Source organism: Dunckerocampus dactyliophorus, chromosome 1 (genome assembly GCF_027744805.1).
Source record: "Dunckerocampus dactyliophorus isolate RoL2022-P2 chromosome 1, RoL_Ddac_1.1, whole genome shotgun sequence".
Lineage (NCBI taxonomy): Eukaryota > Metazoa > Chordata > Actinopteri > Syngnathiformes > Syngnathidae > Dunckerocampus > Dunckerocampus dactyliophorus.
Window position 1 is genome coordinate 36,625,936 of NC_072819.1, and position 72,089 is coordinate 36,698,024.

At 40.9% G+C, this 72,089-nt stretch overlaps 2 protein-coding genes and 1 long non-coding RNA gene across 4 annotated transcripts; 1 reads left to right on the plus strand and 2 right to left on the minus strand.

Annotated features, from left to right (window-relative positions):
- Positions 1 to 686: 686 nt before the first annotated feature.
- On the plus strand, positions 687 to 15,123 carry tasorb (transcription activation suppressor b). 2 transcript variants are annotated; one of them, XM_054794224.1, is made up of 23 exons: positions 687 to 1,097; positions 2,102 to 2,247; positions 2,387 to 2,479; positions 2,557 to 2,629; positions 2,832 to 2,923; positions 3,012 to 3,146; positions 3,236 to 3,360; positions 3,455 to 3,486; positions 3,661 to 3,766; positions 4,428 to 4,531; positions 4,729 to 4,838; positions 7,159 to 7,231; positions 7,349 to 7,423; positions 7,659 to 8,453; positions 8,791 to 9,101; positions 10,165 to 10,267; positions 10,391 to 11,274; positions 11,628 to 11,750; positions 11,909 to 12,068; positions 12,179 to 12,287; positions 12,810 to 12,988; positions 13,066 to 13,200; positions 13,390 to 15,123. In XM_054794224.1, exons 1-23 carry the CDS (start codon positions 809 to 811, stop codon positions 14,631 to 14,633), a joined length of 5,496 nt encoding a protein of 1,831 aa, XP_054650199.1. In that variant the 5' UTR covers positions 687 to 808; the 3' UTR covers positions 14,634 to 15,123. The 2 variants fall into 2 exon arrangements, with proteins under 2 accessions (XP_054650199.1, XP_054650208.1); XM_054794233.1 differs by having other exon boundaries at positions 13,393 to 15,123.
- Positions 15,124 to 31,624: 16,501 nt separating this feature from the next.
- Positions 31,625 to 35,424, minus strand: LOC129186668 (amphoterin-induced protein 3-like). Its single transcript, XM_054785152.1, has 3 exons — positions 35,269 to 35,424; positions 35,043 to 35,112; positions 31,625 to 33,830 (listed from the first exon to the last, which is right to left on the minus strand). The coding sequence occupies exon 3, from the start codon at positions 33,782 to 33,784 to the stop codon at positions 32,417 to 32,419; it is 1,368 nt and encodes a 455-aa protein (XP_054641127.1). The 5' UTR covers positions 33,785 to 33,830; positions 35,043 to 35,112; positions 35,269 to 35,424; the 3' UTR covers positions 31,625 to 32,416.
- Positions 35,425 to 66,864: 31,440 nt separating this feature from the next.
- Positions 66,865 to 69,461, minus strand: LOC129177437 (uncharacterized). Its single transcript, XR_008569626.1, has 3 exons — positions 69,372 to 69,461; positions 67,108 to 67,189; positions 66,865 to 67,002 (listed from the first exon to the last, which is right to left on the minus strand). It is a non-coding gene; the product is annotated as an uncharacterized LOC129177437 (long non-coding RNA).
- Between the last annotated feature and the right edge of the window lie 2,628 nt (positions 69,462 to 72,089).

Sequence of the window (72,089 nt, forward strand, 5' to 3'; positions counted from 1 at the left end):
AAAGTATTATTTCATAGAAAGTGTTGTATTGTAAAAGGGCTGCACTAAAACATACAAAGGGCTATTTTTGTGCAGTTAAACACAATTTAAAATATTTTCAGTAAACACTGACGACAAACTAATAATTCACGTCATGGTTCATTGTTCATGGTTTTAATTCATCCTGAACATGCATATGAGTCAAACAGTAGCACATCACATAGTACGTCGATTTAAAGATACGTCATTTACCTTGTAAAAGACGTCAGACGTGTAAATCTACGTTTTCCGTAAACTTGACAGGTGATGTGGGAATCCCACAACACACGAAAACATATTTTGATGGGACATGTGGGTGAGTTAGTTGGACAGTTAGGTTAGTTTCCACTTGATACAGCTAAATAATTCGTAAATCATATGTGATTTTTTTTCGTGCTTGAATGTTCCTGGACTTGACTGATTTAACGGGTATTTGAGTCTGTCTTGGAAAAAAATAAAGTACACTGAGCAGTGCGTTTGCAGTGGGTCTTAAAATATTTCCCCAGCAGGTGACGCCCTCCGTTGGGAAGCAGCGCACATAGTACAGTACTATCATTGTAAATGCCTCAGCTGTCACTGTATTCCTCACTACATCTCTTTGGCGCTAGGTGGCGCGGATTTTCTGGTACGTAAACAGAGTGACGGTAGCGTAATGCAGTGGAGAAGAACGTGTACGTCATTTTCACAATGGCGGAGGCAGGGTGAGGAGCAGTGTATGTGTGTGTGAGAAACGGCTCGTAATCGTTGGAGCTTACGCTGCATTGCCCGAATTCGTGCGCGGTGCCTGAAAATGGCCCTAAACTCCACCACGATGGGGAAAAGGGACTCGGAATATACCGATACAGGCAGTCTACATCAGAAAAGTGGCGAGCCCCAGAAGACTTCAGCCGCCACCTCGGCCCCAGCCAACCAAAATGGCGATCAGCCTGGCTGTGGAGACAGTGTAATACTCGAGCAAGAAGCCCCTGAGCGGCAGACGGACGCTCGGAGCTGGAGCGGTTCACCCACACCAGGCCAGAGACGAAGCGAGGAGCGGCCTCGGAAGTCTTTTCAAATCCCGAGGAAGAAAGAACGGAAAGGTGGTGCCATATCGCTGCTATTTTAAACAGAACGTGTGCTGTCTTTCATATGCCGCCTGCATGTTGCAAGCCTGCTGCTAGCAACTGTTCTCGCAGACTGATAGCTGACAAAATGCACGTCGTTGTCTATAGAAACATGTTTTTCTAGTCAAACATACACCTTGTCTTTGGCTGATTTAACGGTAGTGGGGCTTGTCTCATGTATCCAAGTTAGCAATGGCAACAAGCAGCGTTGCTGTGGTGGTTCCAGAAAGTGTCATTTTTGTGGTCTGCCATTCTACAAACCCACTTTGTTTGGTTTGTTCACCTTTTATGAAGATCAATGACTTGTCAGGTTAAATCATGCTGCAGGTGTCAAAGTGTGCACCTGACTACACGTTGACCCCCAGTGATGTACATGATTTAATCTTCACCAGCCAACAGAATGTTGTCATAGCACTTTGAATCTTGTGACCCAGTCTACATCAGTTGCTCACCAGAAGTCCCTTGTATTTCATAATATCAACCTTTACAAATTCTCATCATATAATTTCCCCGTGCTAAATAGAAGTGAAAAGATACTCTCCCGATCTGTTCTTAGTGCAAAGCGTCGGCCCCATGTGCATATACAGTAAATTCAACAATCCTAGTATGATTTATTGTTAGAACTTAATGACCATGGCCATGCTTGTAGTGAATGACCTACTTCCCCACCTTATTATATTGCATATGAACTGTGTTTTGGTCTCACATAGAAAGTGAAGAGTTTGTCTTTTTGCCATTGTATTAATGTTTGCTGCTGGAAAGCTTGATGATTATTTTTATCATAGAGCAAATACCAGTAACTTGACAGTTTTTGATGGGATGCATGTGGTCCACTAGCAAGCCCGCTAATGGCAACTCACTTTTGAATATAAAGTCATACATTGTATTTTCTTGCTTTTCTTTTTTCTTCCTGAGAAAGATTGAAACAGCTCTGTACTGCATCTGATGTATGCTAATCCACTTGTTTTATGTCTCCATAGGTTTGTTCCAGCTTCTGCCCCCTGACAGCCGTGAGTTTGAAGACCTTGTGAAGCTTGTCTCCTCCTTTTACCTGGATGCATCATCAAGAGGAACGTTCGCCTACTGCAAGGCCAGACTCATTCACAATGAACTACTGGAAAAGGAGGTTGGTAGTTGTCTCAGTGCACCACATACATTTGAGATTAGATATCCACTGTAATAATGTGGTAGGTATTGGGGTTGTGTTAATGTTATTATTTTTGTGTTTGTGATGTTCAGACAACCCCCTGTCATTTGTATTCCAGTTCATTGAAAAGCGGAGGGAGATGAAGCAAGAAGGCCGGACAGAACAAGAACTGACAGAATCATACTGCTTCTTGTATCCAGATAAATCCAAGGTTGGTTCCTCACATCTTATCATGAATGTTTCTGATAACTTCATGCAGGGCTTTGCATGTCCTCTTGTTTGTCGTAGCTTCAGTGGATCTGCGAGAAGGGTTTGTCAGTAGGACACTCCAAGATAACAACAGTCGGAAATCCAACAGTTGGTAAGTTACATGACTACAAAGTTCCAATAAAGCGTACAATTTTCCTTGTGAAAGCTGAGAAAGACTCTGGTGTAGCAGTAATGTATCAACTGTGCACAAATGAGTTCACTCTAAAGATGAATGTAGTTAGCTTGCCATGATCCATGATTTTGATTCTGTTTGAAAACATTTTCCCCCAACCCAAATTCCAATTTCATTGTAGGTGTTTATCTAGCCAAATTCTCTGATTTGTTACAAATCAATCCGTTTGAAGTTGGTGCAGTTGGAGACATCATCATTTTTAAAGTTATGAGGGTAAGTACTGCCTTTTAAGTATTGTATTTTACTTCACTTGCACACATCCAGTGACCTGAATCTAGTAGTGTTGTTTTTTTCCTCTCAGGGAAGAGTAAAGCACATCCATGAAAACATGCCAAATAACGCTAAGGAACCTGCAACTAAGTTTGACTGTCATTTGTCCAAAAGTGCCAATAGGGTTACATCTTTGCTGTCGTACAGAGCATTTGAGCGCACACAGGTAAATTTGATCATATTAATTCTTTGGTTGAATGAAGTCTTTGGCTTTGTTTTTGTTTTTTTTTTAACATGATTTATATTGTTTTCCAGCAATATTTTTTTGAGTTTGCATTTGATGAAATTAAAGCACGGCCCAGGCATGTGTGCCCCTACGCTGTGTTTTCCTTTCAGTACAAAGGCAAGGAAGTTGCAGCGACTTCTTTAACTACACACAGGTGAGGACATTTATCCGGAAAATGGGGACATTTATGACGTCTCTTTGGGGTCCATTTTTTATTGACCATGTTTGTTTGTTTTTGTGTTTAACAGACTTAACGCCATGCCCTCTGAAGGAAGTCGAGGTAAAACATTAATTTCTAACAGAATCATTGGTAAATTATCTAATGTTTTGTTATATCTGTAAGTTTGTGTCTTACTGGGAACCATTTTAGTGACAGCAAGCATAATATAGCGTTTGTCAGCTATTTTCTAGCTGTATCACTTTTTTGACCTATAACCTGTGTTTGTGATTGCAGGGCGTCGCTGCTATTCTGTGTGGAGAGGTTCATTGGTAAACAAAGGCCAAGAGTTATTTCCCATCTGTTTACGATCATCTTCGCGCCCCTACCTTCCTTTCAAACTGTGAGTATACAAAAAATACTAGATAATTTACTGTCCAATAAAATGGCTTCGGTGTCAAGCCTCCTTTTGATTTGGTTTTAATTATCTCTAGAAACCTCTGAGCTCTTAAATGATTTAAAACACATCCGGGATCTAAATTGAGCAAGGAAATTGTTTGCTAGTTTTACTGTATGGAGAAAATGGAGTTAGATTTCCTTATCGAAGTCATTGCTATAGCTAGGCCTTTTTCAGTCATTTTTGGCACATGAGTACAACATGAATTTTACTTATATTAGGCACAGGATCTTTTTTCAGCATCCGTTAAAGCAGCTTTGCAGATACTGAAAGAAATCTCACACAAGTTGCGTGCAATATCTTTCTTTAGCTTGCAGTTCACTGTTAAACAATGACAAATTATCATCTCTCACTATTTGTCGAGAAAAGCCTTCAGTGTTGAATGGGGTGAGAGTGACTTGTTAATCACAAAACCCTCTTCCTAAAATCTGTTGCACGTAATATTTTGATTTAAGCCATAATTTACATCACAAAAACCATGGTGCATTCAAGATTAGAGGTACTAATTCAGATTATGACTTAATCATATTCGGAAGACCCATACCTTTTATGCACTTTATGCTGACACTTACCTTAGTAAAAAAAATGTTTCGGTTTCATTAAACAGACCTGAGAAGCTGGAGGTAAATCAGGGTATGCACCTTGAGCAGGTGAAGCGAAAGATTCCAGCAGTGCTCTTCTCTTGGGACACCTACAGCGCATCACGGGAAGGTCAGTAAAAAAGTGCTACCTGCCGTCTTAATACACATTCTGTTCTGTGAAGCTGTTGGATTATTAACTTGGTCGCTTTCACAACATTTCCCACAAAGATCAATTATATTTGGGAACATTTTGTTTTGTTTTCATCATGAAACCTTTATTAGCCAGACAGGTAATGTTTTTAAGTAACATTTTTTGCTTTGTTTCAGTGATGAAATATGGGATGACATGCAGTCTTTTTGAGGTTGTAGAAGGAAAAGGAAAAGTCACCAGTGGAAGTCTGGCAGCACTGATTAACAAACTTGAGAAAGACAGGCTGGTGAGTCACTGTTATCTACCTGAAAGAGTCTCTCATACTGCAAATCAAAATAGGATGTCTTACATTCTTGCTGGTCAACACTGTAATGTTTATGAGCCTTTTTTTAATTGAATTAGCTCCGTAACTACAGTATATATACGTATATGTTAGGGGTGTAACAATACATGTATCTGCATCGATGATCACCCTATAGACTGGGGAAATCAAAGACACCCCAAAAATGAAAGTGAAAAAATGATGCAGCACACTGGTCCATTTTGCTAAAATGTCATTGTAGCAACTCAAAATGATTCTCAGTAGTTTGTGTGGCCCCCACGTGCTTGTACGCATGCCTGACAACGTCGGGGCATGCTCCTAATGAGACTACGGATGGTGTCCTGCGGGATCTCCTCCCAGATCTGGACCAGGGCATCACTGCGGTACCTGGTCGCATGGAGGAGATTCCAGGAGACAGGTAGTTACTCCAGGAGAGCTGGACAGGGCCATAAAAGGTCCTTCAACCCTCAGCAGGATTGGTATCTGCTCCTTTGTGCAAGGAGGAACAGGATGAGCACTGCCAGAGCCCTACAAAATGACCTCCAGCAGGCCACTGGTATGAATGTTTCTGACTAAACAATCAGAAACAAGCTCCATGAGGGTGGCCTGAGGGCCCGACATCCTGTAGTGGGCCCTGTGCTCACTGCCCAGCACCGTAGAGCTCGATTGGCATTTGCCATAGACCACCAAAATTGGCAACTACACCACTGGTGCCCTGTGCTCTTCCCTGATGAGACCAAGTTCAACCTGAGCACATGCGACAGACGTGAAAGGGTCTGGAGATGCCGTGGAGAACGTTATGCTGCCTGCAACATCATTGGTTTGGTTTGGTGGTGGGTCAGTGATGGTCTGGGGAGGCATATCCCCGGAAGGACGCACAGACCTCTACAGGTTAGATAATGGCACCCTGACTGCTATTAGGCATCGGGATGAAATCCTTGCACCCATTGTCAGAACCTACGCTGGTGCAGTGGGACCTGGGTTCCTCCTGGTCCACGACAATGCCCGACCTCATGTAGCTAGTGTATGCAGGTAGTTCCTGGAGGATGAAGGAATTGATACCATTGACTGGCCCCCACGTTCACCTGACCTAAACTCAATAGAACACATCTGGGACATTATGTTTAGGTCCATCCGGCGCCGCCAGGTTGCTCCTCAGACTGTCCAGGATCTCATTGATGCCCTGGTCCAGATCTGGGAGGAGATCCCCCAGGACACCATCCGTAGTCTCATTAGGAGCATGCCCCGACGTTGTCAGGCATGTGTACAAGCACGTGGGGGCCACACAAACTATTGAGAATCATTTTGAGTTGCTATAATGACATTTTAGCCAAATAGACCAGTGGTCTGCATCATTTTTTCACTTTCATTTTTGGGGTGTCTTTGATTTCCCCCGTCTATAGGGTGATCATTTTCATTTCTAACTGATTATGTGGCATCATTTTGTTACTAATACATCACCCACTTATTATCAGGAAACATTCAACATCATTTTTCCCCCAGTTTAGATCTGATGTGTTTTTGAAGTGTTCCTCTAATTTTTTTTAGATATATATATTTATATTTAATCCAAAAAGATGAAACAACCTATATCTCCCCACACACAATGAACACACAAGTGGTTTGGTTAATTAGCATAGAAGCTACAAGCACAAGCGACATGATCACGTGCGCTCAACTTTGACCCTGATAGGACGACAGAGTAATATATGTCTTTTGTATATATATAGTTTTTTTAAAATAAAATAATCACCCTTATTTCTAAAATTGATGAGTTTACGTAAAATTCAGTTGTTGCAGACCCTTGGTGTAGAGCCTCTTTTGGTTATCTAGACAGTTTTACTAAAAAAAAAAAAAAAAAAAAAAGGTAGCCCAACAATAAGAAGTCAAAATGTATTGTGTAAGATAATGCAGACTCGTCAACATGTATGCATTTTTTGTATACGGCACGCATTTTTTATTTTTTAGTATGTAGGCCTCGCTGGATTTGTTTTGATGCATTTCTCTGGTTTCAGCTTTTGAGTTCAGCCGCTGTGTGTAGCCTGAAATACAGCCCAAATAAATTGTTGAGCTACAACAATGCAGACTATTACGGCTGTGATTGGTCAGCCTGTAGTACATTAATTCCTGTCTATACACGAGCCCCACCTGCGCAAATGTCTTTTCCTCTAATTGAGGATGGAGACGGAAAATGTCTTCAAGGTTGGCAGGTCTGGACTTGGTAATGGCTCATGGTAATGACACCCACTGGTGTTTGACTGTATTGTCTACTCACCTTGTGTAGGTGTTGGTGAAGTGCCTGTTTGACCGAGGCTTTCTCTTCCTGTTGTCCTCAGCGCAGATGGTGGAGTCTAAAGGTGCTAACAATGTTTTCTTTTACTGTTATTTCATAATTCCCTACTGTGTCAGTTCAACTCCTACTTGTTACTGTTGGTGAGGATTACCTTTTTAAAATGTTTCCATTTATTTTGCAGAACGGCGGGGGCGGGTTGAAAAGAGCCTGCAATCAATATTCCTCTTTCACGAGTCAAGAGCAGTTATCAAGTATTGTGAGTATTTTTTTTTTCTTATAGTTTTTTTACACAAGCATCTGGATGAAGCTCTGCCAAACTGATTGGTAACATCTGGGTGATGAGATCTCAATAATACGTGATTGTGTTGACTCGTGTAGTAAGAAGATCTGTCCTGATTGTATCAGGGCTGAAGAGACAGACAAGAAGCTTTAGTTAAAACTTTATGGAATGTAGCCTATTGTAATGTTGCAGTTTGTGTTTTTCATGCTAGCTTCACGACTGCCCGAGCCAGAGCCACTGAAAACAGAGCCACAGACAACATTCCAGTCTTTGGAACAATTCATCCCTGCCCTGCATTACGCCTTCTTCACATTGCGACCCAACCCAGGCAAGGACCCAAGTTCAGGTGTGGAGCGACAGGCCACAGATTATTTAAGTCGCATAGACTCAGGACGAGTGCGGCCATTCATCTTGCCTGACTACAAATATAGTGTGGGTGATAGGCCATGCACCTTTCCCCTACCCAGACCCAAAGGGAACATGGAAGCCTTACTGCGTTCTTACATCCACAACCCTTCCAATTATACTTTACCTCTGAACAAGGCAAAAGACATCATCGAAAGGATACACCATCCCACACCTGTAGCTGAGCCAGTCTCAGTAGAATACAGTCCTGTTTCTGACTGGGGTGGCTCAGACCGCTCTGAAAGGACAGCACCAGAAAGGCTTGCACAAGAGAAGCCACCCTCGGACACCAGCAGACGGAGACCAGGGTTGGCCCATTCAAATGGAGCCCAGTTGCAGCACCAGTCCCACACTGAATCCCAGCCAGACCATCCAAGGTTGCAGCTGTCACAGAATGAGTACGATAAAGACAAGATGAAGCAGCTCCTTAAACTGATCCAACATCATAAGAGAGCACTAGTTAAGGATCCTGGGAGGGACACAGGAGAGGATGGAGGCTGGGTGTCCAACAATCTCAAAAGGAAATTTGAAGGTGATGAGAGGGGCAGCACGAACAAACACCAACGCACAGATCTGCTGAGCAATGGTGAACCCAGCAGAGGTAAGGAGAGCTGTATGTGCAACTTGATGACGTCCTAAATTGGAGGAATCGTCGTCATTTAGTTTCACAGCAGATTAATTGATTCATTGTCATTAGTGTAAAAATATGAATATAAATTGACACTGAAGTAGCTGCAAGATTTTTTTTTATTCAACAGTAAAATTGCACTTTGATTATACACTGGAAATTGATTAGAACATTTTTCCTCCATGCATCTGAGCTTCTTTAAGCTTATGATGGCACATTGACAATGCTATTATTGATGTTTGTTGCACAAGAAGCATAATATACACATAGCATACTGCTTTAGGTTTGAACATGTTTTTCGTCCTTCCAGGGATGCCAGTGGAGGAGATTGGAGAAGAGGGTGGACAGAGTGAAAATCTGACAGCAGTTATGGAAAGCATAGGGATCTATGACACTGACTTGAGGGCTTGTGACAACACCAATACTACAGCAGTTCATGAGACCCAGCGTCTCCTCAAGATCCTGCTCGCCACTCTTAACAAAGCTGTTGCTCAGGGATCAATATCTGTGCAATCAAATCACGGTGAACAGTCAACAGGTCCTGAAAGCGGGGAACCTGCTAATCCAGCCTCTGATCTTGGCAAACAAAATGAGCTCTCATCACAAACAAACTACACAGAGGTGAGATGTGAACAGCTGGCATTTCTTACCCGAGAACACTGGTTCTCAACTTGGGGTACTTAAAGGCACTCCAGGGGGTACTTAAGATTTTAAACTGTACATACAGTGGGGGAAAAAAGTATTTGATCCGCTTCTGAGTTTGTAAGTTTGTTCCATTATAAGGATTTGAACAGTACAGAACTTTTGTTGTAGATTTATTGTAACTGAGAGAGAACATAAAGAAAAAACAAATGTTAAAATGTATTGCATTTAAGAAGACATCATTATTGTAATGCCAAGAGGGCACTTGAAGTTGATAATTAGCACAAAGTCGTATTTGTAATTAATGTAGTTATTTTAATTTAAGTGATTATTATTTCTAAATGTTTCAAACAAGACCACTACAAATGAGCTGTTTTGAACAGTAATAAATCAGATAGTGGTGCTAGAGCTCTGTGATTTAAATTGTTTTTGTTTTTTTCAGCCAAAAAAGTTTTTCCTCTGGTTAAGGGGCTAAATATCTCTGGTTAAATATTCCACATGGGATACTTACAGGGATCGTTTGAATTTTTTGCCATGGCATTGTATGAAATCCCCATCAGCAGTGTAGTGCATTAACGGTGACTTACCCCCACTTCGTCTCGTGAGTTCTGGTCGGATTTTTGGTGAAGAGGAACGTAGTTCCCGTTAGTAGGCGGGGCCACTTAAGTAAAGAGTTTGGCTTATCAAAACACATCTTAATCTGTGCATGTAAACACTGGAACACACAAGGCATTTTTATGATGCAAATGTATTTACTTTTTTGAACGCATATTGTTTTGAGAAGCCAAACTCTTTAATTAAGTGGCCCACCAACTAACCGGAACTACGTTCCTCATCACCAAACTCCGACCAGAAGTCTGCTCACTCTATGAAGGAGGGGTTTATTCACCCTTGATGCACTACACTGCTGATGGGGATGTCATACAACTTAATGTAAAAAAAAAAATTGTACTATCCCTTTTAACTGAAAAAAGGTTGAGAAGCACTACCCCACAACATGTGGCAGTGTACTTCATGTAAACTAATAATGCTCTCTGTTTAGGAGGATATGGATTGTAGCCCCACAAGTCCTTTTAGTGCAGGCTCTCCAATAGACCAAGCTCAAACCTCACCCAACACAACTTTTGTCACACCCGCAAATGAAGGTAAATCACATTGCCATATATTGTAAAACTATCTAGATGTAATTATGAGGAAATTGTAACAAAATAAACTAGATGTAACTGTGAGGGAATTGTGTGATATGTTTTTTCTCTGCTCTCCTTCAGAGAAATTGCAGTCGCTGCTTGAGCCAGAGCCAGACACTGTGATGATAGAGAGCCTCGTGCCGAAACCACCCATAGAAATGGAAGTAAAAAAGGCAGCACCAGCACTGACGTTACCACTAGCAGTGGAAGTCCCTTTCATGCCCACTATCAGCTTGGACACCATACTGAACCAGGAAATTCACAGCCTCACTTCTGACATTAAAAACATCATGCAGAGTCATCATATAACTTACACCTTGCAGCTACCGCCACGGCTACCTCTGCGTAATTCCTGGCAGCACAGTTGTTGCTTCTCAGACTTCGTTGTAGACAATGTCACCCCTGTGTCTGTGGCAGAGCATGTCACAGCACTTTGTGAGCAACTGGAAAGGTTGATCCCAGTCCCACCTGTTCCCTCCAAGGCTGCTTCCCCAGCGGCCATAGGGACATCAGATTTAACAATATCATCACCCCTGCAAACTTCCAGAACTGAAATACAGCCCCCCCTGATGAATACTGACTCAACTCAGATTATTAAACAAGGCACTGTCAAAGAGACTAAGACTAAAGCAGATGCTGCATCAGCATACATAGAGGATGAGGCCTACTCTCCTTCTCAGATTCCACCAGAGTCATCAGAGAAATCCCAAAAGTCAGCCTCTGCTTCTGCTTCTGCTTGTGCTTCTACATCTGCGTCTGCCTCTGGTTCTGTTGCTGGGGATTCGACCGGGGCAGGCACTGGCACTGGTACTGGACTTCTGGCGGGCAGCCTCATTGGTCAACTAAAGCCTGAGGTTTTCAGCAGCTTGGTGGAGATCTTCAAGGACGTTACCAAAAATACAGTGAAATTTTACATCTACTCCGGTGACGAGGGGGAAGAGAGTACTGTTTGCAAGGAGATAAAGGTACAGCAATTGACATCCTTGCTCATTCACTTTCATTTATATTATGAAATCAGTGTGAGTAAGCCAGTCAGTGGTAATTGTTGATGGCTATATTAGTACATTACCATCTAATTAGCATCTTCCTTGTGAAAGTAAAAGTGCATCATCATAGTTATTAAGTAAAAATTCAGTCCAACATTGTTCCACAGGTTATCAACACAAATGTCAAAAATCACTCAATTTAACATTCTGAATGTGGATATTTCACTGTCATGGCTGTTTGCTCTGCTCAGCGTTGCCGTATAAGAAAGGACATCTGTGTCGTACAATTTGAATGCAATTATTTTTCTCATGCTTTCTTGTTTCTCCTACAGGAATATTTGAAAAGCCTTGGCAACAGTGAGTGCAGCCCAGCGATGTTTCTGGAAAACAACAACAGTCTAGACAAGCTACTCATCATCATTCAGAATGAGCACATTGCTGCACATGTGCACAAGGTAAGATTAAATCCTCTTGGTTTCAGATGCCATTGCTCATACAATCTGCAATCCGCTTGTTAAAGTGATTGTATTTTATACCATTTTTTATTGATAGCATTTATCTTCAACAATTCTATGATTTTCAAACAAAAATGAACCTCATCTCTAACTGGCAGATCCCAGCACTGGTGTCTTTGAAGAAGCTACCCTCAGTGAGCTTTGCTGGAGTTGACACTCTGGACGATGTCAAGAATCACACCTACAATGAGCTGTTTGTATCTGGAGGCTTCATGGTGTCTGATGAGTTTGTCCTTAATCCTGACCTCATAACACAGGGTTAGTTTTTTTTTTTTTTTTTTTTTTTTTTAACGGCTCAACAGGGTTAATTTCTGTAACATTTTGACAATTATTTAATCTGATTTGTTTTGGGGTTTTTTTTGGCTCAGATCGCTTACAGACATTGCTGACGTTCTTGGAAGAACAAAGTACCCCTGAACAGCCCTGGCAGTGGAAAGTGCACTGCAAGTCACAGAAGAAGCTGAAAGAAATGGGCAGGTCAGTTTAAAGTTAAACAAAATCACCAAAACACATGCCAGCATTAAAGTCTATCTTTAGATTTAGATTTGGATTTAGATTTAGATTTAGATTAGATTAGATTGTACTTTATTTATCCCACAATGGGGAAATTTAAATGTCAACAGCAGCACAAAGGTACAAAAAGCACAATGTACCACATACTGATACAAAAACAGATAAAACAGTCTACTATAAACATATTAACAATATACAATAAACCTATAACATAAAACCTAGCCAAGTAAGGAGTAAGATATGAGATGTAGGAAAATACAATAAATTTAGGCACTGAAGGTATTTAACAGTAAAGTGATGTAAATGAATAAATAATATTGCACATGTTGACAGTTAGGTGTTAAGAAAATATACTGTATATACACATGTTAATTTGTAGTAGTATTTACATGAAAAATTAAGAAAAATATATTGCACATTATACAAAAACTAAGGTTTGTTGAGGTATGTTGCTTCAGTGCAAGCTGATCTATGTATTTGTCACAGGTTGAACGCCAATGCAATGGGGTTACTAAACCTTCTGACAGCCTACCAGAAAAAGCATCTTGTAGAATTCCTTCCTTATCATGAGTGTGACGCCCAGTCACGCCAGGCTCCCGATCTTGATTGCCTGATCAAGCTTCAAGCACAACACACACAACAGCGACATCTCATCTTCGTCACAGGTGTTTTCATGTTTACCGAATGCAAGTATTTGATTAGTCAGCATACATAATATTGACCCTTGGACTATGTTTTACAGAGAGGCCCTTTGAGATGTTTTTACAGTATTCCAGAAATGGAATAGTCATAGCAAGCATTGATGATATTATGAGTGGCTTCCACAGCCTGATTGGCACCATCAATCAAAATGAGGTTCCAACGCCTGCTTCTACTGGTGGGTAGGCACATCAGGGCCCTATTTTATTTTTTTACTGCAATCTAACAAGTTTTTATGATTTGTTATTGTGTTCTGTTCATCTGTCTCACTAAGTAAATTGTAGAGCCTCACATTTACTTACACATGCATATTCATGTGTAACACCTTATTTTTATCTTCTCATTCTGGCTCGTCCTGTTTTCCCAGTAGCGAATGATGAGTGTGTGGAAGCGGAAGACATGTCATTAGACTCAGATGATTGTGAGATGCACACAATCACTGAAAGCAAAGCGCAAAACCTGGAAGATGAGAAAGAGAAGTCGCCACAGCCACCCCCTCCAAATATGGATGAGTTCCAGCCGCCATTGCCCGACCAGGAGGCCAACCCTGATATAACTCCTCCACAGCCTGAGTACAACGCTCTCAAAACAGCCATCAGTCAATTCAAAGCTACAAACCAGATAGGCATTGGCTCCTCGGACATGGGCAACTTGTCTCCTGGAGGTTTCCCTGTGAACCCCCACCAAAGTTTCCTGTGTCCCTCTGCCAGTTGGTCATCTTACACCGGCTCTTCTAGCTATACAGCCTCCCCAGCTTATCCCGCCTCACCCTGCAGCAGCAACCAGGAACAGGAATGCCGCCCTCCGGTCACAACTTCTACTGCAGCTACCCCCCCTACTGTCAACACCACACCTGGGCCTCTTGCCAATCTGGCTTCCCTCCCTTTGGAGATCAAACCTCCTCCTCCACCTCACCTTATGTTGCTAGGTCACACATTTGGTTCAGACTCCACAGGAGGTGGAGCTACAGGGACTACTCCACTCACTCCATCTCTTCCTTTTGCAGACCACAGCGACTCAGCCAAGCAAAGTTACATGACTGGCATCGCCATAAATGCCAGTTGTACCACAGCACAACATGCAGACATGACACTGAGTGCACCTGGAGAGGGGTCGTGGGAGACAGCAGGATCCACCACCAGCACTGCAAACAATCAGCTTTTGGTTCCCTCTGGGGCAGTTGACACCACTGGACTGCCCAAGAGTGGTGAAAACCTTGGTGGCAGCAACCCTGGTTGTCAGAGTGGTAGGACTCAGGTGAATTGCACTGACAAATCTTCTGTGGGTGTTCTCGCAGCTGCCACCAGGGGGGGCTCAGTAGTCAGACCTAAATTTCCTGCACAGCCAATGCGTGGCATGGGCTACGGTAATGTAGTCGGCAGTAGCCCTGCACAGATGAATCATGGGCCTATGCGACCTGCAATGGGTCCCACGGCATTCCGTGGGAGAGGAGTACCTCCAAGTGGATTTTGGCCACGGCCAGGGCGAGGACATGAACGGACGGATGGAACTGGTGATGGTCCATGCTCTTGGGGTTACCCAGCAGGCAGGGGTGGGCCACGGAATTACTACACAGACTTCACATACTCTCATAATTATGCCCCTGAGTAGACAATCAACTTGCCAGTAGGGGCAACATCCAGAGACTATTCCAACTGGCTGAATGTATATATATTACTTGTCATAAATCTAATGATTTCAATTGATAAATAAGGATCCTGGTTTTCTACATTAATAAAGGTTGATACAGGCAGTGCAGAGTGTCCTACTGTTGCATAAACTGTATGCAGACTCTTTCCATGTGAGATATTCAGACTCCCTGTTCAAACCACTATATTTATATTTGCCAAAAATGCTATTGGCCTTTCAGCGTCTCTGAATTTACCCTGTAATTTCTGTTTATTCTGGTTTTGAAACGCTTTGTGGACATGGGGAAAGTATAATATTTTTTTATTAAAAAATAATCAAGTGAGTACAACCTAACTTGCTGTTTGTTTTCTTATTTTACACATTTTGGCTGTCCTAAATTCTTTGGAAATAAAACATTTCAAATATTTTGTGTTTGTGTGATGGCGTTTGATGACAATGTCAAACAAACCATTAAAAATATACAGTCACTCAGTGGTCTTGCTGTTCTTATACTCTAAACCCAGCTTTATTGTACGGAGCCCCTTCTAGTATGTTGATATGATTATCTGAGCAAAGTGGTTCAAAAAGCAAATGTGACTATACCCTACATGGGGCACGAGACTTTATATTTTTTCAATTCCTAATTGTGATTGATGACTCGAATGAAACACTCATTTCTTTTTGGATAAAGGTCGTTCATTTGTGCTCTTTTGAGGTATTTTTAGAGTCTACGGTTGGCTGGTGAAGGTGTGATTGCTGCACTGCACTCCTGACACACTAATTTTGTTGTAGACGTCACGTTACAATGACAATAAACGTCTACTATGACTGTACACAAGAGGGCGCCATGAGACCAATCCAGAAAATAGGTTAACGTTGTATCTCCAAAACCCATTTGTGCTATAGTAACGCCGCCGTAATTTCTAGAAAATAACCAATTCTCTCTCATTAAATCAGCTGTAACTCACACAAAACCTTATTTGCTAGGAAGAGGCTTACTGAGCGACAATGGTTTTTAAAATATTTAGGACATCCCAAAGGCGCTGTGGAGGAAACACACCGGCAGATTGATTCTGCTGCAGAGCGTCACTGACAGCTCAACGGATTTGTACAAATGAACATGATGAAAAATATTGGCATATAATAAGTACGCTTATGGGATAAAGGCACTATCTAATAAAGGAATGAAAGGAAGGTCGTTATCTCATGAGTCAAGCTTGGTCCTGCTATCTAAAACTGAACTCAAATACATATTTAAGACAATCAACTCGCTGATGATACTCATTTTGTGATTGTACCAACATTCAATTACTTTTATATATTTTTTGCAGTGATATGTTAATGTATTCTGGAAAGTCCATTGGTCCATCACAGCATAAACAGTGTTATCCTGATGAGCTGTGCGTGCACAACGTGGAAGAAGATGGAAAGACCAGGGAAATTATAATTGTTGTGTTATAGACTACTTTGGGGCTCATTAATTAGGCCTGCCTTTTAATATACAATAGTGTGCGCTGAAACTTAAAACAACACAATTCAGAAACCATAGTCAAACAGCTTAGACTAGAACGTGCGTTTGAGATAGATCATGACCTTGGCGATGGGCATCTTCTCTAGGAGGTTGAGGCTCTGCAGGCCGACACATTGGCGGATCTTGATCAGCAGAAGGGGGCCATAGCTCCTGCCGATTATGGCTGTATTGGTTGTGGCTGACTGGGAACACCTCCACTCCATTTTCTCCTCTTATTGTATCCGTCCGTACATATACAACATATGTTGAATATGTATGGACGGATGATTGCACAATTTCGCTTGTACCTCTGAACACAAGTCCTGCAGGCTCCTGAGCCTTGGTGTGAATGTGGGCAGGGTGGGAGGATTTTATATATGGGGGACCAGAATTTAGCACTATGCCCCTGTCTGCAACTTGCTGCTTCTTGTTTTAAAACAGCCATTTTGTTTGGTAAACAAGGTTTATTCAAGCAGCCAAGGAAAACCAAGCTCCACAACTGAGAGGAATCACAGCCCATTGATGTTTTCACTGTGGGCAAGTAAACATTTAATCAGGGCATTTCTTAGCTGCTTTATTTAAACACAGTTAGGTGACAAATTAGAAAGGAACGGTGCAAATACGTGTCAAAGCATCGGGAATGCTTGGTGGGCTTTCACAGAATGGCCACTACAGACTTTTCCTCACAACAGATCTTAAATGCCGCTGTTTTGTTCATCTAGCTAGTATGCAAAGGTGCTCTTAAATCCTTTGTGATGTCACAGCCCATGTATATTATTTTTACTCTTTGTTAGAAAGCCCATAATTTACCATGCTTTGTGGTGTTTATGCTCCACTGATAATGTTTGGATTTGGGCGTTGTTTTGTCCCACTGTGTTTCGCCGTCAGTGAATGCACCGCAGTAGTGTGCTTATTGCGTCAGTTGAAACTTATTTTTTTATGACTTCTCCGACGCTGTACAGGCAAATATACTTTTCCTCTCCTTCCTTGCGCCTCATCCTTGTTTCCCCAAGTTAATGCTGTCCATGAATGTATAAAGGTGAGGTTTTAATTTCATTAGAGCTGTTTGAGTTCTATTGTACACCTTTTGTTCATCGTAACTCACTAATGCTAACATTAGCATTCAAGCTAACTGTATGGCAATTTATTATATTAATAAGCATCATATTGACTTAATTTCCTTTTTGAATTCTGTAGTTGATGTGCCTATGGCTAATCATTATGCTTATGTGTAATATTAGTTACATTCATTTACTGATTATTTATTCAATTACTTTTTTGTATTCTTTGTATGTTGTTACAGTACCACAGCATAAAGCCTTATAAAGAGCACAGTTTACCAGTGCTTGTTGCCACTGATTGAAATAAATCCACCAAACAGAGGACAACTTGCCGTGTTCTTTGACTTAAACACACATTTATACCTTTGACCGCTCCAAACCAGTGCATCCTGGGAGACATCTCACCACGCTGAGAACCCTCTCATGTTTCGCTCTTGTTTTGGGGGGGCGGTGCCCCCCTGCAGCACTGTTTTAATCTGTCTTGGCTCATTGAGTTTGCATGTTCTCCCTAACGATTCTCTCTGGGTATTCCAACTTGAAAAACACGTCCTCAAATAGTGTCCTCTACTCTCACAGACACCGTGCCTTGTTGGTGGGTTAGTGGTCCACTGAACAAATAAAAGTATTTCCCTAAATAGACACATTTAAAAAAAACACACACACATCAAGAAGTGGCACTAGGGAGCTGTAATAACATTGTACACCAAGCCATACAGTTATGTTCAGTACGTGTGGGCACATTTAGGTACTGATTTTCACCATGGGTGTGTGGTTGCATAGCGGTGTTATACGTGACATTAAACAAAAAAAATAAATAAACTGTGCTTTCATGTTGTCATAATATAGCTGAGGATTCCTCTGATCCCTGAAAAACTGATTTTCGGGAGCCCGTTTTCTAGCTACATTGTTTACTCTCTCAAACATAGGAATCAATTCATTTTGCCCCTGACATAATTGAAGTTAGCTTATCTTTTTTTGTTTTTTTTTTCCGAAAGCTGCTGTGCCTCCAATGAAGTCTTCTGGCCCACCTCACACAAAACCACCGCTTTAAGCGAACTATAAGAACTGGGTTGTAACTAAACAAATCTAATAATTGTCATAGCCTAACCATTATAATAATAATGATGATATAATAAAGTACAAGAAACAAAATAAACATTAGGATGGTCTTCCAGCCATGCAGAAAGTGCAAATGTGATACCCAGTGAAGTCTTATCACAATTGTATGTTTTAAAAATGTACTTTGTTGACAACATTTCAGAATGTAATTAATCAGTTTCCACCATGTTTGTACAAAAACGTTTCATTTTGTACATTAGGGGGTAGTGTGGCGGCGCGCCTGGCTCCAGGTGCTTTACGTCAGTTGGTCTGCTTGCCGAACTTCCTCTTTCTGCTTAGCAAGACTATTAGTCATGGAAATTACGGCTCTTTCTTGGGGAGCCGGTTTGGCTTGCTTAACTAAAAAGAGACGGATCTTTCGGCTCCTCAGATTTTTTTGTTGTCTTAAATCAACAGTTTATTACCAATTGAAATGTATTGTGTAAAATGAGGTACCAATGAAAAAAATACGTTATATCAAATGTTTATTATTTAAATGAACAGCTACAAAAATATAGTATAATATAATAATATAAAAACAAAGACCCCTCTGAATAGACAAATTAAAATAGGTCAAATCTCTTCATGCAAATTTCTCACCAATGAATCGGCTCGAAGAGCACCACAGCGTGTTTATTAGTATTTATTAGAATTAGTATTTATGCCGAATTAAGTTGAATATGGATCTGAATATTAATAAATGTATTGACACAATGAAAGAGAGGAGGACTTCATCTGCAGATGTTTAATAAACGTCCGCTCTTTCTGCTTAGCAAGACGATGGACAGACGTGAAGTTGGCTGTGTCTCATTTCGTTATCCTTGTTTTCGGAGAGAGCATTGAAGCTGTCTAATGGTGCCAGCCGCTACCTGCAACACAAACCTTAATAGATGTCACTTTTCCAAAGCATTATCACCATTAGTGCATAAAAATGATGTATGGAACATTTAGTTAGGCCTCTGACTGCATCATTGATACTTGTAGGAAACACTAACATGACACACAAATAGAATATTCTAATGTATTAATATTAATATTCTAAACGTTAAAGTTTTATGCATGTTGTCTAACTTTTCCTTGTTTATGGTGTGTGCAATGTATAAATCTAAAATGATGCCTCTTTTTCAAGACTTGTTTTTGGAAAAATGTTTTTCAGGACAAATATTTTTCATCAATCCATCCATCCATCCATTTTCTATGGCGCTTATCCTCACTAGGGTCGCGGCTATGCTGGAGCCAATCCTAGCTGACTTCGGGCAAGTGGCGGGGTACACCTTGGACTGGTCACCAGCCAATCGCAGGGCACATATAGACAAACAACCATTCACACTCACGTTCATACCTATGGACAATTTAGAGTCACCAATTAACCTAACATGCATGTTTTTGGAATGTGGGAGGAAACCGGAGTACCCGGAGAAAACCCACGCACGCACAAGGAGAACATGCAAACTCCACACAGAGATGCCCAAGCGGAGATTCGAACCCAGATCTTCCCGATCTCCTGACTGTGTGGCCAACATGCTAACCACTCATCCACCATGCGGCCTGTTAATATAATTCATATAGCAAATATATTTCATGTTTCATATATTTCATTTGTCGTATTTTGTTTAGCATGGCTATGTAATCCTTGTCTTGTCTTCATTCATTCACTGAGCAGAGCATAAAAATATCTTTATTGCACCTGACTTGTTGCTGAGTGCTGACTCTTGACACACTGATGCAGCGCTGCTGTTTGTAAGTTCAATAAAGTGGTGTCTTATGCTCTCTATAGGCTGGCAGCAACAAGCACCTGCCAGCTCACGTACACCCCCACCCTTTCGCAGTGAAGAGTCCTGCGCACCTTAGCATGACATTTGTTTTTTATTGTCCATTATTAGCAAGAATAATGATGTCACTCTTACATTAAAGACACTACACACGCTTTAGAAAGTTATGGTGTGTAATAGATATTTCTGCAAACATCATATTGGCGACATACTGACATACTGACTGCACCATCCGACTCGACTTTGGGCTGAGCGCTAAGCCGAGAGGAGAGGCTCACCACAGCCAGTGGTGCCGAATAGAAGGTATACAGTAAGTTAGGACAGTTCCAAGGGCCCCTGACAGTGTGTTTTTTTTTCATAGGGTCTAGAAGTCATCTTAGGTTTCTGCTTTGAATGCATTTGATCGGGAAATGTGCAAATTCGGTTTGATTGTCAAAAATAATTGGAATCATACAGAAAATGCATTTATAACAGCTCAATTGACAAATATTTATTTTATTTTATAATTCCTTTTTTTTTAACGTTTTTATGACAGCGTCACCTGTCTCCTCTGACTGCATGTCGCTAGTATGTTAGCGCCTACTCTAGACATTAGTAACTTCCTGCTTCTGTACCTGAATGATGGGAAATGTAGTCCTTTTGGTTCAGAACACCAGCTAATCTACATCCGCAATCTACAATCTATAAATGACTAGCATTAGCATGAATGAATAGTAACAGCTCTGAATGAATCAAACATGTAATCAAATCGGTTATGTTATATGTTGTAGAAATAAAGTCTTGGCTTCCTTTTATAAACGACTCATACTTTCCGCATTTGAGTTTATAAATGCCCTGTCACAATGTGAGGAAAAGACAAAACTAGTTGTTGCAAAATGGTTGTATGTGTCAGGCCTGTGAATGACTGGAGATCAGTCCAGCGTGTACTCAATAGTGCCTGCGATAGTTTCCCTGTGACCTTGCACAGAACAAGCCAATTGCACTTCTCACTCCAAATCCCAGTTCAGTTATGAGCTTTATCTTGAGTTGATCAGGTCGGATGACTTGGATATGTATCACAGCGTGTGCTCAAGTGACCATATCATCCCTGTCAAAGTGCTCTTGTACCAAGCATCAACACATTATTGAAGAATGCTGGATGTGTTTTCCTTTGCCCTGAATATGTACAACTCAATGATTGTGATAGTAATTTTCTTATAGCCCATCTAAAGTTACACACCCAAACAGATGCTCTGTCCTATTCGAAAAGTGCAAAGTTTGTCTCCTTTACTGCTGCCCCGCCGTTGATGCAACTGTTCATGATTTATATTGAGACCCCTTAGCCGACCTGCCGATTGGAAACTAATGAGCTTTGTATATGTATAAAATAAGTAACCAGACACTCGACAGGGCTTGTGCATTTCAGTGTTCTCATCAACGGTTTAAAATTAAAAAAAAATATCTCAATAACCACATTTCTGTAGCACAAGTTCGTTTGCACTTCGGAGTTGGTAAGTTGCTTGTAAGCTGTTAGTGAAATGTGCTTTGCCTATTGTTGTTTTGACTTGTAAATATTTCAGTGATAATATCTGCACACCAGGTGTCACCAGTATTGATTCAACATTATTCTTCTGGGAGGGGATTTTCGAGATGTACATCAACATGACTGTGCTTGCAAGTCTTGTCCTTTTTGTAAATGAATATCTAATTTCATCAGAGCTCACGGGAGAAGTGGCCTTTGTGCACTGTGCCAGAGCCAGTGCTGAGCCAATTACTTTAAAAGAGTAATTAGTTATAGTTAGTTGTTACTTTCCCAAAAAAGTAATTGGATTAGCAAAGACATTACCACTTTCTAAATGTAATCAATGTAATTAGTTACCAGGGAAAGTAATTACACTGCAAAAACAGCCATACTTGAAACAAGCCCAAACGATTATTTCAAGCAAAAAATTCTGCCAAGGGGGTAAGCAAGTTTTGCTTGGCTAGTGTTCTTATATTTACAATATTTTTCTTGTGACTTTGAAGAATATAATGAGAAATCATGTCTAATTTTAAGCAAGTTGTGCTTAATCACATAGCTAGATTTAAGCACCAGTTCGTTACGTGGTAAGAATGAACCCAACTGCTCTGATAAGATTCATAATTTGAGATAAAATTCTCCCAGCAAAATGTTATTACATAATGTGGACTTGGGAATAGTATTCTTTAACAGATGTTTTCCCATCGATATAAACAACCATTCACACCTATGGGTCATTCTTAACCTAACATGAATAGTTTTGGAATGTGAGAGGAAGCCAAAGTACACAGAGAATACCCACAGGGTGAACATGCAAACTCCACACAGAGATGTTCCAATGGAGATTTGAACCTAGATCACCTCATTGTGGGGCCAACATGCTAACCACCTGTCCACCATGCAGCCAACAGTTGTTCTTGTAGGCATGTTACCGAATTTGTTTACCTGCACACATGCCCGCTCACTCACGTGTCACTAGACTCATTGCTCAGAGCTTTTCAACAAACATGAAACATAGTCAAATTCTATGGATTTTCTTTTTAATAAAAAAAAAAGTGTTTGTGTTTGGAATTTGATTCATTTAAGAAAAGCTATTGTCATAAATACTATCAGAGATGTTTTTTTGGCTTGATTTGCATGGAAATTTAAGATTTTTTAGATTTTTAAACTAGATAAAAAAGTTATATTTTCTTGAATGCAAGTTTAATAATCTTTTCACAGCTTGTATTTAGTGAAAACAATTTGAAACACAAGATATTATGACTAAAATTTAATATAAAATGATTATTAATATTAATATATCTTGGTATGCTTTAGGAAATTTGCAGAGCAGCCTTCACATTGGTCCGAAATATGCCAATCTTTATATATACACTGAACAAAAATATAAACGCAACACTTTTGGTTTTTGCTCCCATTTTTTATGAGATGAACTCAAAGATCTAAAACTTTTTCGACACACACCATTTCTCTCAAATATAGTTCACAAATCTGTCTAAATCTGTGATAGTGAGCGCTTCTCCTTTGCTGAGAGAACCCATCCCACCTCACAGGTGTGCCATATCAAGATGCTGACTAGACACCATGATTAGTGCACAGGTGTGCCTTAGACTGCCCACAATAAAAGGCCACCCTTTAATGTGCAGTTTTATCACACAGCACAATGCCACAGATGTCGCAAGATTTAGACTCTTTTTAAACAATACACATAATTTGGTAATAAATTAATTTAAGACAACAACAAAATCTGAGGAGCCACTTGGAGCTGAAACAGAAAAGAAAAGAAAAGAAAAGAAAATACTTTCCATCACTAGCTAATTAGCTGAGCTAATGTTTTGACCCATAGTTGTTGCTGTTGTAGTAGTAGTAGTAGCAGCAGAGACACTGGCAGTGTACAACATTGACAAGTTACATGCTTTGAGGAACAGAAGCAACACGTCTGCTTTTTTTATGTAAAATGCAAATTATTCAATAAGACACACTTTAATTAGCAGTCATTGCATCAATGTTTATTTAACAGTTATAAACCAATGCACAGTTTTAAGTAGAACACCTTTTTTCATCCTTCATGTAGTCAAGAGGTGTCCAAAGTGTGGTCAGGGGGCCACTGGCGGCCTGCAGCTCCTTTTTTATTGGGTCACGGCACATGGTTAGAAAAAGGTTCAATGTGGCCACTGTTAAGAAATAACACAAATCCTTGTCTTTAATTATACTGTACATTTTGTATGTTGAACCTCTTTATAAATTATTAAAAAAAAACATACAAGTATCAAAGTGGCCAAAGTGGATGCGACCCTCAGTGGGAAAAAGTTTGGACACCCCTGCTCTCCATATATATTCTTGCTTTTTACATCAGTGATGTTGAGCTAGTGCCTGTGTGCCTGCCAGTTGTTGTCACCACATCTCTGTTTTTTGCGGCCCCTGTCAGTCAGGGGCCCTTGGAATTGTCCTAACTTTTCCCCCCATACGGCGCCCTTGTCGCATACTGTACATTCGCCGCTTTCGCATGTGGAAATCGTTCAAATCAAATAGAGATTTCGGAAAACATTACTAAGAGAGTACATCGTAAAGAGAAAAAAAAACAACCAAAAAACGTGTAGAAAGGTGACTCACTCGCCTCCCTGCCTCTACCACCACATGAGGTTTCAAAGGCGAATAGGCGAGGTGTCCCTGGCCTCTCTCCACCCTGGTTCTCCTGACCTCCACAGCAGCACCGTGGCTAAAACGGTGAGGTGTTCCGCCTGGAGGCATGCCTAGCAATGCTCCACAGAAGTGTGGCGGGGGCCGAGGCTTCGAGCGGCCCGGAAATAGTGCGTGCAGCTGGCCAAAACGACGAATGGAGATACCCAGGAGCTCACACTTTGTCAAACAGCCCAGCAAAATGATGAGGGACACATACAAGAATGTATTCATGCGGATTGATTTGGTGTAATGCAAATAGACATGTTAGAGGCATTATTTTGATGTGCTACATTGATTGACTACATTCCGACACGCAAGATAAGCTTTCACTGCTGTTGGATCGCCTTGTTTTCAACTATTTCATGTCTTTATGCAACACCATGTACACTCACAAAATGTAACTTCAAGGGCATGCACCTTTATTTGCATTAATCTGCCAGCCATTGTAGAAAGATACTAAGTTTGTATGTGCCCTATTCATAGTTTGACCCCATCTGATCACTGGAAGTAACGTGCACTGCCTCCAGGTGCTGTGGTTGCAACCCAGCAATTTGTATATGAAGTACATGCGTCCTATACTTCTCCAGGAAAAGTTGTGATACTTTGTTGTAAAGTCTGATGATCTTCTGGTGAAGTACTATTGTGTCAGTATCGTGTTATCATTGCTGCTGGTACTATTATTTTGTTGTTATTACCATTGCAGCCTTAGATTTGTTGGAAACATTTGCTGATCTAGTTTTGCTGTTGTTGATGATTTATGTTGTTGTTTCTCTGTCTTGTCCCGCCCTCTTGTCCCCACAACACCCCTTGTCTCCTTTTCTCTTCTTCTCATCCCCCTACGCATCATAATGCAAGAGAAGTATCTCACAGTTGCAGATCAAATCGGTTTGGCATCGAAGCGCATTTAGATCAACAATACGACTTGCCCTATTGGCTGGACAGGACAGGCTAAAAAAAAGAAGTTTATTTTTTATGCCTAAATCTCGTTAACGATAAGGTACGAGAACGTCACAACATTTTCACAAGATCTTTTGAATTTCTCACGTCACATATTCAGGAAGAAGCCGACCCTCGACCGCTGAAAGACAAAAGGAATCTGAATGTGAAAGAATGAACTCATCTCATATCATGAATGTCTGTGTACTTCTAGTTGTTGTGGCATACATAACGGTCAAGTTGCATTGTCAACTTCAAGGCCATACCTTCACACACATGGTCACGAAATCGATGTCGGTATTTAGATCGTGTCTTCTTACCCCTTACGCACATTTCAGTATAGTCAGCTATGAATCAAGTTGTCGTCCAGCTGTTATGTTACAGTATAAACTGTATGTTAACAACCAATACTTTGTCACAATTCTTCTGTCTGTCATGTTCTGTGGTGTTGCTTTGCTGCCGCCTGTCTGCCTTGTCTTGCAGTGCCCCTGCCTGACCTGGCAGCGGCGGCGCTGTCATTGCACACCTGTTACCAATTACCTCAACTGGGTCTTAAGCATGGCAGAAACTACTCGTCCCCAGATTGTACCTCAATGCACACCTGCTCTCTGCTCTGCCCGGCCTCGTGGTGTATCTTGTGTTACCTGTATTCTGGTTTTTAGCTTCTTGCCTTGTTGCCGTATTGCTTCCTGCTTGATGTTTTCTCAGCAGCAATTTTGACTTAATTACCTCAGCTAGTTCTTTGTCCTGCTTGGCTTTTCCAGCAGCACCTTACTTTCCTTGCTACCCTTGTTCCAGCAAACACGTATATCTTGGATTGTGTCTCCTTTGCTTTGGGATCCAAACTCTGGCCACAGCCAGTCCTGACACTGTCCACTTAATGTGACCACAAGCTCATACTTAAAAGCTGTCTAGTAGTTCCCCAAAATTGTAGTCAGTGCAGTCATTGTGTCCCATGTCCCATTATTGCCATACTATCAATCATTAAATGCCTTTGAAAAATACGCTTTATATAGGGTGCCCTTAATTTGTGTAAAATTGCAAACCATCATCCCGTTCAGGGTCACGACAGGTGCTAAAGCCCAGCTGTCTCGCACAAATTGCAGTATTGCTCTCTCTCTCTCAAGATGGTATGTCACTTTTGCAGTAGTTTGTTTTGTCCAGTCAAGAGATCGGGAAGATCTTGGTTCGAATCTCCGTTGGGCATTTATGTGTGGAGTTTGCATCTTCTCCCCGTGCATGTCTGGGTTTTCTCCAGGTTCTCCGGTTTCCTCCCACATTCCAAAAACATGCAACTGAGGTTAATTGGCGACTCTAAATTGTCCATTGGTATGAATGTGAGTGTGAATGGTTGTTTGTCTATATGTGCCCTGTGATTGGCTGGCGACCAGTCCAGGGTGTACCCCGCCTGTCGCCCGAAGTCAGCTGGGATAGGCTCCAGCATACCCCGTGGCCCTAATGAGGAGAAGCGGTATAGAAAATGTCTGGATGGATGGATGTTTTTTGTCCCTTCTAAGCTCCTAAAAGACATTCAGGTATGTTGGTTGGTGGACTAGCAGCCTCTGGTGGACTCATGCTCCATCCAAGTCAGTTAGAATGAAATGAAAGCATGAGTGAGTTTGGTGTATCTATTGTGTATGTCCGTGTGTAGTGTCTGTGAAATGTGCAAATATCCGCCACAGCTGGATGCTTCTACTTATGCCTGATGACAGTTTTGACAGTTCACTAATTGCACCAGTTGACAGGCAAGTCAGCCCTCTTTTCGCAAAGAAAATTGAACTTGTTGTTTGGGGTGAAACTTCCATTTCACCTTTAATTAGAATTTTGAATAAAATTATTTTTTTCCCCTTAGAGCCCAAGCAAACGAGGGACAACAATTACTTTTAGAAGGGAATAGCATTTTTAATTGATGCTTCGTGAAGTGTTTGTGTTTGTGCAGGGTATCTTTCAGCATTCATGTGTCATTCCTGTACATCTGGGTCATTTTAGCTGTTCATCATAATTTACAGGAAGAGGCAAGCGTCAGGCAGAAGTGGTTAGAGTTGCTGATTCCCGTCCATCCAATCATTTTCTATGCCGCTTATCCTTACTAGGGTCCCAAGGGTATGCTTGAGCCTATCCCAGCTGACTTAGGGCAACAGGCGGGGTACACTCTGGACTGGTCGCCAGCCAATCGCAGGGCACATATAGACAAACAATCATTCACGTTCACATTCATACCTATGGGCAATTTAGAGTCGCCAATTAACCTCACCAACTTTACAGTAAGCAAAGTAGCTATTGGCTGTCCTAGAAGTGCTAAATGATGTCATAATCTAATTTGCATCTACTTAGCATATTATGTAGTAAAATGCTGTAGGAGAAAAAACATAACCCCGAAGGAGAGACAAAAACAGTGAGTAAAACACCTTAACTACCCTTTACAAATACAAATAAACTTGATTATTGGTTTGTTCATTTAAAATTAGCCATAATTTAATCAAAATAAAATAATCTTTATATTCTTATCTCGGCCAGCGTTCTCCAATAAAAGGTTGGCGATTGAGAACTTTTTTAAATTAGCACAATTGAACAGCAAATAACAGATAATGCTGTGTTTAGTCTGTTAGCGTGACTCAGGGTGGTTCGTGAGCAGCACACTCTTCTGGTGAGTACATGTAATAGCAACTGAACAACCGAGATAGCAATACATAGCAATACAGAAGGCTTATCAATTACTTACATTTACCCGAAGAATTGTAAGCTAATCCACTTCATTTTACTAATAAAGAGTAGCAATAGACTAACAATAAAATATAAACTAGGGATGTCCGACACTGGCTTTTTTGCTGATGACCGATATGCCAGTATTGTCCAACTCTCAATTTCCGGTACCAATATCAGCCGATACTGATAACGATATGCGTAACATGACATATCTCCTGTGGTGGAATTAATACATATCTGTTGTGAAAATAATTGATACAGAATCAGTTTTTAATGACTTTTCATCTTCAGATAGATATTAAAGACTATTAAATATTATTAAGTTGGCAACACTGAAGGAGATTAATTGAGAACAGTCTACAGCCAATCAGGACACAGAAGACAATGGGCGGTGCAGACACAAGAGACAGAATAGAGAGACACCTGTGCTAAAGCAGAAAACTACAACAATCAAGTTCCCACAATGCAATACTTCTTAAAGGAGCAGGCTCGGCCTTTAACAGCATTCATAAGCTGTAAAAAAAACCAAGGTGAAAGTGAACCGCGATGGAGCGAGGGAACACTATAGAAAACAAAAACTGTAGCAAAGTACAACATTCCCAGACTCTGTTGTCTCCTTATCAGAACTTGCAAGGTCCCTGCAATGAAAAGTAATTGCAAACATTCAGTAAAATGACATTTTTTTGTAGTCCTACTTTATTGAATCCATTAAGAGTTTTTTGTCCACTCACTTTATCTCCAATTTTGCTCATCTGTGTTACTGTAATCTTTCTTTAGCCTCCTTTTTTGTTATAATGTGACCATGTGTTAAGTAGTTGCTGTCACAAGGTTAAATGAAATGTTGTGTACGTTCTCATGCTGCCTACACAGAGGTTCACCCATCCCCATTTACACTGTGCCCAACAGATAAAATTGCTAACATCATATCCTTTAGGTTCAAATGCATCTGTTAATCAGGAACAATAAATCCCAAGCCAGCTGTGTGTGCTGTGCCACAGAGCAGAGGCAGATTAGAGGGATTTAAGGACAATGAAACATAGCACCTGGTTTTTATTCGCATGTGAATCTACTCCAGCTTTGCCCCAACTCATCACACCATGTAATGTTTTGCAGAACTCTGTCCAACACACATTACATAATCGGACCAGGATGCTGCCTACTATTTTAAACAAAGCCAACTAAACTGCTGGGATAACAAATCATAATGATGCTTTATATGAATCATTTAGAAATCACTTACAAATACTTTTGAAATCACTTATTTGAATGTAACCACTTTATTTTAACCAGGGACAATGCTAATGGATTTTCAAAATGACAATGAGACAGCGTACAGTAGATGAGTAAGAATACACCGAAATAGAGTATAGGATTCACTACATTGATATTACATAAGTGGACCTACTCGTTTCTGTCACAGAAACACTGTTTTTTGATGCTGCCATTTCATGAATGAATATTATGGCCACACTGAATGAAAAAATACTGCAAGAAGTTACAAAGTTTTGAAAAAGTTGCAATAATGAGAATATAGTCTTCATTAGGAGAATAATGTTGAAATATTACGGGAATAAAGTCGGAATTTTATGAGAACAGAGTGGCAGTTTTATGAAAATGCGACTTCGAAATGTGAGGGAAAAAAACTTCGTGTGGGACTTCAGCACGACTCCTGCGCCATGAGATTTTTTTTCTCGTATCATTATTCGGATTTATTCTTGTAACATCACAAGCTTTTCTCGTATTGTTACTTAATGCTTGTAATATTTGGACTTAATTGTTGTAATTTTACTCATGCTATTGTTTGTTTCGGTGTGACCCTAATACTCCGTAGTCCCTTTCGAATTGACTCTCCCAACCCATTTGCAAATGTAAAATACGAAAAAATGGCTTGGCTGAATACTTAAATATTAGCAGAGAGTCAACATTTGATAAGTCATTCATGTCAGTCCACTGTCTTCCATCTTGCATTAGCACAGAGTAGTGATCAAACACTCACTGAGAAACAATTGGCTGGACTTGACTGTTGCATGCTTAATTTTGTGCACATGCTCGGATGCATGTGCAGTGTGTTTTAGCAGCTGTAAATACTGTTACTCATTGGTGCGTATCAAATATAATTGTATACCACGCTGACTTTTCTCAGGACCTAAATCACTGAACCTTGGATGTGGCTGGCAGGCAAGTCATGGACAGATCCAGACAAAATAGGGTTGCTTTTCTTTTGTAATCATAACACTGAATTTCGCTGTAGTTACTCTTTATGTTAAATAAGCAAAATATTGTTTTTATCACTCACATAGTTAGCGCTTCCAATTCTTACTTATCAGAAAAGTGACGATAACACATGCTTTTTTATGAAGCATGCAAAACAATTGTCTTATTGCTGTTGATACATACATATTAATAGTACAAAAAAAAGATTGTATTTGAGGAGAGCAATTTTGGTTAGATTTTTATCAGACATTCATTTAATCACAAAGTGCTTGTTGCTTGATTTTGAAATTATTTGTTTTAATTTGTGAATTTTCATATGAACAAAATGAACATGAAAGAAGGGCAGTTTTGACTAAGGTTTGGAAATAATTAGAAGCCCCTTCTATACCGCCATTCTTTTCTTTCATGAGCCTCGCTGTCATGGATGACTTCTCTTTGACATTATATCAAGGATTACATCTAATCTCATTGATCCCTCATGCAGTGTTTGCTTTAAGATTAAACCATGGGATAAAAACATTATAGATGCTTGGACTAAAAGAATTGATTGGTTTCTTTTAACTGTAATTCAGCCCTTCTTGATCATTCACGTCATTGATTCATGTTTTCATGCAGCACACTTGTGTTCTTTCATTGCAGTGCTTGCAAATGTCTCTATAACATCTTTCATCTCCTCTGTTGCTGTGTGTGTCTATAAAGAGGAATCTGTACAAAGTAATGACCGCTACCTGCACTGTGTGAGAGTTCTTTAAAGTACCGTAATTTCCGGTGTTTAAGCCACATCCATTAAACTTAGAGAGATAAACAGATTTGTACATATATATAAGCCGCACCGGACCATAAGCCGCACATGTCCACGTCATAAAATGGCATACTGTGGCGCACATGAGTCTGTGAGGACCAGTTAGCTCTTTAATTGACAGGAGCCAATCATGAGTTATTAAAAAACTCACAATGAGCTTGTCAACTCATCGGAAATGGCAGGAGGTCATTACTCAATATAACAGTCTGACTTACGGTGTCATCTTACAAAGAATGCAAAAATCATCACACAGCAACTTAACAGTGAAAAAGTAGCTAAGAAACATACAAGGACCAATATGGGTTTAAAATAAAAACAACAATTTTAACAGCTTCCCATCACACATTTCATCCAAGCAAAAGCATTTCATTGGACATGGCTGCCAGGGGAGAGGGAGCCGGAGGAGCCTCCTTCTAGGCTCTGGACTCCTCCGGCTCCCTCTGGTGGACACAGACAGTTGAATGAATCATTGACGCAGCCCGACAGCCATGTCCAATGAAATTCTTTTCTGGGACAAAATGCATGATGGAAACCGTTAAAATAGTTGTTTTTTTATTTTAAACTCGTATTGGTACTTATATTGTATATTTCTTAGCTACATTTTGAGTGTTAAGTTGCTCTGTGATGATTTTAGCGTTCTTTGTAAGATTACACAGTGAGTCAGACTGTTACATTGAGTAATGACCTCCTACGATTTACAATGGGTTGACCAGCTCATTGTGAGTTCCGTGATTGGTTCCTGCCAAAAAAAGAGCTACTGTTTTCTCACTGACTCGGCACAGTATTTAAGCGATTGGTCATAGCTCTGAAGTAAAGGAGAGGTCACGAGAACACAGCCATAAATTAGCCACAATACTGTATGAGCTGAAGGGTTCAAAGTTTAAGAAAAAACTCGCGGCTTATACACCGCAAATTACGGTATTAGTCAATTCTTCACACACACTGGGATCTTGGTGACTTGTCTTATAAACAAGAACAAACATTCAGGATCGTGTTTCTATTTGTAGCCAGATTAATATCCGATGGCTGGGATACGTCATGTAATAATAATATAATACAATAATAACAATAATAATAATAGAAATATGAATTGTTATTCTACTTGTGCTTGTACAGTTCTTGTTTCCACCAGAAGAAAGAAAGAAACAGTTACAGTACATGCAGGCTGACTGCAAACCATTACAATTTCCGACAACGTTCTTAATTTAATTGTGTAAAAACTCTTCCCATAATCAAGGTCCAATCTTAGTGTTGTACCAAAGTTAGGAGGTGACTTTAGGAAGTAATAATGTGAAGAGCGCACTGTGAAACTCTTATTGGACCATCTAAGGGGACAAAAGCATACTTGAAGCAGAAGATACTCTTGTCATTCTTAACAGTTGGTGACATCCAGGAAAGAAAGATGGTATCCGACAAGAGAAATCGACACTTGGATGGAGGATTGAAGAAAAGATGTTTAGTCTCTGAGAAAAAAAAAGTTTTTTCATCAACTTTCATGTGTCCATTCGAGTCCTTCCTCACTCAGCATTGGCTGCATAAATGCTACATGCTTATTACGGTGGATTTTGTGCTGATCTGCTGTACTGGTTAGGTTGCCAGGGTCATACGTAGCAACGGGGATGGCTGGAGGTTTGGGCTGTTTACAGCAGCTGCATCGACATGGTGTTAGGTAGAGGTATATGAGGATGAGGATCATGGTCACCACACAGCCAAGCAGTGTTGTGTAACCTGTGTTGAATGACTCCGCTGCAGGCAAGAGCACTGTCACATTTATTTCTCTGGTTGCATTCAGTACCTGTATAATATCCATTGCTGTACACACATACAGGCCTGAGTCATTGACCTTGGCAGCTTGGATCTCTAAGGTACCATTAGCAAACATGCTCATTAGAGTATCATCGATGTTGTACTGGGTGATGATGCCCTGTTTGGGGGAAAGCCAAGTAAATGAGAGATTGGCACTGCTCAAGGACGTTTGGCAATCCAGGCGCACCCTTTGTCCCTCTGTAACCAACACTTTAGAGAGGAGCACAGTTACAGGCTGCGAGACGGCTCTTTCCATGGTGCAGTTGTTGAAAAAGCGAGTGTGTCTCAGGAACTGGATAGAGGCTCGGGGGTCCCCATAGATGCTGCAAGTGTGTTCTTCCGTGAAATCCCTCAGCGTGTCATACCCTCTAAGATCCCAGTGCCAGAATACACTGTACATGGAGCAGTCACAAATAAGAGAGTTGTTATGGAGAAAGAGGCCCCGCTGCAGTAAACTCGGCAATGCTTTCAAATCCTCCCATGGCAGATGTGTCATACGGTTGGATGAGAGGTCCAGCATGGTCAGAAAAGGGTGGCTGTGGTCTTGGATCGAGAAGAAGGGGAAGTTTGTGAGCTGATTGAGGCTGAAGTAGGCTTTTTTCAAACTGCTCAGACTGCTCAATGTGCCAGCTTCCACTTGTGTGATTTTATTGTTGAAGAGCATGAGCTCCTCCAGCCTCCACAGTCCCTGAAAGTAGTGCTGCTCCACCACTTGGAGCTTGTTGGAAGACAGGTCAAGATATCTTATGCTTGAGGCATTTTGAAAGAGCCCGTAAGTCAAGCTGCTCATCTGGTTGTGAGCCATCCAGAGCTTTTCCAGTCTGGACATCCTGCTAAAGCTGCGTGCACCCAGCCAGGACAGATGATTGTGGTTGAGATCGAGAGTGATGGAGAACGTGGGCAACGACTTGGGTAGCTTGGTGAGACCACTGGAGCTGCAGCTCACTGTGTCGGATGTGCAGAGACACATGGATGGGCACGTCTCCTCAGTGGAGTGGAGGAGACAGAAGAGCACCAAGATAGGAATTGGATTCGCTCTGGAGATCATTTTTCTAGAGGTCAGCACCTACTAGGTTTTGAATTCTTCCAGGTTTCTATAAAAGGATGAGAATGACAGTAAACATTACGGGTGTAACAGTACACCATAATCACAGTTCTGTACATGCCTCGGTTTTAAGGTCACAGTTCAGTTCATTTTCGGTACAGTAAGGAAAAAAAGTGCAAAACAACGCTGCTTAGCTTTCATATTTATTGATTTTAAAAATGGAACATAAAAAACTGCAATCTACTCACAGGTAATTCTCCAATAAATAAAATTAAAATAAATAAAAAGTTTAGAAATAGCATACAGAAAAATTGAAAGATCTGGGGGGCCACTTTGATATGTTTTGTACAATAAAAATGCTAAAATCAATCCAGTATGGGTCCATATACTGTATTATAAGCTGTATAAGCATTGTGTAATACGTGGCAAAGCAAATTAGTGTTTTATCTAATAATGTATCACATTAATAACAAATGTTATTTTTAGAACAAGCTGGGGGTCGAAAATAGTTCCCGTGCCGCACTTTGGACACTACTGCTTTACAGCGGATCTTTTTAGGAAAGTGCAAGTGCAACAGTCACAGTTTGAACAATGTGAATTATTATTTTATTTTTATTATTGTTTTTAGTAAATGAAAGGTCCTTATTACCTGAAATGCAGTATTAATAGTTGTAACATGTTGCCCCGTTCTTAATCTCTCCTGAACAATGGTGGATAGCTGCTTTCGTCCTATCCACTTGTATTTGCCTGTTTACGTATTTCACTGGGAGGTGACATATTCAAAAACAAAGCCAGGAGACGGAAAAGGGTCTCAATGCTCTTGATTCTCCTTGGCGCTATAGTTAGCCACCTAGATCTACGCTTCCATGCCGAATGCCTCGCCATTTCGTGCACTTTTAGTTGCACTACCTGGCCTTGTGGAGATGCATCGCAATGCCGAATGTACACTTTTTGTCCCTCACTTGAAATGTGCACTGAGTGGGAAATCGATACAAAGCTTTCAGTTTGGTACAGCTGTGGATCGATTCGATCCGAACACTAATACATGTATCATTACCCTAGTGCACATCATCTTTTCATGATGCACATCTGAGCTTTTGACCTGAACTAAAAACAGCATTCAGATACTGTGAGAGGAAATGTGTGGATTTCAAGTGTAAGTTCAATGCTGCAATTGGTCACATTTTGCTGATGCTTTTCTTGTTTTCGCAGCAGTGCATTTAGCCTTCTTCATGTCATACAAGTATGTAAACATATTTACCTTAAAGGAGAAGAAGTCTTCTCAGCTGGTATCAGATGACTTAAAATTGAACATCATCAGCATTCACTTCCTGCAAGTAATAATGATATTCTTGATGGTAGGAAACTTAGCAAAAGGTGGAAAAGTTCAGTTTTGCCTCACTTAATCCTGTAAAATTGGATTTTAAAAGACCCCCCGAACCATGGACCCAAAATAAACTGCCTATTGACATGAAAGTCCAACTTACTACAGCTTTTTTCTTTTATGAAGTAGTATCCTTCAATGAATGCCAACAAATTTTTATCTGCTTCTCAGAGCCTCAATCCCGAGGCAGTCGAGGAACAATTTCATTGCTGTTGCCTGTCTTCTCAGCCAAGTTTAAGGTCCTCCTACTGGCTCTCTCCTCGTCCCAAACAAGACTGCAGCTCATCAAACATCCTGCAGTGCTTTGCGGCGTATAGCAAACACAACAGCGCTCTCTTAATCTCCCACAATCCCCTCCTCCTCCTCCACCACCATGTCTCATTTAGAGACCAGCCTTGTGTCTCCTTCTCTCGTCATTGAGTAATGATGCCGCTGTGGCCTGCTCTCGACGGTTCGAAAATATCAGCTTTCTCGCCACGTTCTATTAATATTCTGCTTCATTAAATTTTCAGTATTTTGCTTACTAAGCGATTGCGTCGATCTGTTAAGAATTCCTCTTGAATATTATATGTATTATGTTAACCTTTCATTGGTAATCCCTGAGGAATGAAACCGAGCCATGCCAGCTCTCCTTTTTGGTTGTGTCTGGGTTTTGGTTGAATTGTTATAGTAATATAGATGAGTTTACCACCCTCATCATTTGTCTTTGGTTTCATACAATGGAAACTTGTCTCCGACAGAAGGTTTCTTCTGCACCTCCTGAGTGTACTTTCTCACACACACACACACACACATGACAGTAAATGTCTTAAGGAGTGTATATTTTTCCTTCTTTCTGAGCCCCCACATCCCTCCCTCCCTCACTTCCAACGTGGGTTTGACTAGATATGTCTGCCCCTGCTGCTTGGTCATGGTGGTCCTGACAGCTCTGATTTCTGTCACAGTGAATTATCTTTGCCTTCTAGCAGCCACCTCCTCAACGCAGTACACCCCCAACCACCCCTCCCACCCCATCCCTGTGAGTGCTGGGAGCTTTGACTGGCTCCCACTCATACACCAAACCTGTTCACTGTGGTATTCAGGCTTGTTGAATGGGGATCACTGCTCAAAATCTGGGCAGAGGAGAGCAGATGTGGACTCTGCGGGAGGGTGGACATTGACGGGGAATGTTAGGTTGCGCTGTGTGATCAGTGTTGCGTCGTGTATTTTTAAGAACAGGATTAAGACTACAAAAGCACATTTGGATGTATTTGTGTTAAAATAAACACACGATCAGGTTTGGCATTGTGGCTTTTCACACAATCTTGTCCCAAGGCAAGTCAACAGCTTGGCTGGAACATGTAGGGAATGTATACACCCACGTGTACATTCGAAATATGTTTGAGAATGATTGTTAACACACTCTCCTTGTAGGAGTAATGTTTGTTCCAGGCCTAAAATGCAGCTAAATGCATCTAGGATTTCTAATCGCCTGCAAATTGAACTTTGTCCCACAGTATGGATAACTGTACAGCTGTTTAGATATTCATGCTTCGTTGATTGCTTCAATGTATTACATAACACTCCTGTTCGTTGAATGGGCTTCACATCTCAAGGAATATAATCACATCAGATGCAAGTGTTCATCTGCATAAGCTGGACAATTTCAGTGTTTGATGTTCTGAATGTTCAGAATGAGCAAATGCAGCTTTATGATGTCCGTAGCGGTATTTGTTTACTGTGCAGGGAAATGTTTACCTCTTCTCATCCGGTTCTTGTTTTGCCGCCTCATTATTTTCAGTATTGACTTCTGCACTGTAAGATATTCATTGATTTCAAATGCGATAATTTGTCATTGCACTCAGGAATCATTTCAATGAAAGAATGAACAGGAAAGAAATGCAAAACCCTGTGTGCATACCTATTTACTTAAGTGGATGTTTTTGTGTTGATTTCTCCCATTTGTACAGTAATTGTTAACGTAAGGCAGGGTATCCAAAATTTTCCACCGAGGACCACAAACTGAAAAATCAAAGGCTGTGTGGGTCCATTTTTAATTTTGTAAAAAAAAAGTATGTATATACACTAAGTCCCCAACTAACGAACACAATTGGTTCCAGACGACCGTTCTTATGTTGAATCGTTGTGAAGTTGGGAAAAAGGTAATATTACCAATGATATAGGTACTACATGTACGTGTATACATATATACAGTATATGTGTATGTATGTAAATGAGTTTGGATGCAGTAGTAATATTAAACGAGGATAATTAATTAAAAAACAATAATAAAAGTAATATAATAATACGTAATGATAAATGTTATTTACCTTTGAAGAGGAGTGGTCGAGCATACGTCGTTGTGGTGGAGATGGAGGAGGAGTTATTGAAAAAAAGGACAAATCGTCGTCGTCGTTAGACTCTTCTAAAAGAGGTAGTGTTCTGTGGGTGGTGTAGAATTAAGCAGGCCTATTAACTCTTCATAAACTTTAATCACACGCTCTGTCCGGGTTGTACAATTTAGCTTTCCATTTAGCTTTATCTCCCCAGCGTCTAACTCTTCCTCCGTTGGTCTCATTAGCTCTAAGGCTGCATTAGCAGTGTCACAGTGCCCTCTACTGGTCAAGCATGTACAGTAGCAGTATAAATACTGATTGAGCGACTGACTACAAGGCAAAATAAAATAAAATATAGACCAGTCGGCTTGTGTTTGTATCCGCGAGTGTTTGCTAGTTGGGTGTTCGTAAATTGGGGACCTAGTGTATTTAAAAACAAAATGTCAGCTTTGTGTTAGTATAAGTTATTCATCAATAGTTCAGTTTTTTCTCATTATATTACTGTAAACCAGGGGTCTCAAACTCGTGGCCCGTGGGCCGTTTGCTGCCCACTGAGTCACATTTTGCGGCTTGTCTTCAAAGATTACTGTAATCTGTAAAGCCAATGTTACTCGTAGGATGCACACATAAGCCTACACTGAACTAAGAGTGAGTGAGTCACTTAAAAAATTTGGTAAAAAAATTCCATCCATTTTCTATACGGCTTGTCTTCATTAGGGCCACGGGTAAGCTGGAGCCTATCCCAGCTGAATGCAGCAAAATATAAACTGTGAAATTATTTATTTATTTATTTGATTCACTTTATTACTGTATCAAGATATTATTGTTATTGTGAGCCATGTATCGCGTGTCGCATCGTGAGGTACCCCGACATTCCCAGCCCTACTCCCAATACTTGATGCGGCCCAGCCGCACTCAGACTCTACCTCCAGCGGCCCCCAGGTAAATTGTGTTTTTTTCATTTTTTACTGCTGTTTTTTTCGTCGCTGTTAAATCTTATTTCTACAATGTGTCACAGGCCACTTTGGACCCCCCCCCCCAGCATAGGGGCTCGACAGGCTTGACGACCTGAAGTTACATTCACACTGCAGGTCAATTCCGATTTTTTTTTGCTCATATGTGTATTAGATTTTTCATGTCTGTGTGAACAGCACAATTCCAATTTTTTTCAAATTCAGCTCTTTTGTATGTGGCTATACTGTAAATCCGATATGCACCCAATGCTGCTGCAGTCTCAATGTTCGGGTCTTGTAGAGCCGACCTATATGTCATCGAAAGATGTGTTTTGCTGTGTGAGAGTTAGGGAGAGGTACTGGCAGATGTAGGCAAAATTTTTTGTGTCATCAGAAAGTTAACATAAAAATATGTTTCAGAACAATGTTGAAACAAAACAATGGCCAAACAATGGTGACTCAGTCTTTGTGAAGAATGCATAGTAATATATAGGATCGTATATACGTAGTGAAGAGATCATCAACAAGCAGATTGCTAAAAGATGGAAAAGGGGTGGGATTAGATAAGCTTATGCTTCTTCCTACTCCTTTTCGGATGTTTTGAGTAGTTTGTCTGCACAATATTTGTTTAATTGTTTGTACTCTACACTCTAATATTCTCGTACATCTGAAATAAAACATATATTCATTCATTCAGTCAGGGGAGGCAGAGCCTCATCATGCAGTCATAATACAAAATTTAAAAAAAACAAATAATAATAACATGTGCCTCAAGCGTGCCTGCCTACCGTCACACTGCACACTGGGTTGGATCATGGCACCTGCCAGTTTGTGTTTGTCAACAACTGTTGCAAAAACATTTATTATACGCCATGACTTTCTACAGGCCGTGTAATGTCTTTAATTTACGTGTGATTTTATTCTTGTTGTAAAATACAAAGAAATGTCATACGGGAGTCACTTGCATTATCGCTGCATTCTGAAGGGGTCAGGCGAGCGTGAGCTGGAAGGTGCTTGGATGAATGAATTTGACTGTCAAGATGAAGGACTTACCAGGAGGTGAGTAGACTTTTACAACAAAGTATCAGAACTTTTCCTGAAAAAGGAAAGGCTGCATGCACAAAAAAAAGGTAAGAACACAAATGTTTTACAGTTCATAAAAAAATTAAAAATAAATGGGACTAATAATAATGGTAATGGTTTAATTTACTTTGAACATGCATACAAGTTACATTGGAATACTGTATATCACTTATTACAATTCACAATCCCACATGTCCACAAAGAAGTAGGAAGAAGCAAAGCTTATTTAATCCTACCCCCTCTCTGTTTCACATCAATTGCTAATACATTTGTTCACTTCCTGTATTCCAAATGCCCTCTGACAATTTTGAAATACATAAGAAAATCATAAGGCTGTATAACAATGTGGTACAATAGGAGTCAAAGTTCTAAACAGTTCTTTTTTACACACCAGAGTTGGCTAGTTGTTCATACCTGACAGTTTCGGAGTCAAGGATCACTGTAGATCAGGGGTCTCAAACTCAATTTCACTGGGGGCCAGTGGAGGTAGAGTCTGGGTGAGGCTGGGCCGCATCAAGTATTGGGACTAGGGCTGGGAATCTCAGGGTACCTCACGATACGATACAATTCACAATACATGGCTCAAAATGACGCTAAAGGGCCACCCCTCCCCCGGTCCATGTGATAACACCCCCATTAGTTCAGTGTTGGTGTTTACTTGCCACTGTAAGTATGGAAGTAACACTGAGCTTGCCCGGATGTTGCGGGCTGCAGTTACACTACACTTTGATGTCCAGTCGCGGGCCGCAAGATACGATTTGGTGGGCTGCAAATGGCCCGCGGGCCGTGAGTTTGAGACCCCTGCTGTAGATAAATTAAACAGTCATAATAAATATATAATAATAACTGAAGAAAAGGTTAATAGTTGCCAGAAACATAGTTTGATGTTGAGTGAGTACAGACAATGTCATACTTCAAGAAGGCCTAAGGAATGAAGAGTTAGTAGTAAGCGCAGGGTTGCTTAGATATAGCGTTGTATGTACACAGCGGTTCAGGACAAAAGTGGCTCAACCAGCCCAGGCTTTGTGCTCAAGATGCAGCTCAACAGAACCTAAAATCCGCAATGAGACTTCATTGGTCCCACAAAGGTGGTTATCAACTTACTTTGTCAAATCCGGTTTTCGGCTTTGTGCTAAGTGCGCGTTCCCAAAAAAAGGGGCGTTTGATGTCATATTATTCTACTTCTGCTGAAAAGTGAAGTGATCCCAGCCAGTGTATTTTCCACAAGATGGCAAGTAATTATTATGGACCATTATGAGGAGTTCCCAAAAGATTATGAACAAAGCAAAGCAACAGTGTCGCCGCCAATAGCGCGAGGGAGGACCACTGGCATGCCAGCATGCAGCGTGTGAATGTGCAAGGTAACACTGATTATTACACAAATAAACCCTACTAGTCTTTTCATTTATCAATGCTCAACTTTGCACAACTTTGACATATTAACACTTGTCCATTAAAAAATAAATAAATTAGAACAACATACTGTCTTTTTTCATTTTTAAATAAACTATTGTTTTCAAATGCAGTATTTCGTTGTGACCAACAGATGGCAGTGTTGAAGTAAATGGCAGTCTCTTTAATTTGTCACCGTTTTTTCCTTGTTATTATAAACACATGTTTTCTTCCAGGTGATTGATGCTCCCTCCACAGTGATTATTCCTCCAGCAAATATTGTAATATAAGAAAACTAACGGGCGGAGTACTCACCCAAGGACTGCTGTGACATAATGCGTCTGCCAACGTTGGCCTAATTATTCATATTTCATATTGCATTTTATTCCTGGTGCTCTGCTCAAAATGTGAGCATATCTGGCGTATTCCCTCGTCTGAAAATCTATCTCACTTATAGATGGATAATATTATCAGGGAATGCTAGCGGCGCAATCTCTTTTTTTCTTTTTTCCTTTTTCTCTACGTCTCCTCGGGGGCAACGTCTAAATAAATGGTGACACCATCTCCGAATTGGTTAAACAGTGAAACGGTGGCACTTTCATAGACGATTTTAAGTTGAAAGCCTGGACAGAACCAGGTTCTGAGTTTAGCCTAAAACACCATGGTGATACAGCTGCTTTAAAAGAGAGCAACCTTTGCTGACCAGGCAGGTCCGGCTTTCCACTCAACACAGCTCCCTAACCCACTAAACTCGCTTAGCAGAATACCCACTTCTTCCTTGTACTATGTAAACATCAACTGCTTGTACTGTTTCTTGAAATCGCTCATTTTAGTGCATTGTTTGAATTCATGCAATCCGTTCTATAATTTGATATGAATACCGATACGCTGAAGGTTTTTAGCATTCTTAGCGAGTATAAGTGTTTTAAGTTACATTTTTCCCTTTCTGGTCATATTTATCCTTTCATGTTGAGAGGAACTGTATTCCATTTTTGTGCAGCATGTTATTTTTTGCTGTATGCATAATTTTAGCTGTCTGAAAGTTGACCACAGCAGTGAATTTTAATAATCGTGATTTTAGGAACAAAGGGCATTATATATTGTCCTAACTGACCTGTTATGTAGTACAGTACAATTGTACTTTTATGATTATTTCCACATATCTCCACACAATAAGTTAGATATGGTAATACCAGAGAACAATAGAGTATGGAGTGATTTTTCGTCCAGAACAACTTTTGCTTTATTGAGTATTGAAGTGTTTCTTGCCACTTTACGTTGTATATTTTTTGTGTGAGGTTTCCAGCTCATATTGTCTTCTATTATGACCCCTATGACACCTATTATGATGAAAATGTATTTTCGTTTGCCCTATCCACGCCGTCAATTTGTATTTGCGCATAAATGTCCTTTTTGTTATTATCCATCCATCCATTTTCTATACCGCTTCATCCTCATTAGGGTCGCGGGGGCATGCTGGAGCCTATCCCAGCTGACTTCGGGCGACAGGCGGGGTACAGCCAATCGCAGGGCACATATAGACAAACAACCATTCACATTCACAGTCATACCTATGAACAATTTAGAGTCACCAATTAACCTAACATGCATGTTTTTTGGGAATGTGGGAGGAAACCGGAGTACCCGGAGAAAACCCACGCGCACACGGGGAGAACATGCAAACTCCACACAGAAATGCCCAGGGGAGAATCGAACCCAGGTCTTCCCGATCTCCAGGCTGTTACTGTGTTGGCCAACGTGCTAACCACTAGACCACCGTGCAGCCCTTTGTTATTATCAAATAGCATTATTTTAGTTTTACTTAAGGTCAGGGATAGTCTGTTTTTGTCAAACCATCTTTTTAGTATAGTCATTTCATCTGTGACTTTTTTTATTAGATCTTGTGTGCTTTCTCCAGAACAAAATGTAGTAGCATCGTCTGCAAATAAAACTAGCTTTAGGCCTTTCGTAACTATACAGATGTCGTTTATATGTAGGTTGAACAGTTTTGGCCCCAGTATTGACCCCTGGGGTACGCCGCACAATATATTTAAGCTTGCAGATGTATATTCTCTTAGCTTCACATATTGCTTCCTGTTTTCCAAGTAGCATTTTACCCAGTTCAAAACTGGCCCCCTGATTCCATACCTTTCTAGTTTTAAATTTTATTTACAATTAAAAATTGTTCAAGACCTTCTAAATATGTTTTTTAACATTAGTAGAGCCTTCTAGAGATTAAATAACACCCATATAGTCACGTTTACACTCATATTACCATATATAGTAGATGTAATCAGAGAAAATAAGCCATTTAAGAGATAAATAAAACTCTTGTGGGCCGCACAGTGGTCTAGTTAGCATGTTGGCCAACACAGTAACCGTCTGGAGATCGGGAAGATCTGGGTTCGATTCTCCCTTGGGCATTTCTGTGTGGAGTTTGCGTGCGTGCTTGGGTTTTCTCCGTGTACTCCGGTTTCCTCCCACATTCCAAAAACATGCATGTTAGGTTAATTGGTGACTCTAAATTGTCCATAGGTATGAATGTGAGTGTGAATGGTTGTTTGTCTATATGTGCCCTGCGATTGGCTGGCGACCAGTCCAGGGTGTACCCCGCCTGTTGCTGGGATAGGCTCCAGCATGCCCCCGCGACTCTAAAGAGGAGAAGCGGTATAGAAAATGGATGGATGGATGGATAAAATTCTTGTGTATGTTGCAGTAAATGTGTTCTGGATGTGTGGCGGATAGGAAGTGACGTCGAGGGTTCAGAGGTGAGGATGAGCTTGCCGTGGGTTGCGACCACAACAGTATCCCAACAACAGTATCATAATAATAATAATAATAATAATAATAATGCAATAAAAGCCTGTTGTTCCAGCAATCAAGTCTGGTGCTTGTCTCACCAAACAATTACTGTCACCTAGTCACCAATGTAGAATGCTATATTCATAATTTGAATGTGACTTTTTAATGGCTTATATTAATGTTTAAGTTCATGTAGCTATTTTTATGCTTGAAAATGCTTCATTTAGGCAAAAAATACATAAAATGTGTTTAAATATACATTCTTTTTTAACTAATAGGCTGTATTCAACCTCAAAACAACATGATTTATTGATAAATATATGTTTCAAAAACCGTGACAGAGTGAGGCTGCGAAATTCAAACCGCAATGTGGTGAGAGACGACTGTATGTTGTAGAACACCCCCAAAGTAATCGGCATTGTTGCCTCAAGCTGCTTCGACATATCTTGCTCTATTCTTTTGCATTTATTTAATTAGACAGACTCTGTGTGCAATGTCGTTCCGTCAAATCAACCAGGTTCTCAGCGGACCTCAAACCTTAAACCTTGACCCCAATGCCGACAGCCCCCCAGCAGAAAGCGATTTTGTCTTCACCATCTGCTGCAGATGAGGAAGAGAGAGAGAGCGGGAAAGAAAAGGAACACAGCAGCTGAGAGAAAAATATCTTATCTTGCCCTTGAGAAGCAGTGAAGCTCACAATGTCAATATGATGTCTCAGATGCAAGGATATTTGTCAAGCACGTATTTGATTTATCCTGCACATTTAGACTTAAGGTAGCTAAATAAATGAGCTTAATTATTATTGGTTGATTTCCATCGCACTTGAAAACATAGAAATGCACAATGTCAACTGCTAATTGATTTATGAAATGAATATCTGACACAACATCATTTTTATGCACTGCAGTTCCTGGCAGCAAACCTGCCACTGAAGGCATCTCTTGTTGTCTTTATCTGCCACTTGTGAATCCTTGAACCTGAACACGAGCACCCTATTCACAATTTATTATGCGTTTCAATATCACGGATGGGGGCCAGCATCTCAAATATGAATGAGTCAGTGTCTAGATAAAGATTCAGAAGATTGACTTTTATTTCTGTTTTTCCTCTCCCCGGGTAAATTTGCCGTCTCCATGAGCTCACTGTTGAAAAGCAGGTTCAGGTTGAGGATTTTTTTTTTTGTGCACTAAGTAGAGCTGCAGAGAAATATCTCCCCAAAACGGAGATTGAGATTTTATGTGTTGCATAATGTCAGTGACATATTGTACAGTAGTTTTCCTGTCTCATTCCATCTGGTGGACAAGAGTTCAAGTGTAAAGAGGAACGCACGCCATCTAGTGGTTAGTGATTCCCCCTTTCACTTAACGTCAATGTACAGCCTCCCCCCCCCCCCCCCCCCCTCCCCCACACTGTGTTCCATGAATGGTGTCATACATTGGAAGGTTGGCTTAATGTAATTTACCTTGCTGACACATTAATTGAGTCAATGGAAGTATGGAAGTAGAGCATGAGGATAGCTTTGTTCCTCCCTGAACATATTAGAGGGGAGAAATAATCACTTAGCTATAAATAAAATAAATCAACACCCCTTCCAAATGAAAGTGAACATTAAAAACCCTGTGAAGGCGGCTTCATTGGATGGCTGTTATATGACAGTGCATTAATTTTATCCAGTTATCCTAATCAGATTTGATGGCACCTAGATATGTACAGTACGTGAATGTAGTTTTTCCTTTACCTTTTGGCTTTTTTTTTTTTTTGATGGACATTATTTCACTGATTGTGTTGATTATAATGCTTACACACGTAGGCAATTACATGTTTAAGTCCACGGCTGTAAATGTCCACTATGTACAGGCATATAAAAATGTATAATTGCAGAAATTAGCAGAGGCTTGATTAGAATTCAAACCCATGTCTGCGCCGATAGCCCCACGTCTCCTTAGCCTTTATCATCTGCTCTGATTGTTAACCGATTTCAATTAGGACTTTGGGGAGTTAATATGATCGCTTGCTGTTTACCCTTTTTTTGCCTCCTTCCATGGAAGCCAATTATGCATGAGTAGCAGCAGATGAGCACTGGACGCTGCTAATGGTTCTGCCTCTCCCTTTGTGTTCACATTACTGAAGGATATGAGTTGTGAAATTAGATCACTACTGACTACTGTGCTATCAGTGATTGTGCTATAAAACATTATGAGCCAGAACACAGTAAATTGTGTGATGTGACTGTGGGGTGGCGGACTGTCTGCTGCTTTTTGTCTGATATCCTTTCATGTCCTTGCCATTCCTTTTTTACCCCCAATTTGCTCATCTTTCTTCTCAGCTCTTACAGTATATTTCCCGTGTGCTCCCACCTCTATTCACACCAATGAAACCTACCTCCTGCTCCTTTCCATCCCACCTCCTAATCACCTCATTCCATTTATTCTCTCACCTCCAATCTGCCCAAATCACTTCTTCACACCACCTCTTGACTTGGCCCTCATCGTCTGCTGTTATCTACAGAGACAGACGAGAGACGGGCCAATGCCCTATCACTCATAGTAGATTGACTTATGTCTTACAAAATCCATTATGTCAAAATCAATGAGGATGAATGGACATAATATAGCGATTGCAGATAAATCCCAACCATAAAGTGATTCATTATCTTATTATTGGGGAACCTCATGTTCACAAATCACCTGAAATACCCAATAATGTGAATGTGACCTTGTGCGTTGCTCATATTCCAAATGTTGGTTTTACCTCTGCCTTGAGACGTGGGAGACTGAACGTTATTGACGTGGGTTGACATGGGTAATTGAAAATAAAAGCAACTTATTTTTTTTTATGCAGAAATTAGATGAAAAATTGCAAAAATGTGTTTGATATCAAATGAAATTAGCTCTATGATGCTATGATCCATAATTACAAATACATCGACTTCCAATTTATCCTAATTTAAAAACAATTTTCCCGTAAGGATCTATTCAAATTCAAGTAACCCATTCCATTTAATTGCGTATTGACCCATGTTTTTGATGCAGTGAAGAGCATGCCAAAATGTCACTGCAGGGATGCTGCAAGTCATGTGGGATACACACAGCTCACCGTGCAGCCTTCCATATTATAGTTGACTATCCATTGTGGAGTAGGTCGCATTGTACTGAGCAGCCTGGACAGAGATGAATTCATCAAATTACTTACTGAATTGCTGGTTACTTATGCAACTTCAAGGAGCTTCAGAGGAATATTTCCACTGAAAACTACTTGAATTCTAAATTATACAACATTTAGGGGCCAATCTTGTTCAAGCACATTTCATTTTGCAGCGTATTTTGAAAGCAATTTAGTCATTCTAGAACTGTGCATTCATTTGTCACACTTTGCTTTGAAGAAACGCAATTTTAAAAATAAGTTTCAAGTGAAAAGCCATGGAATGAATACACAGCCTAGTTATCAGTAACCACCATAATGATTGTATTTTCATAAAACTCAAAAGAAGCATACATTTTTTTTCTGTGTATAGTTGTTTTTTTAAAGGGTCGTTGTATCATGCAGGTGATGACCACAACACTTGGCAGTGGCCAATTATTGATGTTGGTGAGATGAACTACCTCCTTTCCTCCTTTTAAAATTCCCAATACAGTCGTCTGTCGCCACTTTGTGGTTGGAATTTTGTGGCTTCACTTTATCACAGTTTTACAAAAATATCGTAATTACTAAATTATGCTGTTTTGTGGTTGAATACAGCTTATTACGAGTCGTAACGTATGCGTATTGAAGCAAATGTTATGTATTTTTGGCCTAAATTAAGCATTTAAGCATAAAAATGGCTAAATGAACTAAGCTACATACTGTATATAAGGCATTCAGAGGACACATTCAAAGACGCTGTGAATGATATGTAATATTGTACACTGCTAATGTTCGGTGAGACACACACACTCGACTCGATCATCGGAACAACAGGCTTTTATCTGTTGTTCTCACAACAGGCACAAAAATTCCTGATAAAGACACAAGCTACTGTTGTGGCCGTAACCCATGCCGAGATAAAACTCAACGCTGAACCCCCGACATCACTTCCTGTCCGCCCGCGACTCAGCTCCCTTAGGGAAAACATTTATACCAACACACACAAACACGTGTTATTTATGTCTTAAATGGCTTATGTACTCTTATTATGTCTATTATATTGGGTAATACGAGTGTAAACGTGACTATAGGGGTGTTATTTAATGTCTAGAGGGCTCTATAATGTCTTAAAAAACATACTTACGATGTTGTAAACAGGTTTTCTATGCTTTAATCATGAAAATATTTGATTTATAAATAAGGAAGCCCCTACTTAGCGGAAATTCACTTATCGCTGTCAGGTCCTGAATTAATCACTATAAACGAGGGATTACTGTATCGCTTTTATTTTTTGTTCCGTACCAGAGTTCTGGATTACAAGTGTGGACGTGCCCTAAAATCTCTCAGGTCTGCCTGGTTTATAAGCCTAATGAGGCAAAAATGAAAACAGCCCATGTCTAAGATTTAGCCTTTTTAATTCACATCATCATGCGATGTTTTATTTGCATTGTGATCGAAAGACATGACATTGGAAAGATGAAACATCCCAGAGGACTGCTGTTAAATGGTAAATGGTCTTTCGCTTGTATAGTGAAAATGCATTGACGCTGCTGGTACATTTACCGACTGATGATGCAGCATCAAGAGCAACTGGGGGTTCAGTATCTTGCCCAAGGAGACTTCGATATGATCACAGGAGGACGGAGGATCTTCAGGTTGGGAGACGACCACTCTACCACCTGAGCCATGCCACCATGCCATTTACACTGTGCAGTTACTTTGTGATAGCTTGATGTGCCTCAGAAGACACAATGCGTGCAGGTTGGCCAAAAAGCAAAAAGGTAATCTCTAACTCATTGTATAGTACTTTTTAAATACAAGCATTTTATTGCATTTGAAGAGGTTTATAAGACTGTGTTGTTTTGGTGTGGTGTAATTGCACTCGCCAATTTAATTCTGTCAGTTATTTTAATGCAGACTTTTTAAGAGCTTTTGACTTATCTCTAGATGCTAATGAATGTGCTTCTCAGCGGGTACCACAGTGCTTTCTTTTATCTATCTATCTATCTATATATATATATATATATATATATATATATATATATATATATATATATATTTTTTTTTTTTTTTTCTTCTGTTAATCAAGGCTTTTATTGTGATAAACTAAAACAAGGGTGGGTTCCTCAAAATAAAGTGTCTAGTACTAAAATAAACTAGTCAGTACAAAATATATACAGTATATGCAAGAAAACATCGACCTCGGTATATCTGATTGCACTCCACAAAGAACCCTTTGCAGTCTCTTCCTCACTGCTGTCGCCATGTCTCTGCTCTCCGCACAGGCGGACACGAGGGGACACGAACGGTCACGAGCAGTTAGCAGTTCCATCAAGAATCTCCGCGGCTATCCAAGGAAAATGAAACCATCTCTGAACAGGTAACTCAATTTAACCTGTGACTGCCTTCTCTGGCGCAACAAGCACAAACACTTTCCCAACTGATGAGATGAGGTAACTGAGCATGGCCAGAGTGGCCGAGTGCAACAGGAGAGACCCGATCCTTCCAAATTGCCTGGACATGGTCAAGGGAGGCTTTTCCACCACTTTTGCAGATGGAGACGCGTGAGTGTGAAGAGCAGAAAGTTGCTGGGTTGTCCTTTTCAATCAATAAAATAGACTGACTTTAATCATGGCCCTATTCGGTGCTGAAGCTTGCAAGATTGAGAGTCAGTCTTCTGGAACCATTCACAAGTTTACCCATGCTTTGAACACATATAATTGAGTGGGACTGGAATTGGATTGTATTTTGACTAAATTGGCAGCGAGGCTGATAAGGTGTATAAATATATAATGAATATATTTCTCAATTGTATTTTTTTATGTTTAGCTTATTTAAAATAGAGATGAACAAAAAAAGATATGGAACAGGTTAGAGCCACAGCAAAGAAGGTGTCACTCCTCATGAGAAAATTGCTCTTACTAGACCATCGCATAATTGTTCTGCTAAATTATATAATGATCACATTGACCTTTCCTCAGTCCTGCTTGGCAATTTGAGATACCACGCTGAGGAAAGTCAATTTAATGAATGCAATTCAATGCGTCTCGACACCTCGTCTCCATTATGAATCTCAATTTTAAAAAAAAGTTAGCTCCGGTAATCATTGCAGATGTGCTACAATGAAAATGCCAGGGTGGCTTGAATGCCTCAAGGTGGATCTGTGCAGGTGATGTAATTGGCAGACGTTTTTAAAGAAACTACTCATAAATTGCCTCATGTCAACCTCAACAACTGGTGTATGTGGTTTAGATGTAGTGCACGTTCTTTCAGTAAAGTCTGTAAAGGCTCCAGGAGAATTAGATGAAATTTTAATGTTCCCTGTGGGTCTACTGGGTCATTACACGCTCGTGTAAGTGGGAAGCTCGGAACATATTTGAAGCATGTTGTTGTTTGTTATAAGGAGCAGCACAGAGTCTGATGATGAGAAAACTGTTTTATGGTAACTCAGAAAATCCTTTGCATATTCTGTGTATCATTTTTCTGTAGTTAGCAAAAAAGCAATACAAATTTTCACCATTAATAGTTTTACCAGCAGAAGGAGGCAAGTGGACATATTGGTTAAGACTGTACATGCCGTATAAAATGTGTGTATACATCCAACTGAAACGGGCGCTAAACTAATACATTTTTTCCCATAAAAAAAATAATATAAATCCAAATACCCTGTTTCAAAAATATGAACACAAAACAAGTTTTATGGTTTCATAATTTACAATAAACAATTTGAAATGCATATAAATTAAAACATTTTTTAATCAGATTAATCATGGTTTCAAATTAATTCATCATGATTAATCACCATGTAACACTATGTCTGAAATATGCACATTTTTGCTGTATTTTATTGAAAGAAAGATAAATGACAGGATTGTATATATTGATTGTATATATTGATTGTGATAAATAAAGTACAATCTAACATATTTGCATGTATTAACAGCGCCAAATTAACTGAAAATGTAAATCAGTGGAGATGGCAACTAGAGTAAGCATGTCTGAAAATCTATTTACCGAACACTGATCTCTTTAATAGCAGAATATTTGAATCAGACTTGAACTGTGTTCGATGAAGGTAAAAGTAACCTTAAATGTTAATTTATCCTATTCTGTCATAATTTATATGCATTTAGAATTGTTTTCTGCATGTAAAATTATAATTGTAAAACTATAAAAACATTTTTGTGCTAACATTTTTGTGAGTCAACCGCTGATGACATCATAGACGGGCATCATAGCTGTCTTAGGTTCTGGTTGTCATTGTGTTAGCAAGCTAAGGATGCTAACAAGGAAATTTGTAATAAAAATTAGGGGTGCTCCGATTGATCGGACACCGATCAGCATCGGATTTCCGTGTAAAAGCAGCCCCCATTGCCGAATCCTGCCCATAGAGACCGTCTCCCGCCAACTTGCCCTTTACGAAGCCAAAACAAGCACGTCTACCGTGTGGGACTTCCTGTCATTGTGAGAGTGATATAAGTTTTGCACCCTGCAAAACAAGTCACAAAAAATATCTTGCCAGGTTGGCGCCTTAACAAGCTTTAGTTTGGTGCCGCATTTGGGGGGCGGGCACTTGGCAGGGTGTGATGACTTTTTGCGGCTCGCGATGTGACCATCGGTCGGGCGGTGGCTAATTAGCGAAAATGCGGGACACGCGCCCGTGTTTGTGTGGCAGTTGGAGGTTTGTTGGAGAGGAGTTGGTGTGCCTGGGTGTCCTGCTGGAGCGCCAGCAAGTTGCTCTCGCATCCAAGGATCGCCTGATCCTCTAAGTTTCACCAGTGACTTTGAAAAAGTAAGTCAAATATCCATCCATCTTCTATGCCGCTTATCCTCACTAGGGTCGTGGGTATGCTGGAGCCTATCCCAGCTGACTTCGGGCGAGAGGCGGGGTGTAAGTCAAATATGTTTCTGTCTAAATTTTATGGTTTACCTTTCATATCATATAGCCCAGGGGTCAACAACGTGGTGTCCGCGGGAACCAGGTACCCCCCCACGACCACATGAGGTGCCTACAAGCCTGCTTTTCATTCAGGTTTTCAGTTAATAATGTGAGAACACTAGAAAGAAATGCATTCTGAAATACAAAAGCTGAGTTGTTGATACAGTGTTCCCTCGCTACATCGTGGTTCACTTTTCGTGGACACGCTGTTTTGCGGAATTGTTTTAATATTTTTTACAGCGTATGAATGTGCATTGTGTTCTGCGTCCTTAGGGCATGTGTTCCGGTGTATTAGGGCGATCTACAGTATCTGTGCTCTGTTGTATGTGTCTGGTATTGTATTTACTACTGCTACCAGTAGAGGGTGTTGTATACTCACGTGAGAGTTGAAGTCGAGTTGGTCTCAGTAATATGTGTAGCTGGCTAAGTAGAGCCAAGCCCTGATGATTTAATGATCGCTAGCTGCTAGCAATCATACATGCTGAATGAAGGCAGAAGTGATGTGGCTGTCGGGCGCCTGGAATACTGCAAATGAATCTTCGGTTCATGGAGGACGAGGAGGAGGAATATGTTTTAACAAGGATACAAAAACGCTAAAGCCTAAAGGCGGCAGGACAAGCCACGATCAGAGGAAATATGCATGAGTCACTTAATTTCTTGTGTCCAATCTCTTAAATTGATCATTCCAATTCAAACGGAATTTGAACTTTGAGAGTGTTTAAACAAGAGAGAAATGTGATAAGATGTTCATGCCTGTCTGAGAAAAGTGTATAAAGTGTATGGTCAGGGGTTTTACAGCCTTAAAACATTTTTAATAATTGCACAAAAATATAGTTGGCTACTTCGCGGATTTCACTTATTGAGGGCTATTTTGGGAACCGATCCCCCGTGATAAACGAGGGAACACTGTACCGACGTTTTGTTAATGTTCCGGTAAAACAAGCATATTCGGTTTGTTTGGGTTGAAATAAGCTATAAAAATAAATGTTACAAAAATGAGTACCTCTTGGCCATTTTCATTTTGTTAAAGTAGCTCTCACAAGAAAAAACGTTGTTGACCACTGATATAGCCAATAGTACATTTGAAAATGTACACTTAATCTATGTGATCAGTATCGGTATCGGCCGATTTCACTCACGGAAGATCGGTATCGTAAAAACCTGAGCATCCCTAATAAAAATACAATAAGAAAACAGTTGGACTCATGCAGCGCATTAATAAAATGACAAGACACGCGCCATATTGTATGCTAGCCATGCAAACCGAGGCAAAATTGTGCTGTAAATTTTTTCTCCATAAACCGGAAAACGCTAACCGAGGTTCCACTGTATTTACATGCTCCTCTTACATCTTGTAAAACTACAACAATCCATTTTAATGTCAACAATTTGTAATTTTGATTTTCCCGTTTTCAAGGTGCATGTACAACTCAGTGATTTGTGTGTTGTCCAAAGTGCTATGGACAGTTGGACTCCGCATCTGGTCGTCACATTGTTCCTACGCACTTCCTGTGTGTGCACAGCTTCAGTGCTAGTGTGGTGAGATACAGTATGTGTTAATATCTCTGTCTTTAGTTGTAATATCAAAGTAGCACAAAGCAGCACCGTTTGTATTTGTGCTTACATTATTGTTCAAGGCATATTGATAAAGGCGTTCTGCTGATTGATTCGCTGTAGAGCCTTTAATCTAAAAATGACAGAGAATTCATTTCAACTAATTAATGCCATTAAATTATTCACTGAACATCCTAATCAGATTTTCAATACGGTTGTGTCCATCGGACAGTGAAAGCAGAGAGTGCCGCTGCGCCCCACTCGAGTTACATCAGGTGCAACATGTTTTTGCAATCCAATCTGGCTACAAGGCCACAGGGAGGCTTTACTTATTGCTTACATTCCAGAACAAATCATAAACTCGGCAAACATCAGGGACTGAGTCTGCTTGGGGAGCCGCTGGAGGCTTGGGGGTTTGGATTTCCTCTGTTTTGAATGATCACTCAACTGTTACCACCCACTGAGCGTTATCTACACTGTGGTACATTGGGGGGCTTTACAGTGCTTATCATTTCTGAAAATAAATAGCTGTTTAAAGAAAAACAAAGGATGTAAAATGTAACCACATTGCAACAGATGAATTCGCTACCAGGAATGTGGGCAGTTCTTATTTTGTTCTTGACTACACACTACAGTAAGTTGTTCAGTCTCAAGAGAAAGAGTTGGTCAGTCTGTATGAAATAATCGAGCAGAGCTTCCAAAGAAGGAAAGTGTGAGCACATCTGTCATTGCAGTCTGGCTGGGGTTGGCCTTCGCCTCGCTGTTTTGATTATATCCTTATCGCTCTTTTACCTACTGGGGATGAGTAACAGTGACCCGCTGGATTGCTTCCTCAGCCATATTTCCTAGTCCCACTTTAGCATAGCTATCCATTCCAAGTGTCAGTAGATTTATTCTTGGTCATAAAATCTCACAAAGGAGGAAAAGGAGGACTCGTCAATAAAGGCAACGTTATTGAATAAACTGCCATCTCAAATGTTCTCAATTGGTCCAATTGAGATGAATTACATGCAAAACATCAATACTTTGTTGTTAATTGGTTGTAAGCCAAAGCTGAAATTGATATCAAATCCACATCGATACTCAAATGACTTAATGAAAAGACTTTCTGGAAACTGTAAAATCACCCTACAGGATCTGTCTTCAGATCCTTAAATCTTTTCATAGGGGCGACCTACAGTAGCTCCTATGGTACAGTGATACAATTAAGATTGTCAGAATCATGAATGGGTAGGGAGTATTGCAGCCTTGAGTACCTGCCGATACCAATATTCATTTGATATCAGCACAAAGCATACAAAAATGTATTACTTATTTTGGAGCGTGGAATGTTAGTAAACGGAGAATAACAGCCATCAACAGTATGAATGAGAAAGATTTTGGCTTCTTTATGCACCTGGGGTATAGTTTTATCAATTTTGATTTATGTAGTGGCGGCTAGGCATAATGTAGCGAGGCTCAAGCTGCTCAGTGAAGCCTTTAAACCAGACATAATTAACCACCAACAGGAGGATGGCTGTTTTCTGTTATAGTGAATGACGTTTTGAGTTTCTTAAACTTTGCAAAAGTTTCGGACAGTGTTGCAGAGGGAGTCGAAATCCTCATGGCATTTTCTGTAGTGCTGCTTCAAATGCGCGAGGAGGTTGATCGTATTAAACTTCCCCGTTTCTGTGCCTCCACGGGAAACTTATGCATAGCAAGGTTTGCACTCAGCTGTTCGAGACCTGTAGTGAATAAGTGAATTTCCAAATCAATGTTAATAAACTGAATATTTTCGTAGTTAGAGCATACAAAACCTGTTCATGACTTTCTAAATACAGTTTTTACTATTATTAGAGCCCTGTAGACATGAAGTAACACCCCTATAGTCACCTTTACCCTCCTACTATTCTTTTATGTTTACACCATTGGGCAGTGTTAATACGCAGGTTATGGGACCACCGCAGGAACATAAGAGACAGCCTCATAGCATATAGATAATTAGTTAGCCTCCAATTTATTTGTTCTAAATTAAACTAAAAGTGCTTCAAATGGAGGTGGAAAGAAGGACAAAGTCAGACGCCAGGAATGTACCACTTAAACACATGGAATGGGAGGAAAACTTTCTTTCAGTCTATCATGTCATGCATGCCATGGCGGACTCCATGCATGGTGGTCCGATATCAATATAGGATTGGCACACACCTCGTAAAATACCTTATACTGTATACAGTTCGGTAATTGAAGAATTAAGTAGTTTTTTATGATTTTGCTGTTATTCACAACCACAATACATTTGAAAGAAATTGAAGATCTGATTAAAGTGTAGACTTTCAACTTTACTTTAAGAACTATTTTATTCACTATTTTGGAATTTTAGCCATTTTAGACAGTAAATGTTCAGGGCTTCATTTAGACAATTGATCATTGTAAATATATACAGTATACAGTAGTGTGAAAAGGTGTTTGCCCCTTTACTGATTCCTTACTTTTTTGCATGTGTGTCACACTTAAATGTTTCAGATCATCAAACTAATATAAATATTAGTCAATGACAACATACCTCAACACAAAATGCAGTTTTTAAATGAAACTTTTTATAATTAAGGGAGAAAAAAAATCCAAATGTACATGGCCTGTGTGAAAAAGGGGGTTTGGGTTGCTTTCACAGTATGTTTAGGGTTATTATCCATCTCCACTGTGAAGCACCGTCCTCTTGGTTTTGTAGCATTTGTCTGAATGTGAGCACAGAGTATATAGCCCAATACATCTCGTTACTTCTGTCAGCGGCCACATCATCAATAAACACCAGGGAACATGCTCTATTTTCACTGTACTTGAATGTTATCAGTGGTTTCCTTTCATGATTGTATCTCTTGATGGTAAATGTTGACCTATTATTAAACCCCTGAAAATTGACCTACTCTGCACATAATAGTACAGTCAATGCCATAATTTTATGAAACCTCTTAAATAAAGCTGAAAGTATACACTTCATTCACACACGATTTGAATGTGTAATTTGAAACCCACTGTGATGGTGTGTAGAGGCCAAATCATACTGTAAAAACGCCTAATTTCAGCCCATTTACAGTACTCATGTTGCAGGAATCATGTCCAGTGTTTCCCATACATTCATTTATTGGTGGCGGCCTGCCACAAATACATTTGGACCGCTACTGAATAGATTCGCCTGCTCATAAACACATTAGAGTATAATGGGACTGTGGCGGTATCCATCATAACCGTGCTTCTTAACACACTCATACACACCTGGTCTGCCAGAGAATAAGACGACGTAGCAGCAATTTAGCAATTTTGTCGCTATATTTATCGAGGAGGGGTATGCACTAAAAGTGACAGGCAGGAAGGAAACGTTTTTTGTGTCATGCATTTACTCGGTAACCAGATACAAGTGGTCATGAAAGGTGAAGTATTCGCCACAGGAGCAGAGATTCAGACAGGCAGGGCAACGCCACAAGCCCTGGGAGTGTGCACTACCACTGCTGTGAAAGGCGAGGTGTGGAAGCACCTCCACAACTCCACAAGCATGCAGGCCTTATCTCGTCATGACTGGAAATAGTGCTAAGAAGACAGAGCTTGGAGGTACGCTTTATAGATGTATTATAGATGCAAAGTTGCAACACTGAAACATGTTCACATTTCTATTGAAAAACGTTATACTTGATGTAGTCAAGATGTTATGGTATTTAATATTTGTCCAGTTCCTTGATGTCTTTGAGAAGTACTTTAATTTCTGCTTGTTCTCCGTTTAACTTGATGTAAATTTTGCAGTTGGCCAGTCAAGTGCCTTGAATTTTCCCCTACTTTCATAAAGGATAACTGCACTTTAAAAAATGTTTTTGCCCATCATCCACAATCTTTCTCTTTTCTGTGTGTTCCAAAGATATAAAAATTGATAAAAAGAAACAGCTCATTCCTACACGTATGGGAACCACTTATTCCGCCTATAAATCCTTCTGAAAAAGCCTCCAAAAAGCACCAGCAATACTCCGTTTACATATAATGTGTTGTGCATATAACTAAGCTACAGCAACATTGTTATTATTATTATTAACATTGTCACACTGATTGAACTGCGTTTTTGGTGCACTGACACATTGCCAGTACAGTAGAGTACACCTCTATCTGTATCTGTGTTCACCCATCTAAATTATCTGTACTCAGAGTGGGCGGGGCATAAACTGGAAGTGGGTGTTGTTTAACCGGAAATGGGTGGGTCTTAAATCAGTACATTATTTTAAGTATGAAATTGACATGGATTAATCAGAAGTTGCTATATTTATTGTTTATTATTCAGCTATATGTGTACTGTGTATGTGTGTAACTGTAATCTGTAAGACTTTATTATTTAATTATTTTTTCATGATCTGTGTGAAGTTGGTGATTAATGTAGGAGGAAACTGTTTGGACTGAACTGCCCTGGCATAAGATCTGGGTGTATTGTGGAGCCCAGTCAAAATCACATCGTTCATGCATGTACAGTGCCCCAATTCATCTATTCTGTAAATCATTTGCCATATGAGCTACTCCTTCTGTTCTGTGCGCTGCTTTGCTGCCCCCTTCCTGTGGTTTGTTGCAGCACATCTCCTGAGCTTGCCCGTGAGCCTAATTATCCACACCTGCAGCCAATTACCGGTGGCCTTCTTAAGCGGCAGTCAGACTCCTCTCCAGTGCCAGATTGTTGCCAGCTGTTCGCCAGTCACCTGCTCTGTCTAGCACCTGTCTAGCTACTCTCTGGTCCTCGTCTTCCCTGCCTAGTATCTTAGTGTTTCTTGCCTACAGGACACTGAGGAGGCTCCTTTCCATCATGGACAACCAGCATCGACCAATGCACAGCATCATCTCCCGTCAGAAGAGCAGTGTCAGTGGCAGACACTGGAGGTGGGGCACGATGGCGAGCGCCTGGTGGCCGGGCCTGCACTCTTGGGGTCCGGCCGGGAACAGCCAGAAGAGGTACGATGGGTCCTCCCTCCCATGATCTCACCACTTGTGGGAGGGGCCAAAGGGGCTGGGTGCAGAGTGAGCTGGGTGGTGGCCGAAGGCCGGGGCCTTGGCGGTCCGATCCTTGGTTGCAGAAGGCAACTCTTGGCATGTGGAATGTCACCTCTCTGGTGGGGAAGGAGCCTGGGCTGATGCGTGAGGTGGAGAAGTTCCGGCTAGATATAGTCGGACTCACCTCAACGCACAGCAAGAGCTCTGGAACCAGTCCTCTTGAGAAGGGTTGGTCTTTATTCCATTCTTATTCCACTCTTATTCCACTCTTACTCCACTTGCCAGCAGTGAGAGGCAAGGGGCAAGGGTGGCAATTGTTGTTGCCCCCTGGCTCAGGGCCTGTACATTGGAGTTTAACCCGGTGCACGAGAGGGTAGTTTCCCTTTGCCTTCGGGTGGCGGGATGGGTTATGACTGTTGTTTGTGCTTATGCGCCAAACAGCAGTTCAGGACACCCTCCCTTTTTGGAGTCCTTAGATGGAGTACTGTAGAGTGCTCCCTTGGGGGATTCCCTTGTACTGGTGGGGACTTCAACGCTCACGGTAGCAGCGACAGCGACACCTGGAGAGGTTTGATTGGGAGGAACGGCCCCCCTGATCTGAACCCTAGCAGGTGTTTTGTTATTGGACGTTTGTGCTTGTCACTGATGTGTCCATAATGAACACCATGTTCAAGCATAAGGGTGTTCATATGTGCACCTCGCACCAGGACACCCTGGGCCGCAGTTTGGTGATTGACTTTGTGGTTGTGTCGTCTGACTTGCGGCCACATGTTTTGGACACTCGGGCGTAGCTGTCAACCGATCACCACCTGGTGGTGAGTTGGTTCCGATGGTGGGGGAGGATGCTGGTCAGACCTGGCGGGCCTCGACGTATTGTAAGGGTCTGCTGGGAACGTCTGGCAGAGTCCCCTGTCAGAAGGAGTTTCAACTCACACCTCCAGGAGAGCAGGGTCCTTGAGGTTGCATGGGACTTTGCCCAACCAGCCTACATGTGTTTTGCAGACTTGGAGAAGGCATTTGACCGTGTTCCTCGAGGAATTCTATGGGGAGTACTCCGGGAATAAGGGCTACCGGGCCACTTAATTCAGGCGGTTCATTCCCTGTATGACCGGTGTCAGAGTTTGGTTCGCATTGCCGGCAATAAGTCGGACCCTTTTCCAGTGAGAGTTGGACTCTGCTAGGGCTGCCCTTTGTCACAGATTCTGTTCATTACTTTTATGGACAGAATTTCTAGGCGCAGCCAGGGCGTTGAGGGGTTCCGGTTTAGTGGCTGCAGGATTGGGTCTCTGCTTTTTGCAGATGATGTGGTCCTGCTGGCTTCATCGAGCCGTGACCTTCAACTGCCACTGGATTGGTTCGTACCTGAGTGTGAAGCGGCTGGGATGAGAATCAGCACCTCCAAGTTCGGGTCCATGGTTCTCGCTCAGAAAAGGGTGGTGTGCCATCACTGGGTCGGGGATGAGATCCTGCCCCAAGTGGAGAACTTTAAGTACTTTGGGGTCTTGTTTAAAAGTGAGGGAAGGACAGAACGCGAGCTCGACAGGCGGATTAGTGCGGCATCTGCAGTGATGCGGACTCTGCATTGATTCGTTGTGGTGAAGAGGGAGCTGAACCGAAAGGCAAATCTCTCAATTTACCGGTCGATCTACGTTCCTATCCTCACCTGTGGTCATCAGCTTTGGGTAGTGACCGAAAGGACAAGATCGCGGGTACAAGCGGCTGAAATGAGTTTTCTCCGTAGTGTGGCTGGGCTCTCCCTTAGAAATACGGTGAGAAGCACTGTCCGGGAGAAGCTCGGAGTAGAACCGCTGCTCCTCCGCATTGAGAGGAGCCAGATGAGGTGGCTTGGGCATCGGGTCAGGATGCCTCCCGGAGGTCTCCCAGGGGAGGTGTTCAGGGCAACTGTTAGGAGGCCTTGGGGAAGACCTAGGACACGTTGGAAAGACTATGTCTCTCAACTGACCTGGGAATGCCTCAGGATCCGCCAGGAGTAGCTGGACGAAGTAGCCGGGGAGAGAGAGAAGTCTGGGCTTCCCTGCTTAGGCTGCTGCCCCCGCGACCCGACCCGACCCGAGATGGATGGATGGATGTATTATTATTATTTATTATGTATTATTGCAGAAAAAAATATACGTGATCTGTTCCATATTTATTTATTTATGTATCCTTATTCTATTTTCTTATTTTTCATGTCTTGTCTTGGTTGTTTTATTTTGTGATTACTGTAAATGATTAAGTTCATTACGACTTTTTTTTTGCAGAGCTGCTGGAAATGTGAATTTCTCTTGGATTATTAGATCAATAAAGTATCTATCTCCATAATATCTAATATTTATGATAAACACACTTGCCCCGCTCCGACTCCTCTAGTTCTAAGATGGGGTAGGTAGCTAGCTGTCAATCAAGTGAGATAAGAGGTCACGGGGTGGGGTTTCCTGGAAAGCAACCAATCACAAACAGCTCTGTGCTTCTGGTGGGCGACCCCAGAATTGGACATCCACGAGTGGAAAAGCACTGTGTACTACGTGGCACTATGTAGAGCTTGTGGTCATTAAATCTGTGTGTGTGGGACATACAAAGTGCACATGGAGAGTATTCTACTCGTGTGTGAATTGAAACAATCTGCTTGTATACGATTGTTTTGTGCCTCTCAACTTTTGTCACATTTCTGATGCCATACTGGAGAGTACATGCTTTCTGGTTTCCTGTTAGCGACGGTTAGCTTGTTTTGCCATCCATTATTGGCAGTTAAAATTTTTTATTTTCAACAAGTTAGTTCCTCACGCTGGACAGCATTCAAGCCAGTGGTGTCAGCAGGGGTGTTGCACCAAATTCTGGGCCCTCGTACATACTGTAAGCGTCCTGAAGGGCCCCAACCCTAAACCCACCCCGCCTAAAATCTATCCCTAAGTTGTTTGACTATGGTTTGTGAATTGTGTTGTTTTAAGTTTGAGCTCACAGTATTAGCTAGCAAAAGGCAGCCCATAATGACACACAAAGTAGACTATAACACAACCATTATAATTTAATTCCTACAGGTTATTTCTAATAGTTACTGAGGCTACTGTACAATAATATACAACCACACAAGACTCACCAGTCAGTCAGATTTTACCTTCAAAAGAAATGTAAACAGGTACAACGTTACAGCTCTGTATCTATAATACATCTGTAGTGCAAAGGAGAGCGCGACGAGAAATGACTGCAAACAGCAGCAGAGACTAATGTTCGCTGCACTTTTGAGGAATATTTTGCAAGAACATTTCAGTAGAACTCCAAATTGTTCAACTCTTGAAAATTTTTGTCTTTTTAGGTTATACGGTTATGTGACATATTCTTCATATTCATATTCTATTACTGACCATATAATGTTGTGTACTGTCGTAGCAATGAGTCAATCAATAACTTATTCATTCAAATTATGAATGATTACTAGTGTATTATTGTTATGACGAATGATCCATTCTTGTGACTGCACTACTGTGATTTGCCATTGCCTGGATCGTGTCCTGTCTGATTAAACTGTTTTTGAAGTATTCCCTCAATGTTAATAGCCATGGCACCTTTAATGATGAAGCAACAGACAGGCCTGGGAGAAATTTTAGCTCCACAAGGTCATAACAGACAAGGTCCCATCTGTCTCAACAGCCCTGGTGGATCCCAGACTCTTACATTACTGTGGCCCCGAGGCAGGAAAAATGGATCATCAATCTGACTTAGCCAGGCTCTGGTCAATGTTGTCATTTCCGAGCTGAATAACACTACCTTCTTCTCCCATCATCTTCCATAGGTAGATTCATATTGGCTGCTGACGTTAAACTGTCTCACATTTGGCGTCGCTCAGCCAAGACCTTCAGAATTTCATGTCGCATTACATCACAACAACAAACCTTAGCGAGGCACTGTTCAGCCATGCAGTACACTACATTAAAGCAGAGAAGGAAATAGACGCTAGCAAATCTATTGTTGCCATCCTTTTCAAGGTAATTCCCTGCCTTGGTGAAGTTTAAGTCTCTTGGTAAACTCAGTGACCAATCACTTCGCTCCAACTTTAGAAATGAGACATCGTGTTAACAGGATCAGCCATGCCTTGAATGCAGCTGCTTTCTCTCCGCATTGTACACACACACACACACACACATATACATAAACATACAAAAAACACCTCGGCATGAGGATGACACAGTAAAAATGTGGTTTCCGCGACAAGGCTCCACGACCACATGACACTGCTTATAATGAGTCTGTAATCCATTTGATAGTCTATAAACAAGGTGAGATTCTTATGAACCACAGCCAGGAAAGGCTGCCAAACAGCACCCAGGGGTAGAAATTACCATAAAGAAAGCTGCATGAAGAGGAACAGCAGTCTAATGCAGGCAGGTCACCGCTGTTCAAACCTCATCCTGTTTGTGGATGTTTGCATAGGGGATGTTTGAAAAGAAAGGGGTAGGAGAAATCCCTTCCTTGCTGATTTCTGTCATCTTCATTTCACACTGGGTTTCTAGTCATTCCAACCCCAGCTGTCGTCTTATCAGCCTTTCCCACCTATGATGTCTCCTCTTCTGCAATTGCTGCATCGGGAAAATGTCACAGTTTGTTTTTTTTATATGGAAATTTGCTTATCTTATACTGAAATGAGTCGTGAGAATTGAAATATGGTCTCCACAATATGAGGCCTTCAGGGCTGTTTGAAACCCAGTTCTTTTCCACTCTGCATCACTATCACCAGATTAGCTTCAGGTACACTGGTTTGTTTTTTATTTGCTCCTGTGCGGTGTGTTACTCTGAATTCTAACTATAAATAAATAGGGGAACCCCAACTGTTTCCCCCGGGTGAGTGTATGAAAACCATGGATGGCCATGCTGAGCCGACTGTGCTCCTGCTCTTAGAACCTGATCCATCCAAATCAGCATATTGTTTAGCACCTAAAACTCGCTTTTTGGTTGCCTTCCAGGCTGTATTTGTGCTCTGCGCACTCGCCAACATTCTTTATTCTCACATTCTCGCTTACATGCTCAGTCCAAACACCCAGAAGAATTCCCTCCCTCTGCACAGAAAAAAATGGCGTGCGTTTGTTTTCGGCAAGGTGAATATTGTCAAGGGATCATTTAGTAAGAGCAGGATTGCATGGAAAGGACAAAAAAAGGGCCTCGGGTGGAGAACCGCCCTCTGATGAGGATTAGTTTTATGCTGCATATGCAAATGACATTGATTAAGCCAAAGACTTATTTCCCTGCGTCATGGTGGCATTCCTTTCCTGCAGGTAATTTGAGAAGGTACTGCAAAAGAGCCTAAGGAGATGATACTAATAGAGTGAAGGATTAACTACTGAGCACCACAATCATCGTTTATGGCTTGCAGTAAGAGGGGTAGTGGCAAATTGCATAGAAATGTCATTGCACAACTGGTGTTTGTTTTTGCTGATTGGCACACTGATTAGTATTCCTAAAATGCACTTGATGCTTCATGCAATCCGTGGCTACACAGCCTTATCGCCTTCCCATGGTGGGATTTTTAACGTCTTAATCCCCCAGCATATTGCAGGAGATTATCTTTCTAAAATTAACTGGGCCCTTGAGACTGCCGAGATAGCAGCTGCTTTTTTGCCACTTGGCGAGTTTTCAACAAACAAAGTGAATTATTGCATACGGGAGCGCTTGCTTACTTTTGCTTTTTAAGGGAGTGAGATTATAGGGCTATTATTCTGCTTCAGTTGTGGAAATGTTTGAATGGAGCACAGTGAATTCAAGAGGTTTTATTTCTTGAAGAGTTAGCGCTGTGTATGTGCAGGTTTGCATGTGTTTGGCACTGAGATGTAGTTGGTCTCACGCAAAGACACATCTGTAAAGCAAAAATAATAAAAAAAAATCCAACTAGTCAAAAATATTCATCAATATTTCAACATGCATGTTCTCAAAATAGGAGAAGACTTAAGGATCTCTTGCAAAGCCGCATTGCTGTAGACTTGAAGGAAACTGAATGAGTCAATGATACTGCACCTTATAACGTTTCACTCGTTTTAGAGGCCAATCACAGGTTTAAATGTTCACTATGGTTAAACATCAGGTATAAAAGTATAAATGCTTGTAAAATGGTCATATCTATTGCATTCTTTCACTTCTGTGAAAAAAGTGGAAATGTAAAAATGTTTCCCTCACATTGATTGAGATTGTACATCGCATCCAGTATCCAGTTAAAAAGTTCAAGGTCCAAATTATTCAGAATTTATGTTCTACATATTATATTTTCTTTCTTGAATGCACTTTGTTCAAGTGTCTTGGGTATTGGATTTCTAAGACTTCTTATCCCTCATTGTCATAGATTGGTGATAATTAATGGCAATAGTGAGCCTGGCATCCCTCCATCTCTGCATTAGTGATGAGGTAAATGCAAATTAAATGCCTCAAATTAATTCATTGTCTTTTTTCCATTCAGATTCATGATCACTCACTATTATAAGTCTTGTTTAAGGGCTGACAAATGTCTTTTACAGACTGCCTGTTTATCAGTGATCGCAGTGATCGCAGACCTAAGTAATAAGTCAGACTTGCACGTACTGGTAATTTACAACTATTAATCCTGTTCATTTGCATGTGTTTGAGCTCAGGGGAGCATGAACGTGCATAGGAGAAATGTATTGAATTGAAAAATATTCAGCAGATAACAGTAGTTTGTGGTAGACAAACAAACAGCTAATACATATCCCATGTTCATGTGTGGTCATGGCCTTTACACATTTGCAACCACGTTGGATATTTGCCTCGCAAATCACGTATCCAAAGAAGAGCATAACACTGTTTGACACAAGATACATGTGCATGTTCTGCGCCTCCAATTAAGCAACCAGGGCATAACATGACATAACATGGTGGTCTAGTGGTTAGCATGTTGGCCACACAGGCAGAAGATTGGGTTCGAATCTCCTGTGGGCATCTCTGTGTGGAGTGTGTATGTTCTGTGCGTGCGTGGGTTTGCTCTGGGTACTCCGGTTTCCTCCCACATTCCAAAAACTGTCCATAGGTATGACTGTGAGTGTGAATGATTGTTTGTCTATATGTGCCCTGCAGTTGGCTGCCGACCATTCTAGGGTGTACCCCGCCTCTCGCCCAAAGTCAGCTGGGATAGGCTGGGCTGTATTTTCCTTGAAATTTTAGGTCAAAATAAGTTGTTTGCCACACGTCTCCAGATGTAAGGGTACATTGTTGAGTTAATCTATATTGGTTAGCTTAGAATAAAATAACATATGATTAATGTATTTATTGCCACTGTAACAGTTACAACAAAACTGAAAATGCATTCTCCTAACGTGTTGTAAAAAAGTATATCACACGACAATAACAACAAATTTAAACTGTAAATAACAAAAGAGGATCGTGGTGGTAAATAACGTGTCTCAAAGCACAGTACGGTGCGGTATGAAAAAGAATACGAGAAATGTCAAATTCCTTGCTCAGTAGGTTATGGCAATTTGGCAGTGTTCAGTGCAATTACTGCTCTTGCATAAAAACTGTCTCTTAGTCTGTTGGTTCTGGCTTTTAATGTCTTGAACCTTCTGCCAGGGGGTAACAGTTGAAACTGCCTGTTCAGGATGGACCGAGTCCCTGAGGATGTATTTTGCCTTCCTTAAACAGCGAGAACTGTAGAGTTCCACCAGCGAAGGAAAGGAGCAGACACTAATGCTCTGGGCGATGGTGACGAGTCGTTGGATCGCTTTCCTGTCCGCCTTTGTGCGGCTGGAAAAGCACACAGAAGTAGTACGTTCGGATGCCTTCAATGAAGCATCGGTAGAAGGACACAAGCATTATCTGTCTGAGGTTATGGTGTCTGAGAATCCTCAGGAAATACAGTCTCTGCTGTGACTTTTTGATGATTGCTCTGGTATTAGCGCTCCAGCTCAGGTTGTCCTCAGTGTGCATGCACGCCCAGGAACCGAAAGTTCCTGAGACGATCTCCACGCAGTTCCTACTAATGGAAAGCGTTGACAGCCAGTGTTTTTGCTGTTCATTATGTCTTTCAATTGAGTGATGTCAGTTCTCTGCCCTCCTTTTACCAAAATATTTGTATATTCACTTGGATTTCCCTCTCCAACAGACAGAGACAGTTAGATATGACAGATCATATTATGGGGATGTTTAGTATTCTTATTCCAGCTCCGTGCAAGTTCCTATTTACAGAGCAAGTTGATAATACACTGAAACACATCTGCTGCATGGCGATAACTGACACTGAGGGGAATGACTTTCTATTTACTCGGTCGCAGTCTGTGATCTTGATGTACTCATATCTATGCAGCTATGCATATTGTGTTTGTCGTGCATTTGTGTTTGTAATGTTTTGCTGCTTGCCTCACCATGTGAACTTTGACACATTTTTTTGAAAGCATTTTTTTAAATCATGAAAGTGACCATGGAATCTCCCCAGTGACTTGCCATGTCTCCCATGCTTCTAATAAGTCCTAATGACTCAATATAGAAGTGTATTTCCACTCTCAAATGAATGGAATTTTCTATTATTCAGGCACTAACATGGCTCCTGATGACCCTGAGTGGCTGTCAGCACGGTGTTATCTTTGATGCTTTCCTGCACTCTCCACCAGCTCCAACGTAAAAAGGGTCTGGCTCATTTCATCTGTTCTTCTCGTTTCCTGCTAGTTGCATTAGCTTGCCCGCTGGGGGTTCTTTTGGCACATTAAAACAGATTTGGGTTAATAATTGATGTTGCGATTTATGGACTGGAGTGCCTGAGGTTCAATTGTAAGCCCCCACTTAAAAGGAATGCATACCTTTCATTCTTGTCTTTGCTTGAGCGTGGTGCTGTGATTTATAACTGCAGTTTGATGGAGTGCTAGTTATTGTATAGGGGTCCTGCGAAGAAAAGTGGCAGGCGTATCATTTTTCATGCAACAGTCATTTTGATGTGATTATGTTTGGAGTGTTGGCTTTCCTCATTCACAGATCTCCAGACAATGCAGGACAAATATCGATCTATGCAACTGGAGCAGAAAAATCTATTTGTGTGGCACTGAGCTCTCGGCTCCATTCTGATTAAGAAACGTTGCTTGAAATTAACATTCAATATCAACATCAGTTTTAACATTATATGAAAAGATCTGCAGGGTGTTAATCAATACTATTACTTAGGTGGTCGTAGAAGATGTAATATGTGTGGGCATTCGGCATTGCTCGAATTAAAATTCTGCAACGAGGCTGTCAAGAATTACATGACTCATAATGTTAAACTGTGATAGCTTTGGCTTCTGCTGACAACTTTCAATTAAACGTCAGGGCAAATTCTGCTTCAGACTTTTCTAAGAGAAAGAATACTGAAGGATCCATGACCATACTGTACATTGCACACCCAGATCATCTGTGGAGTGCCTTCCCTAATAGGCAGCTTCACTTTTTTGTTTTTCTCATCTTTGATTGAGCTACCTCGCTTTGCATATGTGTGATTGATTGCCATTAATTATGTTGCCTTTGCAGCTCCATATGGTAATTAGAAAGAGTAAGTGTATTTGCCATGGTGATGGAATGTGGGATAAATAATTCCACGTACCCCTTGCATTCATTTTGTCCAATGCTTTATAAGGCCATAAAAAGCAGTTAAGACTAGTCCACCTCACCTGCTGACATGACTTACTGACATGTCAAATATTTAAGACTTTCACAGACAGTCTTTGATCAACATAAACTTGGTTTGGACCATTTTTTTCTGCCTCTAAAGCAGGGGTGTCCAAACCTTCTCCCCCAAGGACGACATGCTGAAAAACGAAAGGATGCAAGTGGCACTTTGATATTTTGTAAACCAACACATGTAGATATGCTAAAAAGCTAAATATATTATTTTGAGAAAAAAACTGCACCTCAGCTTTGTGATATAGGTGAAAAAGCGCATTTATTAGTATGAACTTCGGTCTTTGCGCTTTTTTTTTTTCCAAATATTTCAACTTTCTTCTTTTAAATGTTCTAATCGTAATATTATGAATTATTTCCATAATATTTGGACCTTATTCCTATAATATTACAACTTTTCCCCAACCTGATTTTCCAAAAATGACAACTTTATTTTGTTTCTCATAGTATTGCATAACATTTCTTCAGTATTTCAATTTTATGCTCCGAAAATGGTGTTATTTTTTCCTCATAATATTGCGATGTTATTCTCGTAAAACTTTTTCTTGTTAGATTACAACTTTTTTCCACTCTTGCAAAATTCCTACTGATTTTTCCATTTTTGCTCTTTGTTTTTTGGGGGGTTTTCTTGTTAAATCATGTCTTTAGAATGTGCCACGGCCAATAAAAAACAGCCGCGAGCAGCAAATGCCCCCAGGCCGGCCGCACTGTGGACACTCCTGCTTTAAAGCAACATACGCTCAATATAAATCTAAATGCTACAGTGAACTCAGCAATCTTTTTCTATGTACACATAAGGCCTATATTTCTCTCAAATATTGTTCACAAATCTGCCTAAATCTGTGTTAGCGAGCACTTCTTTTTTGCCGAGATAATCCAGCCACCTCACCGGTGTGGCATATCAAGATGCTGATTAGGCAGCATGATTGATATGATAACCACCATAAAAGTCTGCTCCGAAATGCGCAGTTTTATCACACGGCACAATGCCACACATATAGCCAGTGTTAATGGAGCATGCAATAAGCATACTGACTGCAGAATGCAAAAAACAAAAGTGTTGCGTTTGTATTTCTATTGAGCGTGTATTTTTATTCATTTGTGCTGGTCAACAGCATCTAGAGATATTTCTTGTCCATGGTCCACAAGTTGCATTTCACAGCTGATATTTTTCAGATGTTCACTGATAACTCATCTATCAAAGGAAAAACTGCTTTTGAAGGGTATCCGACAGAGCGATGGAGCTCCTGTCTGAGTGCAGAAACCAGAGTTAGCAATAGCAGTGTGTTAGCTAAACCTAAACATCCATCCATCCATCCATTTTCTATACCGCTTCTTCCTCATTAGGGTCGCGGGGGCATGCTGGAGCCTATAACCTAAACATCTTCACATTCAAAATTGTAAAAAAACATACCCTCCAGCCTGCTTATTTTTGTTGAGCAATACAGGAAGCTAGCATCTTCTTCCGTGCCGGAGCGCGGCAACCATCTTGTTTACGTGTGTGTTCCACAGCAGAAGAAGATGGCAGCATCATCCAAAGAATTTTGAAAAGTTTAAAGATGATTCCACAAAGTGACGACACATGACGACAACCAACGGTGTATCATTTAAAATGGGTAAGGCTGTTACGCCAACTACATTTTATATCCTGACTGTGAAATTTAATGCAAGAAATTAAGCTGCTAACTCGCGTTTTTGCAAGTTGTTGTTTTTCAAGCCAGGCTGTTCCTATTTTAAGTGCACTTTTCTGATGTGTGCCGACAGCAACCGTGTTTCGGTTTTGTTTGTCTTGTTTTCTGTGTCACTGAATACATGAAGGTACTGTTGTTGCACACCTACCATGTTTATTTGTTTATCTGAGTGTTAGCCTTGTTCTTTGATGTGGATAAAGTCACAAATTAGATCTGCTTATTTGTCAGGATCGCCATTAGCACTGCTCTTAAAAAAAACAAAAAACATTGACTATTAGTCAACTATGGACAAAATCTAACAAATCAGAGTCGACTGTGAAAATCCAAATTTGAAGACATCCGCAGTAAATAAATTTATAACAACGGACAAATATTATGATTTATTTTATGTTATAATTTTTTGTTATTTTTCATCATGCCTCCCTTGACCGCATATCACTATGGTCAGGTTTGATTGGAGAAAGGCGCCTATTGACAGTCACACCAGCAGCTGAAAACACCCGCTGCCAGGGTGTCCAACTTATAGGGCTGCATGCAGTAAGCACAGCCTACTTTTAACAAGATGACTTTTAAGTTTTGGCAGCCCGTTTAGGCAACAACTAAGACACCCATGGCTGCTACGTAGTGAAATCCATTATCCCCTGTTCCTTTTCGTATAGCTTTCTAGTATAGAATAGAATAGAATAGAGAATCAGCCTTTATTATTCCTGCAATGCAGAAGTTCTTGTTGATCAGTTAATGAATATTCACTAAAGCACGCTCATCTAAGCTGTCACAGGACATGGTTCCCTTTGCTTTTACATAACATAAAAAAAGAAAATCTCCATTGCTTATTGGTAATTTACAAGGAAGACACACAGTATTCCAGTTTTCTAGTTCATATTATACATGTATAAAGTCTATCAGTGTGAGGCCTATTTGGAAATTTGTGCTGACATTTTTTTGATGTCCCTTTGAGGATTTTTTTAATGACCAAGTCCACTTGCCTTGGCAACTTGCAGCTCAGCCCCAATGATGACAATGCATACTGTATAACAATCCTTTGTGTCTGTCAATTACAATGCAGTTGCTGTATATACTGTAGATGATGCCTAATGTGTTGTTGCTACCTGAGCTTATCTGGTGTTTTATGCCATTGTTGGACATTTCAAAATGAGAACTGCCCCAAAAAGTTGAATACAATGGTCTATTATTCATTCTGATGACCTTGAGAGGCTATCAGGATGGTCTTATGTTTGACGCTTGGCTGCACTAGCCACCAGCTACAGCATAAAAAGAGGCTGGCTCATTTGATCTGGTTTATACCTGTAAACTTCAGTTAACTTCTTTTTTGGCCATTAGCGGTAAATTCATTCACTTTTGTCAGTGCATCAGTGTGCATTGATTAATTTTCTTGGGGGTCGGACACCTACATTCTAATCATAGACTTTCATGCAAATTAAGTTCAACTTTAAGGTGAAGCAAACCATGTATACTGTATTTTTAAACAAGCACACCCAGATGAGCAATGAGCGCAACAGCTGCAGGCACAGGACACATTCTTGTCCAGCGCCCCCTCCCATCTCATCCAAGCCGCTGCATGCCCACCATCCTGCTGGTCTGCTGTTTCTCAACTCCCGTCTGCACCTCCTTCAGGACTAGCTGGTGTTTGTCCTTGGGCCTTCTCGTAGCACGGCTGAGGAACTGCTCCCAGCTCTGCATTACCCGTTGCCACCGAGCCCACTAAATCCCCGTGTCTCAGTCGGGGCTCTGCCACCTTCAGACCTTCCTAGGCTTTCCATTTTCTGCCTGTTCGAACCTCGATGCCTGCCGATGACACTTTAGATTCCCAATACTGTAACACCTCTCTGGTTCGAGAGACCCTAAATTCCTCGTCAAGGCTGCTGAAAGGGAGCTGGAGTTTGTTGTTCTGCCCATACTGCAGAGGCTTCGAGGTAGTCCAAGCAAGGAGGTAGCTGTTGATCTTTCACGGCACAATTTCCACTGTCGACAGGGCCACCTCATACACCAACAAAGGCCAAAGTACCAGGGGTAGGATGCCGTGTTGGTAGATCCACGCCTTAAATCTCCCGGGTAAACCAGGCCACGTCCGTAGAGAAACCTGGAACTACGAACGTAGTTCCGGTTAGTTGGTGGGGCCACTTAAGTAAAGAGTTTGGCTTCTCAAAACAATATGCGTTCAGAGGAATTTGCATTACAAAAATGCCTGCTCGAAAAAATCAGACCTCGCAATTGCTTGCCGTTACTTGGAGCTTGGCACATGGAGGTTCTGGGCTCTGTGGTTTGTCTCCCGACCGGGATTCTCAGTCATCTCACCAGGGGTTGACCCTGCTGTGTTTCACTCTCCTGTTCCAGGCATTTCATGTGGCCCTGATGTATCTTCAGGTTTCGTTTGTTCTTGCACACTTTCCCCCGCATGCATCTTTCAGTTGTCGTCACCA

Excerpts from the sequence above, each read along its gene's own strand:
- LOC129186668 (XM_054785152.1), bottom strand. The coding sequence starts at position 33,784 with ATGATCTCCAGAGCGAATCCAATTCCTATCTTGGTGCTCTTCTGTCTC.
- tasorb (XM_054794224.1), top strand. The coding sequence starts at position 809 with ATGGCCCTAAACTCCACCACGATGGGGAAAAGGGACTCGGAATATACC. Across the intron at positions 9,102-10,164 it reads CACAAACAAACTACACAGAG|GAGGATATGGATTGTAGCCC; the intron begins GTGAGATGTGAA and ends CTCTCTGTTTAG. Across the intron at positions 12,288-12,809 it reads AAGCTGAAAGAAATGGGCAG|GTTGAACGCCAATGCAATGG; the intron begins GTCAGTTTAAAG and ends TATTTGTCACAG.